Source organism: Phascolarctos cinereus, unplaced genomic scaffold (assembly GCF_003287225.1).
Source record: "Phascolarctos cinereus isolate Bilbo 61053 unplaced genomic scaffold, phaCin_HiC Scaffold_5;HRSCAF=322, whole genome shotgun sequence".
Taxonomy (NCBI): domain Eukaryota; kingdom Metazoa; phylum Chordata; class Mammalia; order Diprotodontia; family Phascolarctidae; genus Phascolarctos; species Phascolarctos cinereus.
Genome location: NW_027555958.1, coordinates 456,544,489 through 456,616,577, shown reverse-complemented (window position 1 = coordinate 456,616,577; position 72,089 = coordinate 456,544,489).

Sequence of the window (72,089 nt, the reverse complement as noted above, 5' to 3'; positions counted from 1 at the left end):
TTCTGCCTACTCTCGTCTTTGCATCTTGTCACTGCCATTTTATTTTTTCTATTTGAAACAAGAAATCAAGGAGGAGCAGAGATGGTTACTTCGTCCTGTGACGAGTCACTTGCCTCCATGATTAGCACTCTACTGACAGAAGCTCTGGCAAAACGTGGCAGAAATTGGTTCTGATTCTTTATTTTGAAGTAGCAACTCCTAAAACCAAGATATGGTCTTTCAACACCTTGTTCAGCTTTTTCATGTTAGATAATGGGCAGAATAAGCCATGCACAGACATAATATTCTTCTGTCACTTTGCTCAATGAACTTGAGTTGGAATAAGTGATTCTTCTTGCCGGTGCCAATGAGATGCCTTGATCCGTTCATCCCTGTCAGCTATCTTCCTCAAACTATCCACCTTTTTGCAGCTCAGTTCCTTGACAAATTAGTCTATGGTCAATACCTTTGCTCCATTAACTTTTACTCTCAAGTCCCTGCAGTCTGGCTGCAGATGTCATCCAGTCAAAACGATTTTCTCCAAAGTTACCAATGACTCATTAGTTGCTCATCCTAGTGGTCTTTTCTTACTCCTCATCCTTGATCTTTCTGCAGCTTTTGAGTCAATCGCTTTTTTCTTGATACTCTCTTCTCTCTGGGTTTTTAACACTGTTACTTCCACCTGTTAGACCACTTCTTCACAGGTTCCTTGCCTGAATCTCCTTTCAAGTCATGCCCTCATAAACTGTGGGTGTCCCACAGGAATCTGCTCTGAGCCCTTTTCTCTTTATGTATACTACTTCACTTGATTTCATCAGCTTCCATTGATAGAATTATTATTTCTATGCTATTTCTCAAATTTTCTTTCTCTCACACACCCTCATCCAATCTGTTGCTAAGGCCTGTCAATTTCATCTTTATGACATCTGTCCTCTGATGCTGACACCACTTCTGGTCCATAGCCTTCATCACCTCACACCTGGACTATTACAATAGCCTGCTGATGAGTCTCCCTCAATTCTCCAGAATCTCCAGTGCCTCAGTTGTCAAATGGGTCTTTCTAAAGTGCAGGTTTATCCATGCTGCTTCCTTATTCACTTCCAGTGATTCCCTCTTTCCTACAGTATCAGAAATAAAATCCTCTGTTTAGCTTTCAAAGTCCTTTATAACCTGACCCCTTCTTACCTTGCCAGAATTCTACTTCATTCCTCTCTGTGTACTCGGTAGTCCAAAGACACAACCTCTCTACTATTCATAACACTAGATGCAATTTGGAGCAGTGGACAGAGTGCCAGGATTGAATCGACAAGACTGAGTTCAATCCAAACTCGGAAACTTCCTGCCTGTGTGACCCTAGGCAAGACCCTGTGTTGCCTCTGGGTATTTAATATGTAAAATGGCGATACCAAAGCATCTACCTTACAGAGCTGTTTGAGGATCAATTGAGTTAATAATTAAGTGCTTTGCACAGTGCCTGACACACAGTAAGCCATATGTAAATGTTAGCTTTTATCTCACTGGCTGGCTGTCCTTTCTGGAACTCCCTTCCTCTTCATCTCTATCTCCTGGCTTCCCTGCCCTCCTTCAGGTCTTAGTACCACATTCTCCAAGAAGCTTTCCCCAGTGTTCTCTCTCTACTTCCAGCTTAATCCTGTATCTATCATCTTTGTCTCCCAAGGAGATTTGGGGATGGGGAGATAATATGCAATTTTTTGCCCTTTTTTTTTTTTTAGATCCCCAGAACTTATCACAGTGCCTAGCATATAGCAGGCACTTAATTATTGCTTATAATATTTGTTTCCTAGATTCTGTTCTCCTTTTTTTCCCCCCATCTTCAGTTGGGTGATACATTCAAGATATGCTCAGCATATCTTGGTACATTTTCCCTTCTTCAACAGTTTTATTTTTTTTATTGTGGTGGTCTTATGGAGTCCTTAATAATATTGCTTGGTAAGGATGCCCTTTCTTCTCATGGATCTAATCCTGTTTAAGGTCAAACTGGTATTTCCATAGCTCAACATCTGAGGAGACCTGTCGGAACTTCATAGCTACCATAAAGTACATAAGGGTGAGATGGTCATGCTGACTGACGAGTCCCATCCTTGACTTGGCTTTGAAGCCATAGTGTGGCTGTTCCAAGTTAGGGTGAGGTGGAGTAAGAGAAATAGAACTAGTAAGAAAAGGAATGCGCATTCAGCAAAAATCACGTAAGAAAAGATGGCTCAGCATGAAACTGGCAAAGATGGAGGATAATATATGATGAAATGGAAAATTTTACAGCATTTGACGTTGGCCAGTCCTCTAATGATATTCCCCAAAGAACAACTCTGAATAGCTTCTAGCCATTTGTTGAAGTGACATTAGCAAGCAGGAAAAGCATGCTTGTGGCCTGATCACTTCTTGGGGAGGGGAGGGTGTCACGTGGTCAGTTTGTCCTACAGTTCACTTGAAGTTACTTCATCTTTGCTGTTCAGTCATGCCTGACTCTTCCCGACCCCATTTGAGGTTTTCTTGGCCAAGATATGGGAATAGTTTGCTTCAGTTTCCTCATCTATAAAGTGAGCTAGAGAAGGAAATGGCAAACAGGGTTAAGTGACTTTCCCAGTGTCACACTAGTATCTGAGGTCAGATTTGAACTCGGGAAGATGAGTCTTCCTGTCATCAGGGCCAGTATTCTATGCACTATAGTGCTACCTCCCTGCCCCAACTTCACCTTACCAGACATTACCTCTATAATTAATAAGCATTTATTAAGTACCTGCTTGCATGACTGACACTGTGCTAAGCACTAGGAATGCAAAGAAAGGTAAAAGACAGTCCCTGCCCTCAGGAAACTCATCCTCTATATTTGGAGGAAGATAATACACAATCTGAAAAGCAGAAGAGGAAGGAAGGAGAGATTCTGTGGTGTGGAGGCATGTTCAAGTCCTGAAGCCAAGCGGTGCCTTAGGGGCTCCCTTTAGTTCAAAGAGGATTCATAAGTTCACCACCCATTCTCTCCAGTCAGAGGGATGGGCCCCAGGGGGGCAGGGAGTACTGAAGTCATACATTTCAAAGCTGAGGCATCTTGTAGGCAGTTGAGTCTCTGGAGATGAAAATCAAATCTAAAAGAACAACCAGGTAGGAAATAATGAGGTTACTGCCCTCCAAAAATTAGAGGATTTTCTTCTTTTTAAAAAAATCAAACATACTTGTTACTGACCATAATGCAATAAAAAATATATCAAATAAAGAGCCTTTAAAGACAAAATTAAATTTAATTGGAGGCCAAGTTTAATCCTAACCAATTTGTGGGTCAAAAATACAAATCATAGAAAGAGAATTTCATCAAGGAAAATATAAACAATGATAAAACATAATAAATTTTTTGAACACAACCAAATCAGTCCTTGTGGGGAGAGTTCAAAACATCTTCATATTCAAGAGTTTAAATTGGGGATTCTACTACACCTAGAAAAGCAATACACACACATTCAATTCAACGTTAAAAAGGAAAATTCACCCGTTAACATCCAATAAACTACCTAAAAATGGTATAAAATTCAAACAGAAAAGGGCTGACGAAACTATATACAAAGGTCCCCATAGGTGCACATGTGACTTGAGCCACGAACTGTCGACATTTTGTTAAGTATTTCCCAATTAAATTTTAATGTGGTTTGAGTGCCCCTTGGAAAAGGGTTAAAGGCTGCGTGTTTGACACCTCTGATCTAGACTATTCAGATTCTCTAATCCAGAACTTGGAGGTTTATCCAGATCTCTTGGGGGGGGGCAGGGAAAGCAAGGAGACAGCAGTGGATTATTGATGTTGGATAAACTGGGCCACAGTTCTTGCTGTTGAAAAGAAAAGATCAATTCATTTGGCTGCCCTTCCTCTCAGACCAATGGGGGTGGCTGACACTCTTATGGTACCTGATACTGAGGCTGGGTCAACAGTTGTACTTGGAAGGCTAGGGGATGCTGGAAGACATGCTTCTGAAGCCATAGCTCCTGCAGCTTGGCTGCTGCAGTCATGCATTCTAGGGGGCCTGGCTGCCGTGGGGCGACCACTGAAAAGGCAAAAAGTGATTCAGTGAATAGAACTATCCAGTTGTTCAGCTGTGCTGCATCTGCTGCATTGGTGGCTTCCTTCCTCCATAAAAGGACAGGCATGTGCCATGGCTAGCTGGCCCTTGTGTTCCCAGCAGGTCCCAGGAAGCTACACACTGACTAGAGCTTCCCTTGGAAAATGACCTGGTTAGGGCACAGGACTGCAGTTGAGTTAATGGTCTCTTGGTTAGGGAGGACCCCAAATGATCGCAGCTTCTTCCACTGAGGCATTTCTCAAAGCGCTCATCCTCTCAATGGACAGCCACTAGTCCTTGGGCCAATTCCCCAGTGAGGTTCGCCTGGCCCTCCCCATGAGTCAGATTTAGTTGCATTTGAGTGGTAGCATGTATTTGGAGAAGTCTGTTCAAGAGATGTCTTCTTTGCACCTGGAAAATTCATCTGTCAAATTCTCATTCATTTTCTTAAGCTGATGGAAGCCAGAAATGCCTGCTTTTTCTGTTCTAATTGTCTGGTGTTCTTAGGTTTTGGAATCAAACCTGTATTATATCCTCATCAGTATTGGTTGTCTCTGAAAGTTCTTTCTCCTATACAAGAATGTTCATTCTTTGGAGAATACTAAGTTGTTCTTTGCTAAATATTTTGATGAAGTGGATATATGTTTAAAAAGGGACATCCTATATCCTACTATTTATTGTAGTTTCGGGGGGGGGAGTATGGCTGCTGCAGATGATATGGGGCTTCTGTGCACCTTAAAGACAGTGATACTGGGAGTACAATTGTCCCATTGTCCAGCCCTGCTGCTACTACACTGGTCATGCCTCCACGAAAAAAGGTACATGTGTCATAGTTCTCTGGCCCTGGTATTTCCTGCTGAGCCCAGGAAGATATTGGTTGGTGGTGGTCCCTCATTCCTTAAGAGGACCAAAATGCCATCACTATGTCAGGGTAAAGGTATACTGTGGCTGATCAGAACAATTTGAGCTGGGCAGGTTCTGCCACAGGTCAGACACATAGTCCATATGAACATTTGGAGTGGAAATGGCTCTAAATTTACACATCTCGTTTCTTTTGAGCTACTGCACTTCTGCTTTGCTCACAATATAGCACCTTTGATGTGGGCATGCCATGTTGGGTGGTCCTTTGCCAGTGTCTCCCATGTCTCACAACTGATTCCCAAGTTCTTCAGAATACTCTGAGAGTATCCTTGTATCACTTCTTCTGACCACCATGTGAGTGCTTACCGTTGTGTGAGTTCTCCATAAAATAGTCTTTTAGGCGAATATACGTTTGGTATTTGAAAAACACGACCATCACATCGCAGTTGCCTGCTCTGCAGTAGAGTTTGAAGTCCTTTCTTGAGCTGAATTGCCAAATGTTCAGTGTCCAATGCCTTATCTTGCCAAGTGATCTTCAAAATCTTCCTATGAATTCAAATGGAAGCGGTTCAGCTTCCTAGCATGGCTTTGGTAAATTGTCCAGGTTTCACAAGTACAGAACAATGAGATCAGCAGAACAGCTCTATAGACTTTCAGTTCATAGTCAGTCTAATGCCTCTTCTCTCCCACACTTTCCTTTGGAGCATTCCAAAACGCTGAGCTAGCTTTGGCAATACATACATCAACCTCATCTATGTGCACATCACTGAAAAGTATGCTGCCATGGTAAATTTATCCATGGCATTCAAAATTCCTCCATTTGTGTTGTAAAGGATGGTTCCATAGAGGGATGGTATAGTGTTGGCTGCTGGAGAACCTTTTTTCCTTGGTGTTAATTGTTGGACCAAAATTAGCGCACACAGCGGAGAAATGATTCATACACTGTTGCATCTCAGCCTCACAGGCATTGAGTGCACAATCATCTGCAAACAAAGTCATGCACGAGCTCTCCCTCTACCTTACTCTTGGCTTGTAGCCTTTTTGAGTTAAATAATTCCCTGTTAGTGAGGTGGCTGACCTTGAGGCCATTTTCATCTTGTTGAAGGCATCTGACACCATTGCTGAAAACATCATGCTAAAAAGTGAGAGCAAGCACACAGCACTCCTTTACTCCGCTGGTGACTAAGAAAGCATAAGAATATCATCCAGCATGCCAGAACTTATGCAAATATGCCATCATGCACCTGGCATGTTATGCTGATGAATTTCTCCAGGCAACCACATTTTGTTATGATTTTCCACAAGCTCTCTCAACTGACAGGATGAAAGGCCTGGGTCAGATCAAAGAGTGTATAGAACCTCATTTCTGCCCCTGGAATTTCTGCTTGACTTGTCCTTTCTAAAGCCACACTGGCTCTCTGATAGACGATCATCTTCCAGATGAAGGATCCTCCTATTAAGGAGGACTCTGGCAAGAATCTTGCCAGCTATGACTAATAAAGAGAGACCTCCCTGGAATTGTCACAGGACAACCTATTTCCTTTTCCTGGGAAGACACACACTGGTCTGAAGAGGGCACAAGGCTGCAGTTGAATTAATAGTCTCCTAGTTGGGGAGGAACCCAAATGGTGGCTTTGGGAAATGCCATATGTTAAGCACGTCACCTAATGATTGCAGCTCCTCTTTTTGGAGCAGTTAGTCCTTGGGCCAGCTCCCCAACCAGGCTCACCTGGCCATGACCATGAGTTAGTCTTGGTTGCATTTAGTTTAGTGGTGATAGTTCATCCTTGGAAAGGTCATGTTTGGAGATGTCCTCTTTGAGAATTTGTGGTTGACCTGTGGACCCCTGTTTACTTTGGAAAGGCAGAGGGTGATACGGTGAGTACAGCTGTCCCCTCGTCCAGTCCTCTGCTACAGATGCAGTGGTGGAAGTGAGGCAGCATTCATCTTTCCACCTTGAGTGAATGAAACTTAAGTGGTAGGAGAGACAATGGTCCACTTCCTCTACTTTCCACCCTCTCCCCTCATTTAATGAGGTGGGGAGGACAAGCATACAAAGCTGATATTTGATTAGTAGTCATGAAGAGACAAACACCCAGGCTCAGATTCTTATAATCTAGCCAATAGCTCACTAATGTTCAGACTCCTTAAGAGTATGCTTAATATGACAGATGTTCTAATAAACCTTGCCTTTGGCTGAAAGGAAGAAAATATCCAGTCCTCAAAGCTCTAGATTTACGATGCTATGATCTACCTGAGATGAAACAGTAATGGACGAGTATTGGGGAGAAAATTGAAGATTATGGACAGTTTTGTGACTGTTTTATTTCACAATGACCCTGACCCTGTGTGTGTTATTTGCACAGCCTGCCTTTCTAATGGGAGCCAAGAGGGTTGAGAGACCATTCCCCCTTCCCTGCAAGTGACACTCTGGGAACAGGTGATGATTTTTTATATCTTTCTTCTATAAGAACTCTATCCTGGGATCACATTCTTATGTAAGAACTCTCTTCCCTTGATGGTGTCATCTTGAACACTCCCAGTAATGTAAACAGTATATGTCTCCCACCAGGAGACCCAGGTATGAATGTGATGACCTTCTTTTTCTCTTCAAACAATACGTTGTAATCACAGCTTTGCAACAATGTAGATCCGTAAGAGTTTTTAAAACATGGTTTCCACAGTGAGGAAAGGGGGGGAAAAAAAACCCTATCCTTCCTTGGAAGGAAAGGCTCAAGACTTGATCTCAGTGTATTGATACCTTTCTACTATGTATGTCAAGTCCTGGAGCATTTTCACATCTGGCTTCTGACTCTTATCCACAAATAACCTATTCCCAATGGAAATGGTTGCTGAGCTGGAGATCATGACATCTCATTCTTTCTAACCTTCTCCTTCAGCCTCTGTTAGAGCTCTGTGATGGTTCTGTCCTTTGGTCAATTACAAGTTTTGTTCATACCAGCTTTGCCTTTTAAAATGTTTTTCCATGTACCCTTAGTGGCTCTCAGAATATAAGGCTGGGGACAGCTAGGTGGCGGATAGAGCACTGGCCTTGAAGTCAGGAGGTCCTGAGTTCAAATCCACATTTGCTAGCTGTGTGACCCTGGGCAAGTCATTTAGCCCCAATTGCCTAAAAAATTAAAAAAAAAAAAAGAAAAGACTGGGTTCTTAAAAGGTGGTCTCCTGGATATATTTTGTTGGTTCGTAAGTTCACTTGACTCATCACTGATGAGCAGATAGTCAATTGTGTCTGGAAAAATTCACCTTTTGAGCTCCTGTACTGAACCTCGTCTGCACAGAGATGGTCTCCTCATCCTGCAAAAGACAAGAGGGTAATGATGGCATGTGTTTGAATAATGAGGTCCCACATCCTTTCACTGCCTCTGTCCTGGTTTCAACAGAAGAACTAGGAAAGATGGCATTTCTATGATTTGCACTCTGATCAGTTGTCACATGGATCTTTAGCATATCTTGCTTACTTAGACCATGGCATAAAAATAGGTCATAGAGTAGATAATGGAAAATGTTGGAGGAATGGAAACACTTTATTTTTTTTAATTAATTAATTTTGATTTATCAACAAAAATGTCCACATATGCAAAAGAGTTGAACATTTTTCTCCCCCTTTTCCCCCCCAAGACGGCACACAATCTGATATAGGCTTTACATTTACATTCCTATTAAACATATTTTCACATTAGTGAAGTTGTAAGTAAAAATTAAAACCAACAGGAGAACCATCAGAAAGATGAAACAAAACTCAACAGAAGGTAAAAATAAGTGGTAGCAATTCAACTTCCACAGTTCTTTCTTTGGATGTGGACAGCATTTTCCAACCCGAGGCCTCTGGAGATGTCTTAGATCATCGTAATGCTGATAAGGGTTCAGTTTAACAACATTTGTACACAATAACAGCCACGTTATGTGTTGACTAAGTCCTCTTGGTTCTGCTCACTTCACTCAGCATCAGACCATATAAGTCTTTGGAATGGAAACACTATAAAAGAATATGGTCAGAGGATACGAGCAGCCCTTCTTTGTTCTTTTTAGTGTGGAGGAATTGCTTTAATTATCCAGGTGGCTGGCATGAATTTGGTTTTAACCCATCTCCAAAATCACCAGTGCAAAAAAAGCCCATGAACATCTCCCCCATCTTCTACTTGGGCAGTAGGATTAGTTGACTTGTCTATTTCATATTCATTATAGTATTAATGTCATCTTCCAAGACAGCTGTAGTTAGACCCCAGTGTACAGAGGTAAACATCTGATAAAGAGCCAATGGCATGATTGCCAGGGGCCTTGCACATATCATGTTTAGTCTAATGAGGTAGATTCCCTTTTTGCCCCTCTTTTAGGGGAATCTATAACAGTTTGAATCAGTATATCAAGCTTTATTCCCTTTCCCATCTGGGATGTCTCTCAGAAGACAGAAGATGGCTCTTTACCTGCTTCATTGGGATAGTTCTAAAAGCTGTATCATGTCTACTCTTGTCTTTAGAGTTCTTGGGAGAAGCACAAAGGCTTGCAGCCCCCATCTTTATTTTCCCCCTTCCTTACCTTTAGCTTCAAATTAGAAGGGAAAAAATCAGTGACATGTTATGAGTCCCCCACCTCTCCTGATCAGCATTCCACATGGGTGAAGCTTTGGCATAACATCTGAGACAGCTTTGAAGCTTTTTCTTCCTAAATAGCAGCTCCTGAACTTAGGGCTGATTTTTTTTAATTCTCACTATCCTGCTTCTTCAAAGATGTTTCATGAGCCCACGGCTTCTATTGCTTCCATTAGTTATTAGGGATTTCCCCATTGCCTCACTAAATGACCCTCCATGCTGGTGTGGACTCCTTCTGGTAGCCACTTAAATCATGGCAAACAATCCTAGAGTTGGCAAAGTCCCTTGCTTTTTAATCTTTGTCCTTCCTGTGGAGGAATAAATGAATTTTCTACCAATGGTAGGGACCACTTTGTCCAATCTGGAAGAACTGGGGGGGAAAGGGTCTTTGGTCAGGCAGGTTGCTTTTGTGTATCTGGTGGGAGCCTGCCTCCCCTAGCACTACTCTGCTTACACTGACATAGGTCAAATTTGGCACCTCATTGATGGGGGGGGGGATCCTATAATCACAGATTAAAATGGTGGCCTCTGTCGCAGCCCATCGTCTTTTCTTTTGGACTTTCCTATGGAAGTCTTCCCCATTACCATCAACTTTCTTTAGGTGCCTATGGAGCCTATAGCTTGTGCTTCTTTTTCAGCTGGATGATTGAGGTCAGTTGAATATCTAAGAAGGTTCTGCAGGACTGCCCTAAGCGTTCAGGCCCTTATAAATACAGGGTATCGGAGTACTATCTCATGAGGCTCCTCCATGTGGAGGTCCAAGTTGTTAGCCTTCTGAAACCTGACATCTATACTATCTCAGTAGCCTCTTCTTTGCCTTCTGTTCAAAGCCCTTAACCATTTGATATCTCGCAGCTACGATGTCTCACCAGGCACTTCTATGTCTTGACTCCATCAGTGATGTTCTGAGAGTCCTTTAGGACAGTAAGGATACAGTTTGAACCCTTAACTCTTTTCCTTTCCCTCGGCCTTCTTTGTAAGCATCGGTGTCTTTTTCCTGTTACATAGATATGAGGACAGTAGATGAGATTATTCCAAGATTGGGACCTCTACTTGGTGCTGACACCAGTCACAGAAGACGAGTGTCCAACCCTACAAGGGGAGATGCAGGGGTTTGTATCTCAGCTTCTGTCCACAACTGCCTGCTCACTACTTGCCTTCATGCTTTCCTTCAGAAGGCCTCAGGAATGTCTCTTAGTCCCCAATTTCATGAACTTCCCATTCATCTGTCCATGGTTTGGTTTCTCTTAAACTGTCCCTGTTTCAAAACAAAAGCAGGTCATTGAATTCCGGACTAAAAACACAAATGAAACCAACACCTGTGTGTGTTCTGTATGCTTGAGCGTAAAAGAATCGGACCCTGCTGAAGAGCCCTCTGAATTTTCACCGATGCTGACTGAAACAGACTGAAGTGTAAATACTGGCAATGGAACATGGCTAAGGGTCAGAAGGCTAGCCCAGGTCAGATCTCACCAGAATGACACAAGTGTCAATGGGAGGGAAGCAATATTTACTGTAGGATTTATGTACCCCCTTTTCAAGTTGATTGCTTTGTTTTCTACCCCTAACTTCCCCTTTCCCTACCTTGAAGAGTACAGCTCAGTCCCTGGAACCAGGCAAGTGCCTATGGTTTGTTTCATGATCCTTAGTGGCATGATATGAACTCTGAGGCTCACTTTTGGTGAGAATCCTTCCCTGTGAGATGAATGAAGAGCCAGAGAGACAGTTTCTGGGTAGTTCATAATTTATTAGGCTATCTGATAATAAATTGATGGTTGTTGGTTTCAGTAACCAAGGACAAAACCATAGAGATCCCTGAATGCTTAAATACCTTTGTAAAAGGAGATGCCCTTGACTGGTGAAAATCAACCCTGATTGATGAACTACTAATGAAGGAATTAATGAGAAGGTGGCTCAAATTCTTCAGCTCCTGCTGAAAACATGACTTTATCATGAGTCGGTTGCCTCCAATAATCTGGACAAAGGAATTCGTCTCTACCTAGACCACTCTGGTTGATTTTTCTCCTTTATAAGCTGGGTCACCCTAAGTTCTAATGGAGGGTTCCAAGGACCAGGGCTTATTTCCTAACAGCAATGATTCACCTAGATTAGATTCTCTTTGTAAGGTCTTCTAATTGGATGAGGTCCCACCCAAGATCATGGAGCATGTACCTAGAGAATTTGGGCAATGTCCTCTATCGGCAACATCCTCCACAGACTGACTAGCCTATGGGGGCTGGTCCCTGAACAAATAAATAAAGGGAAAAACCTTAATCCTAAGTAATTGCTTATTAATACAGAAAATAAAATAATAATTTCTCTCACCTGCTATATTATTCTAAGGGTTCAGAGCTGTGACAAGGGGGGAATGTAGGAGATAGAAAAAAATTCACCAAAGAAGACTGGTTTTGAATATTCTTCCCTGTATCCTCAGCATTTTTCTTACTGTGTCGATCCTGTTGAAGAATGCATCATTTTCCATGGGCCAGGAAAATGGTGCCATATGCATTGGAGCACTTATCTTCTCTACCTTTTGACTTTTTGTGGAAAGCCCAGGTTTGATCCACTTGCCTCTCCAGTTCTTAAAGGGAGGTAGAATTTACACTGGAGATTTCAATGATATGAGAGAATTCTGGGTAAGGCATTGACTTCTCCCACTGAAGGTCAGAACCTTCTCTCCAACTGCACCTCTCTAAACAAAGTGACTTGCCCAGGATCACACAGCTAGTGTGTCAGAGGCAGGACTTCTATCTAGACCTGACTCATACTTTCTCTTGGAACAAGTCAGAAGACTTCTCGTTATTGATCTGCCCTAGAGAGATTTTTAAGGGACAGACATCGGTACAACTATCCTATCTACTCCTTGCTCAATCATAAATCTTAAAATATCTGGATCTTGATTGTGATGAACCCTGGTATCCTAACACTAATGCTATGGGTCCTTGAGTTTATCCTAGAATTTTTTTTTTGTCCCTCAGAGTAGGGGGTTCAGAGATCACCATCTCTGATAGCAAAACTGACTCAAGGATTCTTCTCCGTAGCCTATGAAGTCTCAAGGTTCTTCTAAGGGGATTGATGCTGGGCCTAGTTTACAAGAACTTGGAGTTAGAAGACTATACACCAAGCATGCTGACCTCTACCAGGGCCTGTTGTGTCCATGTTTCAAAAGGGAGCAGAGTGCAGCATAGCAGAATGTGGGTAGACCTCAAGGCAGAGGGGACCTTAGCTCACACTTCAGCTGTCCTCTGCTGCTATTCCTCTGTGATATTGCCCAAGCTCCAAAGGGGAGAAACTGAGGCACAGGGAGGAGAATGAGGGAATTGGCTCTGGTGGTCTCTGAGGTCCCTTCTAGCTCTAAATCTATGATTCCTGTGACCTTTTCCTACTTGGAAAAATGTGAAGCAAAGTTATTTGCCACTACTTCCTTAGATCTCAGAGAATGGGCTCTTTGAAAATATTCAGAGCCTGTGTCTCAAAGCTTTGGATACAGGGCCTTTCCCAGAGTGATTGTGAAAAGTACATACGGTCACACAGACCTTTTGGTGTGGACTGGCATTCTGCCCTGAGCATCACCACATTTGACATTCCCTGCTAGGTTTTTCTGTCATCTGTAAATTTGTTCTTGTGCAAAAAACAGGTGGCCTATTTAGACATGTGAAATGGCATATCTCGACAAGATAGACAAGCTGCCAAGAAGGAAAGACTCCTAGCACCCTTAAGTGACCCTCCCCTGCCATTGATTATTCAGGGCCCTCATTAAATTACTTTTGTGAGAGTATCTTGAGACACAGGAAAGGAACCCTGAAGTATGTCAAGTTAGGGATACAGCTACTGTTTCCATAAATTGGGGGTTTATTCTCCAATGGAAGTGCCTGTTGAATGCCCTTGGCTCATTTGCCAATAAAACTGAAATGACTTTGCATGTGCTGTTTTGTGTCTGGACGTGCAAATGTAGAATCTTATGGTTATCTGATTATTAAAGAGGAGGTTCCTCTGGTCATCATGTGCTTGGCCATGGCTATTGTCAGTGTGGTGTAAGTCAGAGGGTGAGACATGGAAGAATGGTAACTCAAACTCTGGCTTGGGATCCAGAGCTCTATCACTTTCCATTAAATGCTTCAGGATCCTTGTTGGGGGATCCTTTCCTGTAGGAGACCCCCAAGAACTGTTTTTGGGGTGAGAAGCTCTGGGCTTACCCTTTCTAGCTCTAGTGATTGCATTTCTTTTCTTCTCCTTTAGGAGCACTGGGGAAAAAACTGGACACATTTTGACAGAAGTTAGATATGCCTTTCATTGATCTCTGGGCCTATTGGAGAGGCTCCTTGTCAGTGACCTTATCCTTGATCACTCATTCCAGTTCTTGTATACAAGTCCTTGAATATTTAAGTCAACATCTGGGTTCAAATCCATCCTCTGCTTACTACCTGTGTGACCCTGGACAGTTGGCCTTTTCAGTCTTGTTGGGCACCAGGACAGGAGGAATGGGGCCAGTGGCTGATCCTGAGAAGCTGGTCCTGGAAGACCTTCACATTCAGGAAGGACTTGATGTCTTCCACTGCATAGATACAGAGGAAGGTTTCACCCAGGGCATGAACTTCTGATGCTGCTTTTGGCACTTCTCACTGCCTGTCATGTCTAGGGATAGCTAAGACGTTCAGCTAGCAAGGCTCTCCATCCACCAAATGGGTGCAGTACAAGTCTTCGATGGTAGGGTTGTGAGCTGTCACAAAGCAGTTTTGGTCCTGTTGGATAGTTGATGCACTCTTGCCCGTATTACAGTTGTCCATCACCACCAACTTAGACAGCATCTTGCCTCTATTGGCTGATTTGCTTTCTGAATTGTAGATGGAGCTGAGCAGGAAGGCTCACCAGAGGCCATTGGGGAAGTTGGGATTGTGAGGGATCCGGGACAAGTGGCAAGTCTGAGTGTGCGTGTGTGTGTGTACACACACAAGTACTGTTAGATAACCTCTATGGGTCATGGATTAAGATTCATGTGAAAATCTGGTCAAAAGACATTCTCTATCCATTAGATCTTTTCTGTGTCTATGGACAAGCGAAGCTCCTTTGAGCAATGACGCCTCTTCCAGGAGACTGCATTGAGCTCAGAATATGGCAGTATCAACATAGTAACATCCACAAATGGATGTTCACATTGGAGGAAGATCATATTAAATAGTGTTTAAAGTAAAATGTGTATACATACATACACATGCACAGCAGCTAAGTTCACTAAAAGTATCTACCTTACTACATGGGAGAAGCTGAGGATTCATATTGCTTAGAATTCTGCCTCCTTCCTTTCTACCATCAACATCTTGTGTCAGATTCATCCCATTGAGATAATGTCTCCTTTAACCTTTTCCTACCTAATTCTGTTTTTTAGAATCATGCCATCATCCACAATTTATCCCCAACCTTTCTTTCAAACTACCTTAGAATACTTACACCATTTTCATATCATAAGTAAATAGTTTGCCCTTTATCAGGTCATCATGGACAATTAGAGGTGCCCCTAGATGTGGCTGGATGGGTGAGGATATTAAGTTGTTCCCCATAATGTAGCTACATGGAAACTGGTCAGGGAGCCTAATCAGAGCCATGAACAATATTGAGTGCCTCTGCTTAGTCATTTTTACTTTCCAAGGCATACATTTTAAGCATACAATAGTTTTACGATGCCCTTGCAGTAGTTCATCCTGAAATAGAACTTTCTAGAAGACATTAGAACTAATCACTACAGTGCTAGGGAACCGCCTGGAGAAACCCACTATTACCATTTGGAAAATGGAGCTACCTAGAAATCATGGCAACAGCCTTGGTGATAGAGTTGTTAGCAGTTTGCTTCATTGTGTTTTGTATTGCTATGGAACCTTACAATGATTAATTCCTCACAAGGAATAAAATCACAGCAGGGAATAAGGTACTGTGTAGTTACTTGATGGAACTTCTCACTGGTATTATGTATCTCTGATGTTGGTTGGCTACAAATGTAGATGAATGCTGCTGCTAAATCAAAAGTTAAGGCTCACCTATGAAAAAAGCTGTCCGCAGCTCTCTAGATGCAGTATTTGTGTGTTCTTCCTCTTCTGGGTGTCCTGATTTCCAGTGTAGCCATCTGGAAAAAAAAAGTACATCTGGTCCTGATTTATCCTTCAAGTCTCCCAACCAAAAGTCCTATCCCCCCAGTTTCTCTGGGAACATTCAGTTGCTTCCTTGAATAATTGATGGCCACATCCAACTTGGAGATTTTCATATTGTGTCATCTTCCTATTAGGGCACTGTGGTACCAAAGTGGCTGTGTACATGAGGAAGATACGAAGTTATTTCCCTATAGGAGTACTCCAGCTCAGACTCTCTCTGAGCCATGAACAGCACTGAATATCTTAGTCATTTATACATTCCCTGGCATGCTTTTTAAAGCATGTTTTTCTGGGAACATGTTTCTCCTTTGACTTGGGACCCGAGGACTTTGAGTAAGGCTATTCTAAGTATAGACTTTATTTTTATTCTTTGTGGCTTAGCTGCTAGCTACAGTGCCCTGAAACCTTGAGATCTGTCACCCTTTGGTGACAAAGTGACTATGGAGAATATGAATGCTCAAACCTAAGAAGTGCCCACTGAGTAGGCATTTCCCTGGGGAGACATTGCAGATCCTTTTGTTTAATAATTCTCAGTACTGGTTCCCCATCTTGTATTTGGTCATAGCTAACATCAGTTTAGCTCTGTAAGGGACTTACATGTATTATCTTAGTCAACTACCTGAGGAAGTAGGTTGAATTGGCCTTAACAGACTGACGATAGTGAAGGAGAAGTTATAAAAGAATAATCCTTTTTTATGTGAAGGCAAATATTAGATTGTTATTGTGGGAACCTACTGATTCTATACCTTTAGGAGATGAGGCGGAATGATCTTCAATATCTTGGTCGTCCTCTTGGATCCTTCATCATTGTGTTCAGAAATGATCATAGGATTTGAGCTGTGGTCTCCTCAGGGAAAAGAGGATAGCTGAGAGCAAATGAAAAGTATTTAGCAAACTTTGAGGCACAAACAATAAACTGTTATTGATGTTCTTTGAGAATTCCTTAGGGAACAGTTAGGCAAAATATTGGAGATGGCCACTGTGGGGCCCCTTAGGGCAAACTTCATGAAATATCACCCAAAATGAATGGCCGTTTATTCAAGGAGTCTTCGCATATCTTCTCTGAAAAGATGAAAACATATTCTTTGATTTGGAGTGGACAGAGACAGCGGGAAATCTAATCCAAACTTCAATATGTTATTCTGAAATAGACAGCAGTTCTGCATGCTCCTCATCTGGTCATTTCCAATTGCTGAGATTTAAAAGGACCTCTGCCCAGGAGTCGAACAACTTCACCTTGCGGGATTACAGCTCCGGATATGAGCTGAGTTTTTAGGTACTTGATTCTTCCAATTCTTCATATTCACTCTGACTGTATTTCAGTCTTCCCACCCTCCAGAAAGAAGCCTTTAATTGGAGGTATTTGTGGTCACTAGGTCTTTGTATCATACCACCTACTTCTCTCACATCTCATTTGAAGGAAAAACCCAATGCATTTCATACTGATTTTCATGGAAGCTACTCTTCCACTCATGTGACTTCATATGGATTATGAGAATCTTCTCAGAACAAGTAAAATATTGATGAGATCTCAGATTTCTAGTTCTTGAGTAATAGCCTCTTATTAGATCCCTGCTCTACTCTCTGGCACTTTCTCCCTGTCTTGGACCTTCCCCCTCTCTGGTCACTACCCAACATTCTAGGATTTGTAGAGTCTCTTAGGAAGGAATAGGAAGATGATGGGTTTCTGGCTATTTAAAATGCGAGTGACCTATCCAGAGTGTTTTTGCTAGAGTATTTTTTTGGGGGAGAGAGTGTCACAAATTGAATCATATGGCCACTGAGGTCTCTTTGGACTCCAAAGTGATTGTGAGAAGATACCAGAGTTGAAACCAATAGTATTTAGTTTCACTAGAAGTAACTGAGAATGAAAAACAACAATCTGGTTATCAGTTAGGATACGGACATATTGCCAGTTGGGCTTAAGGATTGATTGCCTAGAATCTTGTTTGAATAAGCTTTCAATAAAGCTAGAGTTAATGAGGCCCTAGGCTGTGCCACCAAATGCCCACATCAGGCATGTAGGAATTCTCCACCCCCTCCTCTCCAGGGTCATTGGTTGACATACCTTCTCTTTGGGTTTCTTCCTACCAAGGCCAGATTGAGTGCCCCCTCTTTCTCTACTGTGCCATGTGACCTAGGGTGTTGGTACAAATCAGGTGGAAGGAACAGCAGCGAAGACAGTTTGTCATTAGTCACTGAGACCACTGCTACCACACATCTGCTACCCTACAGTAGTGACCTCAGCTCTTCCCTCCCTCATTCACTTTCCTTCTGTGCCTCTAGAACCTTGTTCTTCTGTGGTAGAGAAGAAATATTACTGCATTTGGAGTCTGAACCCTGGCTCTGCCACTTGCTACTTTTTTTTCCCCTTAGATCCTCAGTTTCCTCATACAAAAAATGAAGGGGGAGGTAGGGTAGATGATAGAACTGAATAGACTTGAGCTAACTTGATGATTCTCAAGCTTTCCTTTTCATGCCTTCCATCATCTTTGGCTCTCAGAAACAACCAGAATGAAGGCATCTCCCTTGGCACCTACTCTAAGGTTAGCTTGTCACTTCTTGTATATCCAGATGGACAAGGCTAGGAGGATGAAATTGATATTATCCTTTCAGTCCCTCCCTCTGCTGTTATCGCTCTTTCTTCAAACTCCATTCTATCTTTTCCACATCTTGGTTGTGACCTCCATGCTATTTTCTCTCTGCCTTGACTTCAATGTGGCTGATCTTCCAGACCCTAACCCCAGCTTTTACAAGCTCACTGGCTTCTCAGTGACTCAAGTGTGTCTTCTAGGACTCATATCTATTTGACTTCACTCAAACACAAGAGTAGTCACTTCTAGCTACTTGATAAAAATCTATCCTCAGGACCAAAATTCCTAGGTATGGTTCTGGCTTTCCCAACTCTTTACAAATATTGAAAGCAGACACTTCTCCTAAAGTAGTAGAATGTACTTTACTTCCTCAAAGTGTAGTGAATTAGGGCCTTCCTATCTTATACCTGGCTTGACTGTCTCAGTCCTGAGCATGTAGGTTGAAGTTTCTTGGTATCATGTCTAAAGCTACATTCAGTTCTCCATCTTGTATACAACAACAGTGAGGGTCAACATACAGGCCAATTGTCAGGGATCCCCAAGGGAAAGTCGTAGTAGGAAATGACAACTTAGGGCAAATTATCTCCAAGAAAAGTGTAGTATATGAGGTAGAGCATTAAAGAGATTTCCCATAGGATGAAGTGAAAGATTTCATTAGAGGTAAATTACTCAGATGGGCTGCTCTCCATCACACTTTATTACTGCATGAGAGAACTTGACTAGAAACCACTTCAAAAATACACATTTTATTATTCACCTATTATGTGCCAGGTACTGGGCATGCTAAGACAAAAATGATATTCCCTGCCCTGAAAAAGTTTAACAAGACAAAGACATAGTAATTTGAGGTCTGAGGGAAATCCATCCTTGACATATTTGAGAAGGCTTTGAGTTGAGCTTTAAAGAAAGAGAATCTAAAAAGTGATTAAGGTAAAGAGAACATTCCAGGCATGGGGGGGAGGGAGGGGCATGGCAACAGTGAGGAAAGGGATGGAGGTGGCAGTGCAAAAGGTTCTTTTTTATTTTTTTTTTAATCTTTAGCTTTTTCTGTTCTCAATTTGTAATCCAGTGGTGGACGTGGAGGGCAATTGGGTTGGGAAGGACTTGCCCTCTGGGAGGGATCAGGGTCTTCCTCTTTCCAGTTGCCAGATAATAACCTTTCCTTTGGTCTCTGCCCTTGTCCTGCTGTCTTCTTCTCTATTGCCTGAAAACCTGGAGATTATTTTAAAGCAACCCAGCCCTGCAGCAAGCAGAGCTCACATCAGGAGGCCAGTCCAAGACTCCACTAAATGGACAATTGTACCTGAACTCCTGTGTGTGTGTGTGTGTGTGTGTGTGTGTGTGTGTGTGTGTTTGGTTTTTGAGTGTGCTGAAATGCAGAACTTGAGTTAATATTTCTAAACTAAATTTATATAGCTGAATTAATCTGTGGACTAAACAAAAGCCAGGACTTCCACCTACTGGAAACAGACAACATTTAGTCTTTCTCTAGAGGCACTGATTATAAAGAGAACAAAGGTCATAATTATGAAGTTCGGTTTATCCTCTTCGATATTGATTTTTGACAAAAAATCCTCTTCATATGTATGAACGCAATGTTGAAATAGCATTTGTGATTACAAGCAATTTGGTAAAGCCCAGTGTGGGTATATGTATATATACACATACACACACACACACACACACACACACATCATTTCTTTCCAAAATTCAAATTGTTCAGATGCTGCTTTATAGCTTCTTCTATTACTATTTCTTCCAGAAAATTCTTGTGGAATTCAAAAATTAAAGAACTACATAACTCAATGACTCTATTCCAGGAAGGAAAGAATAGGAAACCCAATGACCTTCAGAAATGACAGGGCCCAATGGACAGGTCAATGCTGGAAGTTTCAAGGGCTGAGATCTGGTGCTATGGTCCTCCCTTAGAAATATTTCAAAAAAATGGTCTTATCCCTACTATGACATATGATTCCATTTCAGATTGTTGTCATTCTAGAGTGAAGGCCTTTTCCCTTTATTCTGAATTTTCCCATCTTCCTGGGAAAACTTTATTTCAGTGATTGATAATGCAACTATTTTCCAAAATGAAACAGCCTTGGGTCTCCTTTTGGTTTCTTGACAGTGACTCCATGTTAGAAACTGGCCTCCATTCCACTCCAAAATATTACATCTTCTCCTTAATCTTGTTGCAGAGAGTATTCATTGTTAAGGAAGCTGGGCAGATCTGAGCATGGTGCCAAAGGGAGAAAAACCTAAATGCAAGGCTAAAATAGATAGAAACTAGGCGCTTTCCTGAGGGAAGAAAAATATATTACATATGTGTGTGGAACAGAGACCATTACTCAAAATCAAGACAAAGACTTAGATACTTGAAAACAGAAGGAGTTTATTGCTTTCTCATGAGAAAGGGTACCACACATCATCACACTAATGGCACCAGCCAGGGGAGTACAAGTTGGTTACAGAAAGCAAGGCTTACTTATACCCTAACATGAGCTCCTCCTCCCTAACCCCCTTCCCCTTATCCCATTGGCTGGGCTTCAGGGGGTGCAATCTATTCACGGAAATCTTCCTGCCTTTTTATTGCTGGGGAAGTTTTGGAAGGGTAAACAGATTAGGTTGGGGGTAGGGCTATTCTTTCTGCTACCTGCTTTAAAAAAATGGGGGGTGGGGTTGACAAGGTCAGAAGGGAGTGTGTTTCAACAATAAAACTGAATTCCTTGAGAAGGCCATCTACAACAGGTGCCTCCAATTTCTCTCCTCACTCTCTTCTTAACCTCTTACTATCTGGCTTCTGACCTTATTTAACTGAGACAGCTCTCTCCAAATGAGCAGTGATCTCTTAATTGCTGCCCTTTGTGAGAACTATTAATCCTTTGAGGAGGCTTCACTTCTGAGAGATCACTTCTCACATATTATATATGAGAACATATATTATATAAATTGTATATATATCCTGTAAGATCTATTCAGACATTTGTTTTTCTAGATTTCTTCCATGCCTGTATGTTCTTTCTTTGGTCCTGGATAAATTTTTTGCTTGCTCAAACTCCTGATTGAAAGCTTTGGTCCTGATGACATCCTGATCTTCATAGAATGAATCACGCAGTATGATCATTAGTGTCCTTTAAATCTCCACCCTTGTTCCACAATGTCTATTGTGGGACCTTCTTTAATGTCTCCTGAGAAAGTGTAGCAAGAGACAATCTTTTGACTAGGTTGGGTTTGGGCCACTGTTCTTAGGGCCCCATGTTTCCATGGAAGGTTACATTAAAGCTATATCTTTTGTTGGGATTTGTCAACCTAGAGTGCAAAGATCTTCCTGCAGATCCCACTTTGGGTCTACTGGACTAAAGGTCAATAAAAGAAGAGACAACACTAGATGATAAAAAAAAAAAAAGTTAATACCAGTTGATGGGCAGTTGCCAAACTGCTACCAGCTCTACAGAAAAAAAGGAAAATACATAGTTTTACAGATGTGGGACAGTGTTGGTTGAGAGCACCTCAAAAAGGAGAAAAATAAATTATGTCATGTAGCAGAGGAGAAAGCCAGAAGAAGGTGTGGCTTCCTCCAGAGTCTCTGTGCAATTCATATTGTATAGAGTTCAAACAAGAGTATAAGGGCAAATAACTGAGTGGCTAGTACATAGAAAAGGGTATATGAAATCGGCAGAAATTCTCAATAAAATTTTATTGAAGTCAAACTGTTAGGTGGACCTAAAATACAAGCTTTTTAGGTAGATCCAAAAACTAGGTAGAAACTAAGCATTCCTTGCAACCATCTTTGGCTTCCCTGGAGGGCCTCTGAGGTCAGCATGACCCCTATAGTAAACTTTGAGTTAGGCAATTTCTAACCACATAAAGCTAAGTTTAAAAAATGTTAGTAAATGGAAAAAAATTGTTTCTCTTTAGTAAGTGGCTAAAGGAGCCTATTGGGTAAGGCTGCTCAGCTACTTTCCTAATTTGGGAAGTTCAGTGGTAAGGACAAGATGTAGGGTGATTTGGGGTGGGGTGAGAATGTCTTAACTGAGATTATAACATCTAACCTTTGTGTAGACTAAGATCAAGTCTGTTCTGGTAGGTACAATTCCCAGTAGTTAATCTCATCAGACCATCTTGGTGGGGCGGGTATCTAGTTTACCTCATCCGAATATCCAGGTGGGATGGACATAAAGTAAGCAGAGTCTTCCCTTTCCAGATAGAATCGGAGTAAGAGCCTGTCTTTTCACAATCCTAACGCACTGCATTACTTGGACCTCTAAGGCTACTATTTCTGGGAAGATGTTTTTCCCAAACTCACAGCACACAGGTTTTGTCCATTTCTTCTACACTTTCTTAAAATGAGCATATCTGCCATAACCCAAGAACATTGAGAATGAATGAAATTCTAATTGGGTGCTAAGGAAACATAGCTTGTATTCAACAGATGAGAGGATGAAAGTTGTGGCATAGAGAAAAGATCTATGAATTTAGGGTTCAAGGAGAGCCCATGCTTTTGAGTCTTGATGTTGATGGTTATCTAGTTACCCGGTTTAATAGGTTTTACCTCTAATTATCCATATCAGGAATTTCATATGACTTAGTTGTTATCAGACAATTTTGCCTTCACCTACTGCTTATTCTGTCTTACAGCCATGAACATGTTTTCTGAAGCCTGAGCCCCCTGTCTCTTTAGACAAGTTAACTTCTGAGAAGTTCCACTTTTCTATCCATGATTATGCCTTCAATTTCTTTATTTTCCCATGAGCTGTAATTCTTCAATATCAAGTGCCTACTATGTGTCAGGCACTGTGCCAAGCACTAAGGAAACAAAGAGGCAAAAGAGTGCTTGCTCTCAAGGAGCTTACAATCTAATTTTTCCTCCTTTGCTTCCAAAGTTCCACGTATTTAATGGGCCCTCTATCTCCTACCCAGAAAAAGGAACTTGGGAGCAGCCCTGACCTGACCAATGGGGGCATTATCAGACTTGGTATTCTTGGACTTTAATCTGTTCTTGCCCAAGAACAGATTACACTTAACCAGTTTAAACCTTTGGTTGCCATCACATCATTAACCTGAGGGTTTAATAATGATCCTCCAGTCAAATATTAAATAAAAAAACTGGTGACACAAACTTGCACCCTTAACTTTATAATTGTGAATGACTTGTTAGGTGTGTTCTACCCCTACCATGCACTCATCTAAGCTCTATGATCAAATAATAGCTTCTCGTGGGATTCCTGACTCCTCAAGAAATAACCCCACAACCATGAGTTTCACTGAGAGCCTGCAGTTCACATTTTTTCCCACTTTCCCTCACATACCTTTTCGGCATCAGTTTCTTCAGCATTTGTTGCGATTCTCTTCAATGTCACTCATGAAAAATGCCATTTCAAAACTTGTATAATTCTACATGTGGGACACATAGATCCATGCCAGTCACTTCGGACAGATGGTAGAGAACAAGATGGTAGACACTAAGAGAATAATAAGGTTCCTGATGGTAACATCCTGAGTTAATTTAGAGCTTCCTCATAGACTGAGGTTTAACTGAAGAATCAAATTCTTCCTTCCACAAATATCAACACAATTTCATTGCAGGTTGTACTTTATACAGCAATGGGACTAATCTGAGGAAAGTTCATCTCTGAATTTGAAGACCCAGCAGTAGACTTGGTGTGCCCTTCAATAAGTCTTTCACCCTATGATAGCAGAAAGGGAAATGTTTATATCTGTTGGAAACAAATTGACCATGGAGTCTTTCATAGCCCGTGGATGAGCCCTCCTAGCCCCCCTTCACATCTGCCATAGTCTCCTTTCATACCTTCTCCCTTTCTCAGTAGAATCTAGCAAATCTTCTGGTGATCCCCTCTAGTTTCTATTAGATAATGCAGTGGTTAGAAACAGGAACACATAGCATCAGGAAGACTTGAGTCAAATACGGCTTCAGCCACTAGCTCTGTGATCTTGGACAAGTCACTTAACCTCTGTCTCAGTTTCCTCATCTGTAAAATTGAAGATAATAGCACCTACTTCCAGGGATTATTGTGAGGAATGAAGCCATATTTGTAAAGTTTCTGGGTGGTGGGTCGGGGAATGTCAAGGTTTCCAAAATTGTGCTAATCAGTTATTTTACTGGTTGAGCAGACTAATTACTAGATGGTTTTCTTACTCAGAACTGAGTTTAAAATGAGTTTGAATTCTTAATTTAAAACAAAACAAAAGTGAACCCTATGTTGTTATCTTTGGAACAACCAGTAACAAATTGGACAATTGAGATAAGTCAAGAGTAGTTCCCAATCCACCATCCAATATGACTGGCCCCTTCTTGTTATCTCTTAGTGACCTCCTCAGCAAGCAGCAGCCAACTTGGCACTTGGCAAGATACATCAATGGCTTCTTCTAAGTTCAATGTCAAAACTGGAGTTTTGTTCCATATACATAATCTTTGAACATCTCAGGGATGGCCCACTTCATAGTCAAGAGCTCAAGCTTGTGAATATGGTAGTGAAACTTGCTATTGGTCAGACTTCTGCTATTGAATGCAATTGGCCTCCAATGACCAGTAGTCTTTGGTACCGTAAGCTCCAAACCTTTCAAGGCTGCTGTCAGTGTGAAGAATAAAATATTTATTTGTGTCTACATAGCTGCCTTTACCCATGCACTAGTATGGCCCTAAGTTCTTGAAGGTTTTTTCACCTTTGTCCAACTCTCTCCAAAAGTTCTTAGATTCCTAAGATTTTGTGTGCATGGCTGCTTGAATTGCTTCTATGTTCTCTAATAACTGCCTCCACCTTGTTGGAGAAATGTGCCCACATACTTACCAGAACCTCTACAGAATTGATATTTGTCAGCTTTCAGCTCTGCTTTCTCCAGTGGATGTCTGGTAAAATATTGGAGGGACAAGAGCAGAGAGCAAATTGATACCATCCAGGTACACTAACATTTCCAGACACTTTATACCCCAAACTACTTTTTCCTTTAGCCTTTGGAAAGTACTGTTTCTAAGATGTTTGAGGGCATTGGCTCATTGGTGAAATCCAGCTGGACTGGATTTGCCTTTGTATTCCTCAGACATAGTAATCTGGTAGTATCCAGACTATGCTAGTGAAGTCATTTAACATTCTTTATATACTTATATACATAAGTACATTTTGCACCTATGCACAGTGCAGTGTGCTGGTCTACTTCAGTCCTCTTTTGTTGTTCAGGTTCAGTAATCTACACATTCATGTGCTTCCATTTTTTTTCTTAGGCATCACCACTGAGTAGCACATAAAGGCTGCTGGATTCTGTGATGATTTCATTAGGCAATATTTCTCTGAGCTTATTTCTGAGAACATCTCTCCAATAGAGGAATATTCATGGGTCTTTCTCAACATAGCTGGAGATTACTGAGGTAAATTCTATGGGTTGCACCACTAGCACATACCACTAATGCATTGAAAACACCTGTCTTCTTGATGGGTTCTAGTTTCAATCAATCTTTCTGCTCTTGTATTGGGAAATCCTCAAAGTCAAATGCCTCAGGATCCAGCTCAAAGGGTGAATAAGTTAGAGTTCTTATGATATTTCATACAGGTTACACAGATGATGAAACAGGGCAGATATTGGATCCCAATTCATTGTTTCCAGTATCCCGCTAGAATTTTTTTGGGGAAGAAAAACTAAACTTTGTTCCAATCAGTAACGGCACTCCAATGAATACTGGAGAGTCTGAACACAATAAAACCACAATCTACTCTCCTTTTGAAACAAACAACTTCAGGAAATTTCAAGCTTTCCCTTGTTTATCTCTAGTATAAATATCTTTTTTTTTTACTAAAACCACCAAGTCCAAGCCTTTTCATAGGCTTTGAGGATATTTTACCCAAATATCTGTCATAAAAATTATAAAATGATGGTAACTTGAGACCCAATGTGCAAGTCAGCATAACAGTCACATTTTTTATTTTTACCACCATTTTCACCTGAACTAGTACTAAGTCCAAGAAGAATATATCCATAAGGAATTAATATCCATGTGACTGTCCTTAGGGGCCTGTGATGACCTCCTAGATTTCCTAAAGCTGGATCAGAACACTTTAGATTCTTCATGACCAGACCTATACTTTCTAGGTCCTCTCATCTCTGCTTCTTTCCCAGTCTTTTTGTACTTTCAGAGACCTTGAAGAGAGTCTAGAACTATAATCTTCTCTCCAAGTTAGAAGATGTGAGACTAGAATCTCTCTTCTCTCCTAAGCTGCGCCTCTTGGAGGCACAGAGCATTAAATAATTTCCAGCAATGAGAACAGTTCCATGCAAATGTTCATGAGGGGCAGGTTACATCCTTCTCAACCCACATACCCATTCATTTGCCAAATCTTGTTATTTCTACCTTCTCATCTCTCATCCATCCCTTTTCTCCACTCATATAAACACCAACACAGTCCAGAACTCTAGAACTTGAATCATTTTAAAGTACTCTATGTTGGTCTCCCTACTGGAAATCACTCCCTGCCCCAATTTATTTATGTCACTTCTCTATTGAATAAACTGCAGTAGCTTGCTTCCCAGAGCAAAGACACATACAGACAGTGAGGCTGATTTAGGCTTGATATCAGGAGGAGCTTCTTCATTATGGGAGCTGTCCAAAGTGCTATGGCTGCCATGGGAGGTGGTAGTTCTCTCTCCTTGCTGATCTTGAGACAAAGTCTGGATAATCTTTTAAATTAGGTAGTAAAAAATAATAATAATCATATTTAGGAACATACTAGACAAAATAGCCTCTGAGGTCCTTACCTATGCTGAGAGAGCTATGGTTCTATGCATTATCTCCTAGGGCAACTTATTCCACTTTGACCTGTCCTAATTATTAGGGAAGTTTCTCCACATGCTTGATTAAAATTTGCCCATCATTTCTCTTACTTCTGCCCTCTATTGCTGAGTAGAACCTGTCAAATCTTCCTTCATTATAGCCATCTGCATCATTGAAAACAGAGTTTGACACCTGGGTTTGCTCAGTTTCAGGATGAACGTCCCCAGTGGAGTCGATGTATCTTCACCTGATACGTTCTCCACCCACCCCACCCTTGAGGCATTGTCCTTCTCCAAACATGTTCTGCTTTACTGATTTCCTCCCAAAAAGTTGGGTGTAGAACTCAATAACGTGGAAGATGACCCAAGATGGTTCTTGAGCATTGTCTAGACTTACCTATCCTTCTCTCCCAGAAATGGAGGATACCTTATATTCCTTTGATCACTAAAGATTCCTTCACTCAAATAATAGCTGGTCTTTGCTCCTGCCAAATTTTTTTTACACCAGGCCTCTTTGATATTGCCTGGCACCCCAAATATTACCACAGAAAGGTGGGCCCTGTTAATTATTCCTTTCACTGGCTGTTTCTGTAAGGGATTAAAACTGTAGAAAGACCATTTTGCGTCCTGTCATAGGCTGGCCTTGGAGATGGGAATATCTGGTTTCAGGTCCTACCTCAGATATAGATGTTTGACCCTGGGAAAGTCATTTGGTGTCCCCTGGCAATCAGTTCACAATGACACTGACTATACTTGTCATGTCCTCTGACTATATCCTGTGTGGCCTCACCTCTGTGGACCTCAGTTTCCTTTTCTGTTAAATGAAGGGGTTGACTGGTAGTTTCTGAGATGTTCCCAGTTCTAGATCTGTAATACAGTGTTAGTCTAGTCATTTGGTATTCTTTATGTACATATATATATATATATATATGCAGCTAGGTGGTACAGTAGGTAAAGTGCTAGGCCTGGAGTCAGGAAGACTCATCTTCCCAAGTTCAAATCTAGCCTCAGACAGTAGCTGTGTGACCCTGGGCAAGTTACTTAACTCTGCAGTTTCCTAATGTGTAAAATGAGCTGGAAGAGGAAATGGTAAACCACTCTAGTATCTGACTCCATTTGGGGTTTTCTCGGCAAAGAGTCACACTGAAAAATGACTACAGGATATCAACAAATACACTTATGCATGAGCATCTTGTCTCCCATGTTAGAATGTCAGCTTCTTGAGAGACTGGTTCAAGACTTCAGCCTGATGAGTTTCAGTGGCCATAGACTTGGAAGGATTGCAACCTGCATTATTAATCAGCATTATTATTATATTCCCCTCACGTTGGTCTAATACAGTCAGGTAAGCCAGCCTATCTCTGTCCCCCATCCTTTACTATGCCCACGAAGCTAAAAGTAGTGTAGTTGTGGGGTGGGGTGGGGTGCTGCTAAAAGCTACTCTGAAAGTTTGACAGGAGCATCAGAAAAGAGGCAAGAGTGACCCTACACAGGTCAGAAGCATTATTTATGCCATAAAAACAATTCAAAAGAGGTTCTGCTCTAGAACATAGCTACAGTGATTTTAAATTTCTCGACACCCTCAATTATATCAGAGCTGATGGGGAAAAAAAAATACTGATTTTTGGAGGCAGAGAGCCTAGTTCAGCAACTAGCATAAAGTAGCTACCGCGAGTATGCATAGGAGTAATCGTTCTACTAGACACGCCAGCCCACCTATTATTCATGAGTCTGCTAGACACTTAATAAATGTTTGTAGAATTGGGGACAGCCAGGTTGGTATACTGGACCCCAATCCAGGAAGACCTGAGTTCAAATCCCATCATAGACACTAACTGTGTGACCATGGGCAAGTCTTTTAACTTCTGTTTGCCTCAGTTTCCTCATCTTTGAAATGAGGTTAACAATAGCACCTGTTTTACAGGGTTATAAGGATCAAATGAAATAACGCATGTAAAACGCTTTGCAGATCTGAAGGTATTATATAAATGCCAGCTCTTATCACTATTTTCATTATTACTAATTATATTCAAATCTCAATTCTGCTACCTACTACCTGTGCACCTTGGACAAATCAAGCCATCTGGGCCACAGCCTCCTTGCCTGTTGGACAAGACCTTTCTAATTCTAGGTCTATGCTCAGATGACCTATATCTTCTCTCCCCGCCTCTAGTTAGCAGTTACAATGTGCATTCATTTTACAAACATTAAAGTTTCCCTGGGGAGTGGCTGGGTAGCAGTGTACTTAGGGTTGATAAAGATATTGATTTTTAGATAAGACCCAATCCTTCTAGATCTTAAAGAGGAATTAGATGCAAGCACAGCTAAAAAGGAACCTTTAATACCCAATAATGCCGAAGCATATGAAAATTCTTTGAGCAGTCCAAGGACAGAAAAGAAGCTGACTGGGGAGATGAGAGACAGCTTCATTTCATGGAGGTAACATTTGATTTAGGCTTTTAAGGATGGGTGGTAGGAAGCCAGCAGAGGCTAGAGGGAATTTTTTTTTAAGTCATTTTGGGCAAAGGGAACATGAAGAAAGGCAAGAAAAGACAAAGCATGTCATAGGGATGGAGAAAGATTGCATTTTCCTGAAGTATAGAGTGTGTGCTTTGGAGTAAAAGAGGGGGGGGTATGTATGTGAGTAAACGCATTACTTAAATGTTCTTAAACTTCATCAGAACATAACTATAAAATTCCTTGGATGCTAGTTCATGAGCTCATTTCTCAGAATATCAAGGAAGAACTACTTATCTTTATTTAAAAAGCAGGAGAAGGGAAGCTGTCTATACCTTGTGCTAATTGAAGAAACCATGTCTTTATTATGGAAATGTCCAGTTTGGCTGGTGGCCAGCATGTACTTCTCTGCTATTTCGCAGGAGCTCAGGATGAGCAATTAGACAATTCTTCACCCCCAAGCCTTTGAACATGGCAGAGCAGATGAGTTAGAGATGTCAGAGATGATTATTGTTTAATTCTGGATTTGATAAGTTGGGGAACACCCCAGGGCAAGCAAATGTGGACCCTCGCCCAGCACAGGAATGGAGGCAATGTGAACATTTGAGCGTGTCTGAAATCTGTGTGTCTCCCCCTGGCAGAAGTTTCTGCTTACTCTGAAAAATGCAATTTGCAAACATTAACTGCGTTTACAAAACCTGATGAGTTCCATCTGCTGAAAACTGCTTGTCCTGTTTAGACTGATCAGATGGAAAACCTTTACAAAGACTAATCAAAAAACCTGAGGATTTGATTTTCAGAGAGGGCTAGTCCCATTTGGTTTAGTTATACTATCGTGGTTAACTCTGAAGGGAACCTATTTCCCTTCTCAGCCCTAAGTAGTAGCTGAAGAAAATCTGGTAATCTTGGAACTGAGGGTGAGAGAAAGAAGACTGAGTTTAAACTCAATTTCAAAGCCCTAGCTAACTAGATCCCCTTTGAATGTGAAGCAAAGATTAAAATTAATGGTATAATGGAGCAAACATCTTCCATTATCACAAGGCTAAAAAGTGTTAGGATGTAGGTGCAAATCTTCTATCTATTTCCCTATAAGTAAAATGGGGATGATAATGGCATTACCTGATTCAGGGGGGTGGTTGTGAATTGCTTTACAAATCTTAAGTACTTTTGTTTTAGTAATATTAATAATAGTATGAGGGGTAGCATGCCATGGTGGCTAGAGAGACAAGCCTTGGAGTCATGAAGACATGAGTTCAAATCTCACCTCTGATACTGGGCAAGTCTCCCAATTTCATAGTGCCTGAGACTATTCTCTAAGGCTGAGTCAGTGAGCTGCAGATGCATTGGTAGTTGGATATTTCCACAGGCAGAGTTTCCTTACATCAAGGAAGTCGCGGCTTCTAGACTGATAACCAAATAAATGTATAAATTTATGTATCGTAAAATCTCAGAGCCCATTGTGACCAGCTCCCAGCTGACCTACAACATCCCAATAAGTAGACATCCAGCTTTTGTTTGAAGACTTCCTGGAGGAGGTGGTACCCACCACCTCTGCACATGGACCAATCCACTTTTGTGTAGTTCTAGTTGTTCAAATTTTGTTTTGTTTTTCTGATATCGAGCTTAACTTGGCCACTTTAAACTTGTTCTGCTTGGCCCCAAAAGACAGAAAAAAGTCATGGGAAGATGTTCTAATCTCTCTTCTGAATGACAACTCTTCAAATTCTGAAAAGAGTTGTTGACCACTTTTCCCTCCTCCATCTTCTCTTGGCCAAGGAGTCTATTTTTTTCATGTTGACTTTTCTCAATTCTTTCAACTCGTCCTCACCTGGCCTGTTCTTCAGTTCTCCTGGCCATTCTGGCCACCTTCATTTGGATAATCATCTACATTTCTTTTCTAAAACCTAAGACCTTGAACTTAACAAAACATTCCCTTCTGTCCTGATGCAGCACTAATGGTTACTTGACACTTTGAGGTTTGCCTGGCCATTTTATTCTTAGTTAATTCATTATTTCCTAATTCAGACTCACAGCAATATTATGAAATAGGTGCTAGAGGTTGGCAGTGTCTTGGTTTTTTTTTTTTAATCACCATTCTACAAATGAGAAAACTGAGGCTCAGAAATGAAGTTAGTGGCCCATGGAGTCAGATGAGATTTTGGTCTGTCTCTCTGACTCCAAGTCTCATAACCTTTCCATTATATCAAACTGCTTCTCTAAATTCTTTCTAATCTCAACTGACCCCTAATATTTTGGTTACTAGTGAATAGAAGAAGTCTGACTTTTTTAAGGAGGCTTTAGCCTTTCTTCGGTCCACCATTTACAGCTTTCAGCTTTTATTTGTTGTCTCCTACCGTTAGACTATAACCAACTTGAGGGCAGTCAGGGACTGACTTTCTTTTTCCTTGTATTTTTTCACTTAAGTTAACTTCCTGTATCCATTCATTTTAAAGACGATGTTTAAGTCATCAAACAGTAGGTGCTTTTTATGTTCCAAGGAAAAAGAAATTACAGAATTAGGATATGGCCTCCTAATCTCTCCTCTAGTTACTAGTAAGTATAATGTTCCGTTTACTAAAGTGGGTACTTAATAAATCTTCCACTGTGCTTAGCTTTGAGCTCCATGTCACTTCAAAGCGTGAAGGAACTCCTGAAGGCCACCCTCTACTACAACGTGTCCCCAAAGTGAACATCCAGCCTTTGATTGAATACCTCTAAGGGGGAACTAATTACCTGCTCAGTTAACCCATTCTACTTTGGTTCTATTTTAATGGTTTGGGGGTTTTTTTGTTGTTGGTTTTTATTTTTTCCCCTAATGGCAATGCTAAATAGAACTTTGAAAATCCTGTTGTTCCTAATGGTCCTTTTTGTAACAGCAAACAGACATCGTTGAGAGAGACACACACACACATGTACACACTATAATCAGAGGCATGGTCGATATTGAAACATCTGTTGTTGTTGTTATAGCAGCAGCCCTTGCTTCAAGACACTTCTGGTGAGGCTATCCTTTATCAATAAAAATCAGCAACATTGGTATAGGGGAGTTCTGGAAGAGGAATGCCCACCCTCTACCAATGCAAGTTATCACCCTCTCTGTAATTTATAGTTTGTTACCTAAAGCACCCAGATAAGAAGTTACATGCTGAAAATAAGTCAATATCTTGGGGTGGATACTTTGAAGCCAAGTATGTCTTACTGACTCTCTAATGATAACATTAAATGGATAAAGAAATATGTGTGTATGTATGTATGGGATGATATAGATATCACTAGTGCCTAGCATAGTATTTATACCCTAGCAAGTACTTAATTACTTGTTGATTGATTTAATCAAGTAACTATCTTAAGGTCATATCTTTCAAGGATACAAATTGGCTGTTTTGCAAATTCCATGGGAAAAGATATCTGGGGGAGGATGTCTGCATTTATTGACCCTCAAGTCTCTGTCATCTTTGACCCCCCGAATTAAATTATGCTATCATAGCCCCACCAGCACTTTAACAGGCCTTCAGAATCAAAAGGGACATCACCAGCCATCCATTTCGTTTCGCCCTTCTGCCCAAAAGTCACCTCTTCAGTATCACTGTATCATAACAATCTGTGAGGGATGTTTGTACGATTTTCCCATGCATGAACATATACACAACAACCCCAAAGGATTGCAAGAAAACCTAGTTATGGTGAAAATGGTTTTGTTTTGCAATTCACTTGTTTTTTATTAAGAGGTTCACTTCAATTAATTAAAGGTTAGAATTATAAAGCTTGTTTTTCCTTTGATTAGACCCATGAGACTTGTTCTTTTTTGTCAACGTAAGGTATTATGTAAACTGTTTTGTTGTTGAGACAATCATAGTCCCTGAATTTAATAGCCATTGTCTTCCATCATAGAATGAACTGATGAAAGGCTCAGATTCCTTTTTAATTATTCAATATTAATCCTTCTTCACTTCTCCCAAAGATATATCCCTGCATTCTAAGCATATTAGAATACACTCACGATTTTTCTTTTTCATTTTGTCATCTAGACAAGAATGTGTGTGTGCATTCATATATATATATATATATATATATATATATATATATATATATATATATATATACACACACACATACATATACACACATATATATACATATATACACATGCATATACATATATATACACATACATATATACATACATACACACACACATATATACACATATATATGTGTGTATATATATGTATATATGTGCGTGTGTGTGTGTGTGTATGTGTATATGTATATATATTTATATATGAGAGAGAGAGAGAGAGAGAGAGAGAGAGAGAGAGAGATTGATTGATTGATTGATTTTAGGAATAACTCTCTTCCCCTCACCTCCTTCCTCCTCAACAAACTGTTTGCTGGACTAATCTTCACTTTGATTTTTTTTTAATAGCAGTGTCCCCCTCACCCTTCTTTTTGGCCTCACTATGTAGTAGGCTTTTAATAAATGTTTACTCATTGAGTCACTTTTTCCCTTTTCAGGCAATTCTTCACTCAAATTATTTCTGTTGTGAGATCAATGACTCATAAAATGTGACTTGCAAAATAGAGTAGATTTATTGATAATACCTGCAACAATCATTTCTTTATGCCTTATTAGAATTCAAAATTATATTTTTTCAGTTTTAGCTTTTGGATCAATTTGTATGCTTTTCAGTGCCCTTCACCTCATTGGAAATTTCCCCCATGTTTGCTACGCAGTGGGTTCTCATGTTCATATGCATGAATTCTTCTTGAAGCAATTCAATTTTTAATCCTATAGATGCCAGACATTACTTTTCTCTCTTTCACACTATGATTTTTAAATACTCTGGAAATTCTTGTGGCATGGCTATTTTCTCTCTAGTAAAAATAATTATTGCTGCATAGTAAGAGCAATGTAAACTAAAATCCCTGCAAATTTCCAAAATGTGAAGTGAAATTCCAAAGACGGATGGTAAAAGGCAGAAAGGAACACAGCTAAAGAGGCCAGAGGAAGAATCATGTAAGAAAAGGGACTATAAACAGATCATTTCACTTGATCCTATGCAGCATATGAGGTGAAAGTACCTTAGTTGCCAAAACATTAGTCACAGTTTCCTTTTTTGCGGTAAGGAAACAAAGTGCCTATTAATTGTGAAATGGCTAACCAAATTACCTTTCATAAATGTAAGGGAATATTATTGTGCTAGGTGAAACAAATGATAACATCATATAGTTTAGTGGATACAGAACCAGAAACATCTGAACTCAAGTCCCACCTTCAACACAAATTGGCTTTTATAAACTTGGGTAAATCATGCAATCTCTCAGTGCCCCAGGCAACTCCCTAACATTATAAATTGCTGAAAAGGTCCCAAACCACATTGGCATGGAGAGTTTTCTCACCTGGGAGTTCCTTCTACTAATGAACTCCATTTCAATCCCTCTATGAAATGAATATGATGAAGTAAAAGAAATATATGAAGGATTGTGTGAATTTCTGACAAGTAAAGAAAGCATAACTAGGAGAAAAGTATAGACTGAATACCATAATAAAAGCCAACTACATTAAAAAGCAGCTTCCCGCAGATTAACTACAAGGACTCATCTCGCTTTCTGTCTTCCCCCCTCCCCCTTCTGTTCTACATAGCTTTGTTCGAGGACCAAGAAGTCTGATTAAATTTGCTTTGTCTCAGTGAAAAAGGCAGGAAACCGTAGATTTCTCTGAGATGCAACAATTGTTTTGGTTTATTATTTGCCTTCATTTATTGCCATGACTTGATGACATGGATAATAGGAAAGTTAACATGGTGTTAAAAAGGCATCAATAAAACTTCTAAAAATAGATACTGTTATGCAAGACTGATGCTACCCTTTGGCATTATTTTGATCTACTTTTGTAGTAATCTTATCCGAAAAAAGGGAAGTAGATGTTACTTGGCTTTTAGTAAAGCATCTGCCAACATCTCTCATAATAATTCTATGGGGCAATGGAGACATGTGGGCTACATAATAGCACAGTTTGAATCAACACATCAGTCCATTGACTGCCTGGACCCAAATTGTTCAATTTTAGCTAGAAATATAGGTCTTCACTGGAGTGCTCTAGGCCCTGTAAGACTTTTTACTGATTTAGGCAATGGCACAGACAGAATGCTTGTCAAATTTGGAAAAGACAACTGAGAGGAGTCAACGATTCCATCCTCAAATAAGTCAACAAACCAAAAAAATTAAAATGAGGTAAAAGCACATGTAAATTATTAATTTTGGGGTTAAACATTAGCTTTATCATCAGCTGTCTTCCTGTGAAAGATCCCCATCTTATCAGTGTCCTTCCTGAATACTGTGCCCAAAACTGAAAACAAGCCAGATAAGATCTGACCAAGGAAAAATAGGATGGGACTCTGACCTCCCAGTTTATGCAATGATATCTAAAACAGCCATTCACATTTTTAGGAACCATATCCCATGGTTGATTAATTCATGCTTGCGTGCAACTAATGTGCCCAGATCTTCTCAAACTAAGTGTTTTTAGGCACATTTCTCCCATTTGTTTGAGAAAGGCTTTTACTTTGTGCATTATGAGTATCTCTTGAATGAACAAAGGCTGTTTAATGACAGAATACCTGCCTTCACATATTTGGGGCCAAACAAAACAAGTATAACTCTCTTCCATTTGGGAATCCTTCATGGAATAGTTGTCAGAGTAATGGCTAAAAGTTGTAAAAACAGGTAATTTGAGCTTGCTTTCAAGAAATCTTAACTACCAATGAAAACTATTCAAAAGTGGCATGGGAATCTTGGGATATGGCAGATCCACCCCCCTTCTCTAAAGGGCTTGTAGCAAAGGCAGGGTGCCCAATTCCCCTGTGTTAGACAAGGGATTTGCTTGCAGATCTTGATAGAACAAAGTAGGTTCTGCAGGGCCTTCTACCTCAGATGCTATGAAATGTACTCATGCCCTATCATTAGTTGGCCATTCTGGAGAGAGAAATTGCTAGTTGAGTGAGATTCTGGGGTGAATAATAGCACTTTAATGTTTTACAAAGCACTGCAAGTTACCTACTTTGATCCTCATAATAACCATATGAGGTAGATGCGATGATTATCCCCATTTTTATAGAGAAGGAAACTGGGGGTGAGAGTATATTGAGTTGTCTGGGGTAGTACGCTTGTGCTTGTATCTAAGAACTCGGTTCTTTCTTTACTCCAAGTCTAGCACTTTATACACTGGACCCCATGTAGCTTCCTAGTTCCTATGTCAAAGGTCTTCAAGGTTGATGTGTCATTAGAAAATGACCATTGTTTCCCATACTTGGGGTCCTGATTGATTCTGTAAGTCAAATGTCTTTCCTTTAGGAAATTACCACTTCTTTGAATTCCTGCTAGTCTTACTTTGTCCTAGAGTGATGAAACTCTTTAGTGACGTTCCTTGGGAAATGATGAATAAGGCAACAAGGATTCCACTATGTTGTCTTAGACTGGCAGGAGTGCAAATGACAGGCCACTTAATATCTTTGTAGAATAAACAGGATTCCTCTCCTCTAACAGGTGAAGAAATTGTGCCTAGAGAGGAGATGGGAGTTATCCTAAGTATGACGGGGGATGATCCAATGAGAAAGTGCTTCAGTTTCCGTAGATCTTCTGTTTCCTGTTGGCTTACTACCTGGTGATAAAAAGCATTTTAATTGACTGTTGAGCCAGCACAAAATTTGTATACAAAAAGCTCAAACAGCTTCTCTCCTTCTCCATTTCTTCCTTTCCCCATCCCCAAGTAAGTTTGCTATAAACAAAGCTGAATTTTGTTCTACTTTCCCTAAGAACCGTGTTGTATTGATAGAAAAGGGTGCTGCCAATTGGGGGCGCTGTTGTACTTTGTTCCTTGCCAAAAATTAATTGATAATTGGTTGATGTTGATGAGATACCAGTCAATTGATGCTGGGGGAAATACACTGGATGGGAGCTCATGATCAGTCAGTCGAGCATTTATAACTATTTCTACCTCTTACTATGTGCCGGACACTCTGAACGATAATATGATAGCCCGACCTTTAGAACCTCAAAGGCAGACAGCGGCCATGCTCTGGGGACCCAACCTATTCCTACAAGTGTGTTTTAGGAGAATGAGTCCCAGAATCTAAATTTTTGACAGTCCTTTACATGAGTTGATGACTTTGCCTTACCTGCTACTTCCAACACTGAACTCTCTCTATCTCTGGGTTCCTCCTCACCCTGTGCTTCTCCTCCCCAAGCCATCTGCAGCTTAATGACCAGGGAGTGGTAACTCCTAATGAGGTACCACCACCTTTGAGGAGGAGTCATTAAAGGGAAACTTGAAAGCTGAAAGCAAAATTCTGGGTCTCTTTCCAAACATGCAATTATTTCATAACATGAGGGATGTTGGGTTAGCATGAAGACTTTCATCTGGAGTGAAATGCAAAGATGTTACCGTCAGTTGTTTGTGGTGATTATAAGTTTATGTTCTACTGTCCCTTCCGGCTCTGACATTCTAGGATTCTATGAATAAATCCAACACTCACTCTTTATGGTCTTCGTTTACAAATCTAATGACCTGGATTTCAATCCTATCTCTGCTGCTTGAATTCCGTGGGACCTTGAAGGAATTTACCTTGTCTGGGCCTTGATTTGCTCATCTATAAAATAGGCCAAACCCCTTCCTGTATTATAAACTATGATCCTATGTCTACTAAGTGTGTGTATGGATGGATAAATATGGGATCACAACTTTAAAAAGTGGATGGAGCCTTAGAGATTATGGTCCCATTTAAATACCACACCCTCATTTTATAGAGGCATCTGATCCCCAAAAGAGGGAGCTCGTCAAGCTACAAAAGACAATACATGACAGACAAAATTGGAAGTGGTTTTCTAACTTGGAGTCCATTTCCCACCCCCAAGACTATCTTCCACTTAAACAGTATCTTGTATGTCCATCTTGTTTCATCTAATCTTCCTCATTAGATGTGAGGTCCCTGTGGTCTAGGACCATGTTGGGGTTTTCCCCCTTTCTTTATGTCCCTAGTGCTTAGCAGTATCTCTCACACATGCTTAATAAATGCTTGTTGCTTTGGAGACTGAATCCAGCATTGTCTCCACTGTAGCATATGATATATGGATTGTACTAACATGACTTGGCCTAATTTAAAGTGCTTTGATACATTTTTTTTCTTGACATAAGTTTCCACAACACTTCCCTACATATTACATTTCCTTTAAAAAAATTGAAGAGTGAGGAGAAATGGGTCCCTGATTGTTAGAAATGTTCTTATTATACTATAAAGTTTTCTTCCTTCTCAATAGTGACTTTATCTACAATGTTGCTACTATTTTGTAGGGGATTTACTGGCCCTGCTTTCTTCATTCTGCGCCATTTGATGCAAGTTGTCCTATGTTTCTGTTGCATTTTGGTTCACCCCTCTCCAAACAGGGGGCTCCCAGAATAACTAGCTCTGGATCAAGATACCCTGTTGTTCAGAGCTACACTCAAAACTGTGGCTCATGATTCCCTGCTGCTGTTTTTGCTTTGAACTCCTTGTATCTTTTAGCTACTTGGAGGAAAAAGTAGTCATTTCATGAAAAAGTTTAAGATTTGCAAGATAACTTTCTCTCATCCTCACAAACATATGGTGTCCTAATTTCTTAGGGTGTATGTAATTTGTATTACATATTATATATTTATATAACATACATAATTACATATTATATATGTAATACCCCATCAGTGAAAAAAATCACATATAGGAATCGATGAAGAATGTGTTGAGGGGTAACTAATACCTCTGCTGTTGGACCTATCTGCTAATGCTGTTGTCATTCTGCCATCTTGGAGCCCACTCCTTCCTGGGACCACTATGATAGTGTCCCTCTGTAGGCTTGCCATGCTAGTCTTGCCACAGAGTCTCCACTGTCTTCATTATGACCACTCTGCACACAATAACCTTTCAAGTGTCATTCTGCTGGTCTTGGCATCTCCTTATGGATGTCTTCTAATGGTCCTTGACAGCCTCTCCTTAGCAGTACTTAGATAGCTGCTGTGTATGTTGTAGTAGAAGGCAATTCCCAGCTGAAGCTATTCAAATCTCTTTAGAACCAGGTAAGCCCTAGCCATCTTAGTCTGCCGGGGTATAGTAGTTAAAACCCTTTCTCTGAAGGGCAGCCTTTTAAGTTTAATCAGCCTTATTAATGTTTTCTCCACTACTTGCTTATGTCTCTAACAAAACAATAAATAAAGCCTTGATTTGTAGCATTAGCTGGCTTCAGATGTGTAAATCCTCACACTCAAACTCTAGCTATCACTCTTAGGAGCTAGTAGGAGTCTATACTAGCCCTGGGCTAATGTGTTAGGTATTTCCTTTTTGACTCCTTTATCTGGGCAAAGTCCAAAACCACCTGCTACAGATGTCTAACGTATGGTTACATACTCTGAAATATTCCCAAGATTCTCTCTGGGTTAGCTACAAATTTTCTTAACTCATCTAGCTTCTGTTCCTCACTTTGTTGCTAGCTATTATGAATAATGTTGTTGAGTACTATATTCTGCCCAGTGAAAAATTTCAATCTCTTCTACATTTCTCTTAATTTTTAACATTCTTTATCCCTTATGATATAGAAATATACCATTAATTGAACATACAATTTTTTTAGTGATTTCCAATCATTGGGGTCATATTTTGTGGCTGTTGTCACCACAAATAACAATGTTCTGAACATTGTTGTAAAGATGGGTTGATTCTTGCCACTAGTTTCCATGGTGTATCATCCCAGTAAGAGATAATCTTGCTCAAAGGTTATGAAGAATTTAGTCACTTTTCCAATGTAAACCTGAAATCCTTTCCATAACAGCTGAAGCAGTAGATGGCTCCATCAGCAGTCTCTCTTGGCTTGGTGTGTAAATACAATAACACTAACCTGATCTACTTAAGCAAGATATTGGGGAGAAAAAAGCAAAAATACAGGATATAGGAATAGACTTTGACATAAGTTAACATTCCTCAGGAAATAGTTATCATTGTGCCAAAATGAAGATACTAAAAATCCTAGAAGTATAGACATTAAATGCTTGATCTCCTTGCAAGAGGAGAGAGATGGCAGCCCAAAGCAACAGTGCTTTAGGATATAAGCTCGTTTGTCTTCCCTTGCACTTTCTATAAAATTTGACAATCAGCAATATCACCTAATAAAACAGTCAGGAGAAGCAAGTTTAAAGAGAGTTCTCCCCCTCCTCATTTCATTGTTAAATGCCCTCAGGATGACTTTTTTAGTTTGGTGAGAAACCCAACTAAGCAATCAGTATTAAGAAAATAATCTTTATAGGTCTCTTCCACTCCATCAGGGATAGTGGAACTGACCATGTGTAGATTCTCAGTAGGAAATGGAAATGACGTTGAGGAAAACAGAGATGGGAATAGCAACTGGACTAGACCCAGGAGAGGTTCCTACCTCAGGCAACATAACTTTAATGGCATCAGTGTTTCATTTCTCAAGGTATGTGGAGGAGGAGGAGATCTCAAAGGCTCATGAAAAAGAATCTGGAGCTCTGCAACAAACAAAAAAAACCCCACCCCTCCCTTTTTATACATGTGTGCTTTCTGATGTCATACAGCTCTGACTGATGGCATGTTATTTCTTGAAGAACTACAGTTTTGGATCACACCTAAAGGGTAGTTGATCATCGTGAGAGTTACTAATATGGCCTTAGACACTTACTAGCTATGTGACCTCGGGCAAAATACTAACAACCCTCTGCCTCAGTTTCCTTATCTGTTAATTCAGGATAATAATAGCACCTGCCATTACATAAATGCTGGCTATTATCTTCACTGAAGAGCTAAGCAGAAGAGAGGAATAAAGGATGTCATTGACAAGATTGGACTAGACAAGAAGTTTAGCTAGTTAATATGCCATGAGATCTAGGGATAAGACTTTGTCTATACCTCTGGCATTTATAAAACGTTGATCTAGAGCATGAGTTCTCAGCCTTTCAGAGTCATGGATCTCTTTTGGAAATCAATCTGGTGAATCCCAAGGAGGGACCCTTTCTGAGAATCATGCTTTTACATGCATAAGACAAAACACATAAGATAGAGGAGACCAATTCCATCACATTAAAAACCCAAGTTAGTCCCTGATCTGGAAGAAAAGATGTGCCTCCATCATGATTGGTGTATCTCTTGTTCAGGATTTGTGGGAAGATATGAATAAAATTGACCCTGAGCAAAGGGATAAGTGGGATGCCATATGTGCCATTGGAAGAGTACCCACAGTGAGATTCCCCAATTCTTTAATGGATCCATGATTTAAGTATGTGTAAGATACTGCTATGCAATCTGATACCCAGTCCAGGTCTGGGAGCTGTTCTTCACTGGTCCCCAGGTCATTCTCCTTCCTACCTCAAGGAATTCAGTACCTGACTCAACCTTCCAACCCAGTTCTCACTTATCCTCAATGTCTCCAACATCCATCAACCACCCTAATGTCCCATTTTCAGTTTCTGTGACCTGCCCTCTGCTCTCCAGCTCTTCCATGTGCAAGAATGGCCAGATCTTTGATTCCATCTTCACCCACGATGTTTCATTTCCATAATGAGCAATCATAACCTTCTGTCATTCCATCTTCCCCTATTTTTCCCTTCTAAATAGTCTAAGTCCTTACCATGATGATCAATATCTTGAGTCTCTCTACTTTTTGAAGACATCAGCCCTGCTCAGGCCTCATTTTCTTCCTTTCCCAACCTTAAACCTAGAGTTGACCAGTTCAGCTCTACACTGCCCTCTAGTCTTGACTTCTTGCCACCCAGCATTCCCCTGTCTCATCCTGTTGCTATTCATTCCTGGCCAAAATCCATGCCAGTATTACTCTTATTCTTACCTCCTCTGTAACTACTTACATGTAGCTAAATAGGGCAGGGGGGAGGAATCCCATAGTGCTGTTGCCACTTACAGATTTATGGCATCCAAGCTCAACTGAATCTCACTACAACAAAACAATAGAAAAAATGCGGGATTCTAGCAATAAAGGCCCTTAAACGTAAGACTTATTCTAAAGGTAGCAGGGAACCAGGAAACTGACAAGATCATAGATTTGGGATAAGAATGGACCTTTGCCCATATCTAGTTTAAAACCTTCAAATCTTGTAGACGAAGACTGGAGCCCATAGAGGTGAGCTAATATGCTCAAGGTAACAGAGTTAGAAGGGGAAGAGCTGGCTTTCAAACCCAGGGATGGCATTAGAACTGTGCCCTCTGATGGACATTTTCACAGCTGTGTAAAGGACAGGTAGGGAAGACCAGAATGACATTGGGGAGATCACTTAGGAGATTTCTATAATAATCCAGGTGAGTGGAGAGATGGAGATGAAGGGGAGAAATGTTGAGGGGAAAGAATCTCTAATTTGACAGCTCTTCTCTCCCCTTCACCTCCTAAATTAAAAAATAACTATCTTTTTAATACTGGGAGATTAGGAGGATTTGAAAGGTCCTTCACAGAAATATGGAAGAAGGGAGGAAAAATGTAGGAAGTAACTGAGGGTACTGGCAATAACTGCCCCTTTGTCAGGTATTGGCACATAGCCAGGCTCCTGGCCCTGCCTAGTGCATGGTTCTGGGGGGAAAAAAACAAGCATTTTGGGCTAAAAATTGAGCCAAAATGGTATTGGAGGAGATCAGGTCTGAAGAGTAATAGGATCTGAGTCTTGCACGTCATCATAGCTGATTACGCCAAACAAGTGGCATTCTCAGAACGTCAGCCTCTCTCATTAGGCAGCTATAGTCTGCAGGTAGGTAAATATACAGCATATGGAAGCAATCCACATGTAATTATCCATGTTTAGGTAAGATAAGAACAAGGAAGGCAGAACTGTCTATTGTAAGCCACCAGTGTGACCTAGTGGTGAAAAAAGAGGGGGCTCTTGATCTGCATTAATAGAAGCATTGTGTAAAGAGCCCCAGTGATCATCCCTGGGTGCTCTGCCCTGGTCATCACTCCACAGCTGGGCTGTTTTCCTGAATGTGGTTCCATTTTTCAGGACACTGACTTGAAAGTTTGCCATCCAGGAATTAAGTGGGTAATCTCAATCTAGGAAGAGAAGACTTAGGGTGGGGGGGGAGGAGTGAGAACTATCTTCAGATGTTTGACAGGTTATGGAGAATAACTTGGAGTGGAGAGAGGAGGAAAGAAACTCCTGAGAGGATCACCAGCAGATGGAATTCACAAAGCTAGAACATAGCAGAGGGCAGGTTTGAACCCAGACCTCTCCTCTAAAAGATGACTTTCTGTAAAGTATGCTACTCTGCCTTCCTCAGAGCTGTTCAAAAATGGAATGCTTTGGAAAGTAGTGATTCTCTCATCACTGGAGGTATTCAACCAGAGGCTGGATGACTATTTCTTAAAGATGAAGCCTGCTCAGACATATGTAGGAAAAAGGACCTGCCCAATGATCTTTCTGACTCTGCCCTCTTCAGAGAATGACCGGGACCAGAAGGAATCTATGGACCAAAGGCTTCCCCACTGACAGCCACATAAGTGCATGGAGGTTTGGGGCTCTAGAGGAGGTTCCATCCATTTCAAATGGCAGGCTTGTTATAGGTTCTCTTGTTTTCAAATCATAGGGTTCTAGAGCTAGAAAGGACCTAAACTTTCTCCTTGATTTAAAAAAAAAAATGCATTGGACCAAGAAAGCCCAGAGAGGTGACAAGGTCATCAAGTGGATTATCAGACTTGGAACCGGAACCCCCTTTTCCTAAATCCTTAGCCAGAGATCTCTTACTCCATACCGTATAGGAAAGTGGTGTTTATTTCTATCAATAACTGTTGGCTTGGCCTCCTTTCCATGCCTTCAGGGCAACTAAACAGTTTCAATATTATTGCTTTTCTAGTAGAGTAGACCTCTTTGTGTTTATATAAAGTTTACCAGGAAAAAGAAAATCTTGCCCTAAATTCTCCTGCAGAATTTCCAAGATACCTGAGCTCGGTACCCACTTGGAAATGTAAATCCAATTTAATTTGCACAGTTCTGCTCCACTGGGCTGCTTGCTAATAAAGTCATGGTCCATGAAGAATTCCAACCAGGTGCACCTCTCTCTGTCAGCCCTTTTCGCTAGGCAAAGTCTCTTCCGTACCTGGGCTGAAAAGGGGGGCAGGTAGTGCCCAGCCCTTTGGGGTTTTCATCTCATATTGACTTTTAATTATAAATAGTTAAGCTTTTGTTTTTCCATATGATTCATTTCTGCCTCAAAAGCCCTCTCTCCCTTGGAGTCAATATGTTCCATCTTCCAACTGTGTCAATAACCAAGGGGCAACGTTTGAAAGTAATGCATTAAAAATAAACTCAGGCTGTCAGCTCATGTAAACTCAGAGACCGAGTCTGTCTTGTGCCAATTTCTTCCCACATGAACTGGGAGTCCTGGTGGGATGATTTAAAGACCCTCTTGGTAATTGACGCATACTTGCTTCAAACAAAATGGAAGGGGGATAAAGGAATGTTTGGGGATTGGGAGAATTACTATGCTGCTTCCCCTTTCAAATGTAAGGGAAACTTCTGTTTGGAAGAAATGGTGAAGGGGGGAAGAAGGACAGTAGTTAACATTTACATATGAGGAAAGGTTTGCAAGTACTTTACATATAGATGTCATTTGAGACTTGCAGTAACCTCCCCCCAACAAAAACATCTTTACTGAAATGTCAGACTTCTGGGTGTAGGCATTGCATATGATTTTGGACTTGGTTGATGGGTGTTGGTTAGTTTTCCTGAACTGATTCCCAGCCCCCCCATCCCTCACCCCACTTTCTTATTCTTGTGGGGGATGATTATACAGAAGGGAAGGAGGCTATATATTAAATATAGTTGATGGGGAAGAAAGTAGCAATATTTTTTAAAAAGAAACCCAGCCAGAAGATTCCTACACTAATGGTCCTTCCTCAAATTTATTGTCCTTGTTCTATGTAAATGTTAGCTACTATCATCATCACCCTCTTATTGCAGTGTGTGCTCCAGGGGAACCATTCACCTGGCCACCTCTATAATATCTGTGCCACATCTCTCTTCTGGTCCTCCAACATCTCCACCTCCTCCCTCTTTCCAGCAGAGTCTCAAGATGTACACACAATAAGGAAGACAGTTCATGGGCAATGGAAAAGCCCAACTATCAGAAGTCTAAGGTGCTGAAGTTAGAAGACTCAACCCAAGGAAGTTTTCTTGGAAATCATAAACATCATAAAGGATGAATCGGATAATCAATCTTCTTGACTTCAGGTGTAACATTCTATCCATTGCACCCCCTGGCTGCCCAAAACAGAGCACCTGTTGTTGGTAAGTTGTGAAAACTTTGCGACCCTGCTTCACGGTTTTCTTGGCAGAGATATTAAAGTAGTTTACCATTTCCTTCTCCAGTTCATTTTACAGATGAAGAAACTGAGGCAAACTGGGTTAAGTGACTTGCCCAGGCTCACAAAACTAGTAAGTGTCTGAGGACAGATTTGAACTCATGAAGATGAGTCTTCCTGATTCCAAGCCCAGGGGTCTATGCAGTATGGTGCCACCTAGCTGCACATGGTTGTACACATAATCTCCTTTCTGGGTATTTAGCCAAGTCACATCCCATCTCTGGGCCTCAGTATCCATATCTGAAAAATCAGGGAGCAGGACTAATGACTATCTAGTTTCACCTGTATTTGAACAAAAATCAGTCATTTAATCAAGCATTTCAGTGAGTTTTCTGTTGCAGGAATGTGTAGGGGCCTTGCACCTACAGTAAAGAGAGACGAGATAGCAACTTTTCAGGAACATCCATATGGTGTATTCTTTATAGGTATGGGTTGAACTCTGATGGCTGCTCCCTTCCCATCCCAAACTGAGACCTGATGATTCTGTAAAATTCAACTTAAAACACAAAGCCCTGTATTTGGAATTCACAAAAAAACACAAAGCCCTGTATTTGGAATTCACAAAAAGCACCCTATCTCTGATCCAACTTCCAACCCTCTTATTTTGTACATGAGAGAACTGAGGCCTAGAAAGCACATATGACTTAAGGTTCCCACCCAGTTCTCGGATTCCAAATCCAGTGTACTTTTACCTGTATCTGGTGAGGAACTGAATAGGGCCTGCGGCAGCCCATTCTTGCTAATTTTTAGGCAGTTTTCAGCTCTCTAGAAAGGGAACTTTTCCAACACCTGCTCATCATTCCCCTTTCTTTCCGTTGCCAGATGCCAATCAGAACAAGTCTGAATCTGTCATGTACCAGAGGGATCAATTACATGGATATAGTCATTGTGTGACTTGGATATCTTCCCAACTCCAGGTTCAGCTTCATCAGTTTTATAAACGTGTATTGGTTGAATCCCTACTATGTGTCAGGCGTTGGGAACTCAAAGGCAAAAGCAAAAAAAGGTCTACTCCTTCAACCATGGCATGATCGTGTAATTCCTGCTTGTCAGATATTGCTGAGGAATTTCTTTTTAAAGAAGATTGGACTAGATGACCCTGAGGTCTGTTCTTCTATGATTTCTAGTCTCTTTTTCCCCCTTCTCTAGATGCATTCCAGTTTTCTCAATGTCTTGGTCAGACCATAGCTAACATTGCATCCCATCTTGGGGGGAAGTGGGATCTTTTAGGAAGAAAGCCTTGTCTTACTATTCATTCTGGATACTTTTAGGTCAAAACTTTGATCAACCCATAATGCCATATGGGTACCCTGTTTCCTGCCAATTACAACCCTTCATGTTTTCTCACCCACAATCCCTGCCCATGTCCTCCGATCACTCTTCCCTAGAGAAGCTCCCCAATGCCCTAGGATACTCCCTCTAGACTATTTAATATTCTGTGGACACCACTGGCCAACTTAGCCTGTCCATGTGTCATCTTCCATTTCTGCTGTAATACTGACCCGTGTCCCTCTTATCATACATTCATTAGGTGTTTCACTTTTTACACCACTCCAAGCCTATGCCTTATCATTGGGAATAAGGTGTTGCCTATATCCACCCAACATAATTCTGGACTTTGGGTTACTCATAACTTTAATTCTTTGGAAATGGTGGCTTTCTATGGTTCACAGCCACCTCCCATTCCTGTTGGGACAAAGATGGTGCAAATATAGCTTGGAATCATGGCTAGTGTTACACAATTTCCCCAAAATGAGTCAACCTGTGTTCTTGCCTCTCTAATTCTGGGCTCATTCGTTGTTGATCTGGAATGCCAGTTAGGATACACATACCATTGTACTAATTCAATGAGTTTCCCATTCAGCTCATTACAATATTAATGTCATCAACTTTTTTTTCTTGTGTTTGTCATTCTTGTGTGGATCATCAAGCTGGATTCTTCTGAGTGGCCTTGCACGGATCTCGAGGAGGAGGTTCTGTAGCATTCTGGCACTTATGGCAAACAATGAAAGAACACACATTTAGTTAGTATCTACTATGTGCCAGGAGGCAGCTAAGTGGTGCAGTGGATAGAGAGCCAGCCCTGAGGACTTGAGTTCAAATTTGACCTCAGACACTAGATGTGTGACCCTGGGAAAGTCACTCAACCCTATTTCCCTCAGTTTCCTCATCTGTAAAATGAACTGGAGAAGGAAATGACAAATGACTCCAGGATCTTTGCCAAGAAAACCTCAAATGGGGTCATGAAGAGTCGGACACAACTGAAAATGACTGAACAAACAAAATGTACCAGGCACTGTGTTAAGTGCTAGGAACACAAAGAAAGGCAAAAACTGAATCTTTGCCCTCAAGGAGCTCCCATTCTAATGGAAGTGAGAACATACAAGATAAATGGAAGGTAACCTTAGATGGATTGTGTCCTAGCACCTGAGGGACAGCTGAGAGGTGGGGAGGGAGAGGGGAGTATAGCTTGCTGATGTAAGTCAGCTGAGCACCTACATAGGGAGTCCAGGAAGGTCCACCTTGAGGAAGCATGCTTCAGCCAAGTCTTAAAGGAAGCCAGATCACCTATGAGTTGAGGATTGGAAGGGGGAAATTCCATGCATGGAGAACAACCAATCCTGGAGCAAAGAGATGGAAGTGGGAGAGTTCTGTGCGAGGGATAGCAGATTGTGTGCAGGGGAGTAGAACATAAGACCAGCACTGAAAGATTTTTACAACCTGATCCTATCCTACCTTTCCAAACTGGAGACTTTGTATTTGATCTTGGAGGCAATAAGGGAGTGCTAAAGTCCAGAAGGAGTCCATAGTAGCATGAGGATGGCTGCTTGGTGAAGGTCCAGAAGAAGACTGGGGAGTCATAGGCTGGAAAAGGCTTGAGTTAAGCATGGTTTGTGGGAATACATCCTCATAGGGAGGTTTGGAGATGAATTCTTGGATCAGAGGAAGTATAGAGGTGGAGGCTTTGCCAGAATGAAGATGGCCTCTGGAACAAAGGTCCACATGGAGTCTGAATCAAGTTAAGAGTAAACTATTTTAGTTGAATGATGAGGTTGAAAGCCAGATTTCAAAAGGTTTAGAGGAGAAGTGCAGGCATCAATTGTAGACAGCTTTCTCTTAGAGTTTAGCTGCAAAGGGGAGGGAAGATCCATCAGCACAATGCCATCTTCAAACTACGATGTCTCGAAGGACCTCACCAGCTGAACCCTAGAGAACATCTGCCCATTACACTGAGTGTTTCTGTGAACATTCATTCCTTTGTTTTATTTCTTGCTTGAAATAAATATTCAACAAGCTTTTCATTAATAATCCCTCTTGCATCCATCAAGGAATCTTTGTATCATCTTAACAAATACGTGGAGGGGAAGGGGGGGAAGGGAAGGATCTTTTTGAAGATGTTTTACAGTTGAATGTTGCCCACCTCAGTCAAATGCTTTCATTTTGTTCTCACTTTTAAAATAATTGACAATAGGCTTAGACTCTTAAAATCTAGCCAAATGCTCAAATTCTTAAAATCCAGCCGATAGCTCACTAATATTCAGAATCCCTTAAGAGTCTGCCCAATATGACAGATGTTCCAATAAACCTTGTCTCTGGCTGAAAGAAGGCTTGGGTTGAATTCTTTTGGACAGGATCTGCATGTTGTGATTTTGGGGTTCCAGCACCCCTAAACCTTCTAGACCTCATATGGTTCCCTGATAGGGAAAAACTGCTTAATACCAAGCTCTTCACCAGCCGAGACTGGAAGGTACATAAGCCTCCTCTCTCCCCCTTATCCCCCTTTCTTGCTCTATAGTTAGGGTGGCTCTCCAAGCACCAAGGCTCAGAGGTGCTTTTCAGGCAGACAGTTATAAGGCTCTCAGTCCATTGGTGTGGTTTGAGTCCATGGACCTAGGTACATCTTCCACATCATAGGGCATCTGTCCTTGTCCTCTATCTGGAAGTGTATGCCCAATTCTGTCAATTCTCTTGGTGCTAGAGAATTGGGGAAAACTGGCAGTTGCTTTTTGGCTCCCTGAGGCTTACTTACTCCCTTCCCTCTACACCCCTGGATCCCCTTTCACGGAGGTTATAGGGAAAAGCTAGAACAGCTAAAAATATGTTGGCAGATTCTGAAGGTTTTGTGATTGATCATTAAGGAGTTTTGAAACTCTTCCTTGCAACTCTGGTCATTCCTTTCTCTCACTCCCTTCCCTTAAGTCAAGAGGGTATCTGTTAACCCCTGTCATAGAAGAAGAGAGTTTTACCTTTTACCCCTCACCTTTTATTTTGCCCTCTTCCACTTAGGAAAGGAAAGAGGGGGGAGGGGCAGCAGCTACAGCATGGGCCCCCCTGACAATGGCCTCGGGCCCTAGGGCCCACCTTTGCCTGGAAGCATCACCCAGGTTCAGCACATCCTCCTCAAGGTAAAGAAGCTAACCTCTGAACTTGGGTAAGCACGCTCTTTTTAAAGTTGTAGTTTTAACTATTAATGATGAGATGTTGATTATCTGTGTAAAGTAATCTGGAAATGCATTTAGCAAAATTGAAGCCACCTGATTAGTAATGGGCTTGTTTCAAATTTTGTATCAGTTATGTCAAGCAACTTTTCATAGTTTGGTTGCCACTAAAATAATTTGATTATTGTGGGTTATTGTTTTAATGTGTAAACTTGCCAAAAAGTTTGTTTGGGTTATGTATGGCTTGCTGAGAATTTGAAAGTGTATAGAAATCTCTAAAGATCAGCTTTTTACACCAGGACAAGTTTAAGTTTTGAGAGAAATCCTGGAAAAGTTTTTTCCTAAACTGTGATTAATGAACCTTGTATTTTGAGGTAAAAGCTCCTAGGATTTTATTGAGTTGTCTGATAGATCACAATCTATCAATAATCAATAATCCACCATCTGAGAGAAATGCCACAAGCTACTCAGAATGTGATACTGGTGGGAAGTCAGCGTTGGGGAAAAGCTGAGAGGACAATTTTAGCCTTAGTCTAAGATGGGATCCTCCTGGCTCAGTTTCTCCATTATGTTCCTTTGAAAAGGAATGTTACCCACCTGGCTGTTCCTGAGTCTAGCTATGAGGTGGATTTGATACTGTGTGGTTGGAAAACTTAGTTCTCTGAATACAAACAGAGCTGAAGATGTTTTATCCTGTCATTTGGGCCCTACAGTCTTTTCTGTCAGATTTGTATCTTCCAGACTACAGGCCATTCACCTACAGTTGATACCAAACAGTGGGTACCAGCCAATGCCCCCCCTACATTGTTCCCTGGATGCAGCCTGTGATTGGTTCCAGTCCACTTCCTCTCTTGAGGCAGAAATGGCTCTACACCCCTTGCCAGCAGGAAGCAGTTTCAGAAGCCAAGACCTTCACCCCTTACCCCAAAAGAATTTGTGTCCCATTTGTTTGAGGGGGGGAATGATGAGGGTGGAAGCTAGACCCCAAAAGGGAAAGACCCTAGACTTTCCCACATGGCCAAATCTCTGGTTTTTGCCTGAGGCCATAATCTTGCCAACTGGCCTTTCATCGTAGCTACACCCAATTTCACAATTCTGTTACCCTTAATGGAGGGCTAGGATATAGGTTGTCTTACCTCCCTATAACCCATGGCCATTTCCCACCCTCAATCCTAGCTAGTCTTCATTCTCCCTTGGCCATGTGGTCCAGGTACCTGGAGTTCTATTACCTCATAGACTACTTGGCTACTCCTAGATCCCTCCCATCATTTTTCTGTATATAAGGTCCATCTTGTCTGCATTAATGTGCTTAGATTCTTAAAATCTAGCCACTGCTCAGATTCTTATAATCTAGCCAAATAGCTCACTAACATTCAGACTCCTTAAGAGTCTGCCCAATATGACAGATGTTCTAATAAATCTTGTCTTTGGCTGAAAAATAAAATATAAAATAAGTGACAATGTATAAAACGGGACTTTGTATTTTTGACACATTTTGATCATTTGTGTGACTACGAAGATACACTAAACCATAAAAATAATCACCTGTGAACACCTACCTCTTCCTTACTCCTGTTTTCATCAAGGACACTCGTTGCCTTTGTAAACAATTCTCAAAAATTTCATAATATTGAGAAAAGGAGGCTCATGGGTCAGAAATTGTTGCTGTCTTCTTGGTTGCCTCTTTGACAATGGATATTGATGCCCATGTATTGCCCCAACCACTACCCTCTAGTCTGACTTCTGGTATCAGCTCTTTCTAGAGAAGTCCTTAAAAATTAGTTTTCTAATGTTTTCAAAATTTTCACCTCTGGAACTCAAAGTTCTAAAAATGAATGTTAAAAATTGTTTTTTCACCTGTAACGGGGAAAATAAATACTAAATAAAAAAGAAATATCATCTCCAACATGGATTTCTTATTTGTAAAACTGATCTTCTTGACTCATTTATATCTTTAATTTTTATATCAACTTTACACCCATTAGGGACTATAAGAGACAAGTTTGGCTAGGAGGGGTTAGATCCATTGGGTTCATCATCCCAATTCTGGCTCTCACTGGGATATATAATGTCACTTTGCCTTATTACACTGAAAAAGTTCAGCAAAACTAGCCAACACATTGATAGCCTGACATTATATGATTGTTCCACACCTATAGTGCCACAATCTCTGCGAAGAAATGAGTCGACTTCTCATTTTTTGGGGGGGGGTGCAAAACTGTTCTTAATTTTTTTTTTTATCCAGAGGTCCTTTATTGTATCCCCCTCCTTCAACATCTGTCTAACCTAAACCATTCCAGGTTTCTATATAGGATACAATAGGTGATTACTGTATTCCTTTAACAATAACCAAAGCCCCAAATTTCTCATTTACATCTGTAGGGTAAGTAGACAACTTTAGAATTCTTGATGATGCTGTACTTTTTGTTCGAAACTTACCTTAAACACTAATGTCATTAGACATAACTCAAATTTAACTGGGGCCATCTCCTGGGATCTGGAAATTTGTGGTGATATGAAATCAGTTAATGTTAGAATTTATTGGGCTTTAGTCCTTTTTTATAGGATTTCCTTTTGTAGCCAGGTAATCATAAAATTGACAACCAGAATCGGATGTCCTTCACAGAGCAGGCTGTGTGAATTTTCATATCACTTCATGAAGTTTCCAAGGTCCAGGTCATTGCTATTTCTTCTCGCCTTTCAGGATTTCCTTCTCAAGATCTTTCAGAGCTTGATACATCCTTCTTAAAGTTGTCCAATTCTTGAAGAATGCCCTTATGGAACTGTTCTATCTTATCTAGCCTACATTGATGTATCTGGTTTAAAAGCATGGTTAACTTCTCGGACGTTTTCATAGCATTTTGGAAACAAACATCTTTTTTTCTTGTTCCTAGACTCAAACTTTTCCTTCAATTCTTTAGTGAAGTTTTCAAAAGTAGAGATGATAGCAGACTCTCCTAGACTGTGTGGTATGACCTGTAAGGCTTCAGTTTTCTCCTGGCATTAAGGCAGCAGGGGAAAATGGTATGTGGTCCTCTTCTAATTGTCATTGTTTTGGCTTTATCAAAGTACTATCCAATAAATCTGATACCCCCACATTTGGGGGTTTTCACTTGAGGATGGCACTTTCCATTGAGGGATTTGGGAGCTGCATCCACTGATAAATTCTCTGACATCTGAGTACTCTGGGGAAGATATATCACATAATGGGAATATACTTTGAAATGGCTTCTTCTTGGCAGAATCTTCAGGTGTTAGGAAGACTGTGCCACCTTGGAATTTTACACCAGGGAAGTGTGAGGTTTTTTTCATTGTTTTACCTTGAGATTCTTTTTCCTACTGGTGTGGCTTTATCCTTTCAGTGATCATTGACACTACTTGAACGGGATAATGGCAAAATTGACACCAAAGGAAGGGGAGGGATCAGGGGAGAAGACGCCATGATGAGACCCTTGTCTGGAGCCTGAGTAGGGGTCCCATTGGAAGTGTAGGGGTCTAGGGAGGAGGCGCCAAGTTGAGAACCTCATCTGGAGCTTGAGCTGGGGTTTCTCTGGACGTAGAGGCTGGGGCAAGGCCCTTGCTCAAGGCCTGAGTAGAAGAGGCCTCTAGAGCAGGGGCCTGGGGAGGAAATGCAGGAACCAGAGGAAAAAGGAAGGGAAACCAGGGGAAAGAGGAGATGGGCAAAGAGAAAGGGGCATGGGAAACAAGGGAGGCCAGGAGAGAATAGGAAACATAGGAGGGGTCAAGGGAGAATGGGGAACAGAAGGAAGGGTTGGGGAAGGATGGGGAGCAGGAAGGGGTCTGGGGAGAATAGGGAACCTTAATTCTTGTAAGTGCCCTTTCCATTTCCTTATTGAATGCACTGGCTATTGAGGTGTTATAATCATAATAGGATGGTTCCGTCACCATCCATGTTGAATACAGGCTTTCATCAAAGTCTTTTCCGTTTTGAGTTTATCTTTTGTCTTCCTTCCAGTATTATCCATAAATGGCCTTAAAATGATTTAACTCTCACAGCATGTTTTTCAAGCTCATAGGGTCACAGATCTAGAATGAAAAGGACTTTGTCATGTAACACTAACCCAATCCCATCCTCACCTCATTTTAGAGATAAGGAAACTGAGACCTGGAGAGGGAAATGATTCTCCTAAGGCCAAATAGGTGGTATGAGGCAGAGTCAAGATCCATTTTTCCCTCATCTGCTTTTCGCTCTTTTTCGGGCAATTTTGCTTGTAATTTTTTTGCCTCTTTAATGCTTAACAAAGATGCTTGTGCCCTAAACAAGCATTTTCCTTGGCTAGTGAGCAAGTATTTGCCTAGAAATTGTGCTGATTCCTTGTTAGTTAAACTTTGGTAGGTAATACTGATGATCAGACTCGATGTCTTTACCTTTATCTATTTCCCATTTTCCAGAGGTTGTAGCTTGTTTAACAACCTTTGAAATAGCACCGCCAACTCTCAAACTACAATATTTAAGTGAATTAAGCAATACATATAAGAATAAGAGGTCTCGGAGGTGGCTGTAACTGCTAGTTACTACCCCCTCCCCCACCCCCTGCCATCTTAGGAGCATGAAGAATTTTCTTGATCCTGGTGTTAGGAAAGGTAGGTATAAGCTCCTAAGTGCTCCAGTCAATGTATGGAGTTTTGAAAAACAGTTTGTGTAACAATTGGAAAATGTATCTGGAGGATCGGTTCAGAGAAGAGAAGTGTGAGAAAAAGGGACAGTGAGAGAAGTAATTTGGAAGTGTCAGGAACTTAGAGGGTAGGAGAAAGAGGGAAGGCGGAGAGAGTATTTAGAGCAAAAGATGGGATCCTATGATCTTGCATGTGGGAATTAATAAGTGGGAAGAATCAGAGTATACTCAGTCCTGAGACTTTTTTAAGTCTAAGATAGCCAGAAAGGGATCATGTTGGTCCAAGTTCTAGGAGGTCAGAAGATCAGCAAGAGTGGCCCTAGCAAACGAAGGTTGGTGAACTCTGAGCCTATAGGGAAAGAATTGTTTGCCCTGACCCCTGTCACTCTGCGTGTGGTATGTGGGTGGCCCTGGGACTCCAGGTATTGCCTATAGCCAGACAGAGGTCAGAGGCCCTCAGTTCAACTTTATTTCAGATTGAAGGGGCCACAAGAGACCAGGCTGGGCTGGCCTGGAGGGGTTGGAACCAGCAAGGTCATGACAGTCCAGCTGCTGGCTTTCTAAGAGGCCCTCTGTACTGGGATATACAATGTCACCTTTCCTGAGGTCAAGGTGCATATATATCCCCTGAGCCCAGATCATGTTCACCTGAAATCCAATAGCTTGCCTTCTCTGAGAGACGAGCTGTCTTTGCTCAAAGTGCTGGCCCATTAGAAATGAGAGTGGACAAGCTTGTGATCTCCTTTTTCAACATATTTGTTACTCACACATCTTTTAGTCACCCTGATCACCCTCCCAATTGCCAAAAGGCTCTCTCATTTCCATCTGAGAGCTGGGGGTGATGATTTTTGTTTGGAGAGCTTGATTCCTATCTCTTGAAAACTGATGGCTAGGCTTTCACTCTGAGAAATCCTGTAACAGGCAGAAAGATGAATGTGAAGGGCCCTAGGAGTTCTTAACCATTCCCATCACCCCCTGGCTTCAGTAAGTCATATCACCAGTGTCTGGAAGTCTCTGAAAAGTGGCTCTCTTAGGATAATTTCTTTTTTAAAGTCCCACAAGGCAGCCCTTAGACCATAGACTTCTCACCATTTTTGTGTCCTGAAACTCCATGGCAGTCTGGTGAAACCTATGGACACCTCAGAATCTTGTTTTTAAACAATTGAGAGTAGTATTATTTTAAAGTAAAGGTTAATGAAAACAGGAAAGTATTTTTCCCCATCCAAGTCTACAGACTCCCTGAAATCTATCCACAACCTCTTTCTTCACATGAAGAACCCCTGCCTCAGGCATGTTGAGCCATTAGCAAAAACTAGACAGAGCTGAACCTGTTACCACACCCAAGAGGAGCCTAATGAATATCATAGGTCTAGTAAGGTTGGATTCAAGGCAACAAGAAAGAGACTAGCAGCCTAGGCATAAGCAGGGGAGCAGAGGAATTAACGATTGTAACATCATCCTTGAGAACAGAGATGGTTAACATTTTTGTCAATGGATCTCCATACCTAGTTTGGTACTAGGCAAATAGCGGGCACTTAATAAACGCTTTTTTGAATGAATTGAGAGTAGCACTAGTGAGCTTGACTGATTTTGTGAATCCTAAAGTTGCTTACTCTATCCTGGGATCAAATGAAATGAGCATACACAGAAGACCAGCCCTGGTCCCCATTGATCAAGAACCCATGAGAACGTGGGTGGAGAGCAAAGGCTGTTCCATTCAAGTGTGACTGAGGGGCTGTTCGCATGTGATGATGCAACTTCTTCTAATTGGCTTCAGAGCAGGAAGAGCTGATGACTAAGGCTGCTGAGCTGGAAATGGGTATTGGGAAAAAAAGGGGTGACCTACCCACCTCTCACTCTCTATTGGGGCTAAGAAGAGGAAGGACTACTCTGACTGCCAGATGGGGAGAAGGGTAGGGGCCCTATCTCCCTCAACGAATGGTGGCTGTGAGAACATGGACACCTAAGACTATTTTGTACTTTCTTCTCTGAGTAGGCCACCATACAGCAACATTGAGGTGGATGTGTCCAGACAGTGACCTTGTGATGTCAGGAGAACCAGTCCCCATTGCCACTCAGAGCTGAATGGTGATGGTGGCAGTAGCAGCAGCCACTGGAGCTGAAGTGGCTGAAGGCAGGAAGATCATCTGCCTTGGAGGCAGAGAGACAGACTGAGTAATAGTCAGTCAAGAAACAGTGGCTCCAAGGAGGATAAATCTTTGCACAAAAGAATAATCCTGACTATGGATTCAAGAAAGGACATCTTGGCCATAAGCTCAAGAGTTATGTGCACTCTTCCAGGTGTGTATGTCGCTACAACTGTTTGATTCTATTCTTTCCGTGCATCTATGTGTATTTGTAGAAGAGGGTGACCCAGACTCTTTTTTTTGGGGGGGGTGTTTTGTGCCAATAGTTCTAACTTTATTTTAAAGGTTTAAAAGTCTGTCTGGTTGACACAATGGGGAGCAAATTGGTGGAGGCCCAGGAACCAATAGTACCAGAAAACCTAGCCTTCCCAGTTGCCCAGAGAACCCTGAGGGAGAAGAGCAGCAGCCACCCACCCTCTGGGGACCCCAAGCTTCTAGCACAAATGCAGTTTACAGGGCGTTAGACAAACTTTTATTAATCACTTTGTGCAGAGCACGTTTCTGAGTTGTAGGAAAGCTATAAACTTTAACTAAAACACCAGCCGTGCCTTTATGGAGCTCACAGTCTGTTGGGGAGAGAAGACGTGCACAAATAATTCTGTGGAATTAAATATAGAGTGGTATGGAACATAGAGTGTTTAATCATCCAAAATCACATATAAAATCTACGAGGAACGGGGGAATGCACCATTGAGAGGGGGAGGGGAGGAAAAATTTGTGTGATAACTTTGTGTGTTTGAGAGGAATGGCAAGTTTGTATGGCAGAGTTGCAGTTTCATGTGCAATTATCTTTATCGTACTGTGTTATGGAAATTATTTTGTTGCGAGAATTGGAAATAAAACTAATTTTAAGAAAAGAGCCAACTAAAATGCCATCTCCTCCATTAAGCATCTCCTGATCCTCTCAGTAAGTCAAGGATGGACAAAGATTGAGCAGGAAGGATGGGCATAAAAGGAAAAGAGAACTGCGTAAGCATGAGCGTGGAGACGAGGAAACGTAACGTGTGTGTTTGGGAGCTGAGGACAAGCCCATCTGGCTAGAACATGGCATTCTCACTGTCCTCCCCACCCTGTGCTCTGACGAGACAGTGGCCCAATGGGAGCAATGCTGCCCCTAGAAGCAAAGAGCACGCTCGCATTCTACTACTGATATTTACAACCTCGGGCAAACTAATTTTCTTGGGCTTTGGTTTCTTATCCATCAAATGAAGTTGGATCAAATGTCCCTCTAAGTTCCCTCCTAGCCCCATGTCTCCGATTCTATGACTGGAAATGGATGATGGTAACAGATTGTGGAGTGTGTTTAATGATAGGCAAATTAGTATGAACTATGCTTGATTGGGAATAGGGAGCCACAGAATATTGTCAAAGAGAGGAGTGACACGATCAGATCTATGTATAAGATTCTTCTGATGGCAGTTCACCAAATATATTAGAAGCCTAGAGCAAATAATTTGGATGGCAATGATGTTCTGTAGTTGGGCAATGACATTGATCATTGTTTATCCTTTATTCTCAGAGGACCAATGACATCAGGAGGGTGATGTCTTGCACGTGAATTGGATCTGAGTGAAGCAGAGCTGCACAAAGTTGTCAGCCTCCCTCTCTCTGTCAGTCCAATGGCAAGACATATAGGTAGAGATGACTCCCAGTGACCCAGGATACAGGTGATCATGATGTTAAAAAAAAAAAAAAGAAAGAAGGCCGTATGTGAGATATCTTGTAAAAGTAGAATCAGCAGGTTTGTTAATTGTCTGTTTTCTGTGCTTCATGTCTCACGTTCAATAAACTATATCTTCAGGATTTGGAAGCTGAAGAGATGAATAACTGATGATCCCCAAAATAGGAATATGATCATAGAGTATAGAGGTGGAAAGGACCTTAATTTCATCATTTATTCCTTAAAAATTACCTGGTCCAGCTCCTCCTTTCACAGAGAACTGAAGTCAATTGCCCAAGGTCACCCAGTAAAGTAAGGAGGCCTGGGTTCAAATTCAGGCTGTGACTTTCTGCATAGTGGAAAGCATATTGAACTTGGAATGAGGAGAAACAAGTTTGGAGGAAAGATGACTTGTCCAATACCAAGTTTGAGCTTAGAGTATTGAGGGGACTTTGAAGGGGAGAAAGCCCCTAGCCATAGATTTGGAGCGCAGACAGGAAGCATGACCGGCTCTTTTCTTTCATAAGTAATATGCTTGGAGTTCTCACAACCCTGTGAAAGAATTACTATCATTAACCCTAATTTACAAATGAAGAAAGCGACTTTTCCCCAGCAATCTTGCTTTGAAGCTCTCTCAACTAATGTGCCTCCAACCTCTCAGAGCCCTCCTAAAGGATGAGCTATATCATCAAAAGGGCTGTTTTATTCCCATTCACAGATTTCCTTGGCTCTCACCCCAGGGAACTTCACTGACTGGCTTTGTGGCCTTGGATAAGTCACTTGCCCTGATCAAAACTCGGTTTCCTTATTTATATGTGTAGGGATAGCCCTGCCTCCTCAGGGTTGCAGTAAGGCCAATTTGACAGGCAGATGTAGCAGGCAGTGTGCTGGAGATATGGAACCAGAAAGGAAGTCTCCTACCCTCAATAAGTTTACTTTCTTCTGCAGTGATGCAATGTATACACAGATTAAGGGATAGGAGATGGAGAAGGAGCCTGTGATTGTACTGGCATAGGGAACTCCTTGGAGAGGTCACCCTCCCCCTGGCTGCTGGAGGTTAGCAGCTTTTCTATCACTTGAGATCTTAGAAAGCTGATTAGAGCCCTGAGCTGCTGGGGTCTTTTCAGAACTAGATTCGTGCCTTCCTGGCTTTGATGCTGCCTAAGTAAAAAAAAACAACACACACACACACACACACACACACACACACACACACACACACACACACACACACACACACACACACACACACACAGAGAGAGTGATTAGAGGGGCATTAACCAGCGTAAGAGGAGGAAAGGCTCCCTGGAGGAAGCTGCCCTCGAGCTGAGGTCTCAACTGGGGGCTCCGATATGTAACGAGCGAGCATGTTTCTAGAATGGGGAACAGAGTGTATGAAGGCATGGGAGCAAGGGACAGAACTCATTTACAGAGAACAGTGAAGAAGCCTGGTCTGACCAGAGAGGAGGGGGCGATCCCACACTGGGAAGGCAGCTGGAAAGTGAAGAGGAGAGCCAGGAGAAGTAGCATGGCCAGGGAACCTCATGATATGGTGGTCTCAGCCAGGAGGCCACCTAAGGAGAAGAGAGAGACACGACCTTGGGGAAGAACCATCTTCAGGGTGCAAAGGCGTGGCTGCCAGGCTTCTTCCCATGCTCCTCTGCACCTCTGAGAGTCCATGATGTACCTAGAATGGTCTACCTGATGGTTTACTCTTAATCCTTGATGGAGAAAGGACCATGGAACGCTTCTGACTCCCAGAGCGCCACCTCTGTTCTCCGTGTGGAGATGATTTTGCCTCCTCTCTAAGCTCAGAATTGTTGGGGGCGGGCAGTGGAAGGGCTCCCAGGAAGAGTCTTGAGACACTGGCAGAAGGGAGATGCTTTCTGGAGACTAAGTTGGGGAGGGCACAAGAGTAATAAGGTTTGAATCATTAGACAAGGCAACCTATAAAGTCCTCTTAATCCCCTTCCTCTGATGGATAGAGTCCATGTGTCTGGTGATGCCAGAGCAGCCCCGCCGGTAATCTGACAGGGGCCTGTAAAACCGCTGGGGACTGCTGACAGACTTTATAGGAATGCGGGGGCTTTAGATTTACAGCGCGCATGCTGGCATTCACTTTAAAGGCCAAGTTAACGAGAGCACCCTCACTTTCCATAAAGGAAATCATCATACCTCAATAGAAACAAAAGCACTTGTTAATCGGATTTTTTTTCCCTGGGACCCAAATCCCCATGACCATATATGTATGTCTGCATGTAAGTATTTACATCTAGCCTAAATATTTTTTAAGGCACAGAGATCGAAATGAACCATTGAAATGGGCCTGGCCCTCTGTAGGATATCATAATCATGAGACAGTAGAGTTGGAGGGATCTTTAGAGATCATTTGTATTTTACAGAGGAGAAAACTAGGACCCCGAGAGGAAAAGTAATCCAGCGACCGCTTGCTGAAGTACATAGGAAATTACAGAATTCCAGAAGCAGGGAATGTTCCAAGTTTGTTGACTGGGTTTTGGGTTGGATTAGGTGTTCACTGAGATTCCTCTGAACATTTCTTAACTGCATATTACATACCAGGGACTGTGCCTAGGCATCAGAGATACAAAGAAAGGCAAAGCACAATCCCTGCTCTGCATTCCTGAGCTCAGTCTAATGGAAGAGACAACATAAAAACCATGTACAAATAAACTAGAGATGGGATAAAACGAGGATTGTCCACAGAGCAGGAATTGGCGTTAAAAGGGATTTGGGAAAGCGCCTTGTAGAAAGTGGGATCTTAGCTGGGACTTGAAGGAAGCCAGGAGACTGAGACAGCATTCTGGGTGTGAGGAACGGCCAGAGCAAATGCCTGGGGGGTGGAGGGTGTTGTGGGAGGGACAGCCGGGAGACCAGAGCCCCTGGATCAGAGTAAAGGGGGGCAGGGGAGGGCCAGGCTTAAGCAGCCTGGAAATGTCGGATGAGTCACTAGTTTGGGAAAGGCTTTGGAAGGTAGGCAAGTACTCTGCCATGAGATCATCTGAACTAGGTTTACATCCCAGCTCTGACACGTACAAGCCTCTGTCTCTGAACCTCAGTTTCTTCCTGTCAGAAGTGGGAATAACAAAACTTGCTTTCCTCGAATTAGGCCTGTGTGGGTGAGTCAGGCAGCGAGCTTGGCCAGCCTCAGAGCACCACAGAAACACAAGCTGTTGTGACCAGGACCCCTGAGCTTCATGAGACTTTTCTCCCAAGGATTCTCGGCAAGTTGCAGCATCTTGGAAACCACACACCCCTCTCCTCTCCAGGTGATCCTAGGCCTTCTTTTGGTCTGACTGGCCTTTACAATCCAACATTGGGCCAGACCCCCAGAGTACTTTGCCATTTTTAGCCATAAATGGGGCCATGCACCGCTAGGTATTTCTGAAGCACAATCCGTCACCAGGCAGTTGGAAGAAGATGGCTGAGGGGACGTCTTGTTCGTGCCCCTGGATGTGACTTGGCCAGGTGCCAGGAGACCCTGATCGAAGGAGCCAGGCCCAGAGTTTTCCGAGGAGACCACTGAGTCCAATCCAGAGAGAACAGAGAGCAGCGGGCGCTTTCAGGACACTCGCGTCGTGGTGTCTCAACTGGCGAGTCCAGCCCCTCACCCTGTAGCTGAACACACTGAGGCACAGAAATATGAGGAGACTTGTCATCTGGGCAGCGAGGAGGGATGCTTTTCTCCATTTCTCTGAAATGTAGTTTCCCCATCTGTAAAACGTAGGCGATGATGTTCTATGTTGTTAGGGTGGCTGTAAGACTCAAAGGAGATGCTGTGTCCAGTGCTGACTCTGGAAAGCACTTCCACATTTATTGTTATTTGTGTCTCTATTGTTGTTGTTAGGTCGACCCAAGTTCATATCTGCCCTCAGAGTCTCACCAGCTGCATGACCCTGGGCAAGTCACCTCACTTCTGCCTGCCCCAGGTTCCTCAGCTGTAAAATGGGGATAATAGCACTTTCCAGGGTGTTGGTGAGGATCAAACACGATATTTATAGGCACTCTGCACATCTTAAAGCGCTATAAATGGCAGCTATTATTACGGTGATTGTTGTCACATATCCCCAAGACAGGGTGGGGGTACCCGGCCCAGACGGCCTGGGGACTGAGTTCCGGCCTGAGATCTAGGCTTCTGTGGTTATGTGGAAGCTGCTGTGCCCAGAAGGGAAGGTGAGCTCCAAAGCACCCCCACCTTGACATCTACGTCTTTAGGACACTCTGGTTTTCTCTTCCTAATGTATAGAAAGAATAGATGGACCCCCAACACATCAGGCAACTGTAAACTGGGGATAATAACACCTACCTCCCAGGGTTGTTATGAGAATTAAGTGAAATAATGTTTATAAGGTGCTTAGCCCAATGGCTTAGTGACAATGCACAGTAGGTGCTTAGTAAATGCTTCTTCCCTTCCTTCCTGTTGCTCCAAATCGAGGGTTCTCCTACACTACGCTGCTTCTCTTTCCTCATGCCCTCTCTGGTTTTTACTTTAATAACCCCAAATCCAGCCCTGATGGTATCACTCTCCCACTCAAACCCCCAATAACTCCCTATCACTTGCCAAATAGACGGGCATCCAGATGTCAGATGGAGCAGAAGGGCAGGGGGGGATGGCTGGCTGAGGAGGAGACATTTATTGCAATAAGCTCAGCATGAGGTAATGAGCCAGTGGCCCTGAGAATAAAGAGAAAGGCATGAATGAGAGATGGTTTAATTTTAGCGTTCATTAGAAGGGACAAGGAGGCATTTCCACAGGCTTCATTGTGCTTTGGGGTCAGTGTGAAATTAAAGGCTGCTGTCAGGTTCCACACCACACTCACGCACTGTGGTCCCTAGACTCCTCGGGGACCCCAGCATCCTGATCAGCTATGAGTCGAAGGACCCTCCCAGAACCACAGACAGGTATGGGCGTCCCAACTGCCACATGTAGGAGCAGGCATGATGGGAAGATGAGTGCTGCCCACGCTTCCTGTAACAGTAAATGTCCTGACAAATGAGGAGTTTCTTCCTTAATGAAAACATGACCCAGAAATAAGGGATGAAAGGATTTTTTGTTTTGTTTTGGTTTTTTTTTTTTGCTTGGCTAGAGCATGAAGTAATTCCCATCAACCTCACAGTCCTGTGCGTGCCCACTTAGTGAGGCTTTGTTGAAGGAGAGTTCTTAATCTGCTTCTGTGTCATGGATGTCAGTTAACCAATTGGTGAAACCTATGGGCTCAGTCTTAGGGGAAAAAAAAATGTTTTTAGATGAATGGACTAGATTCTATTGAAATAGAGATGCATTTCTACCCATTCAAGTTCATAAACATATTGAAATCTCCACACGAATCTCTTGGAGTCTGGACCCCAATTATGAAACCCTAATATAGAATAATAGGGGTTTGAATTTATTTAGAGCTAATGGGCACCTTAAACAGAGCTTGAAGGGAACTTAGAATCTGTCAGCGATAAAAGGGACCTTACACTGAACAATATTATAGACATATCTTTGCTGTCTCAATTTTTTACTATGACCTCCTATATTTAGGTGACATATCCATTTGGAGGCTAATGTGGCATATGGTTTAAGTTGCTGGCAAAAACCTAATTTCTGCCAGACTTTTCAATTTACCCAGCAGTTTCTGTCAAACAGGAAGGCATTATCTCAGTAGCTAGTGTCCTTGGGTTTATTGAACACAGTGCTACTGTATTGGATTGTTCTGAGCTCCATTTAGCTAATCTTTTCCATTGATCTTTTTTTTTAATCAGTACCAATTTCCATAATAATGTTTTGCAGACTTTCCAAGTCATTCCCTTTTGTTTTCATTATTTGGTTAGAGATTCTTGACTTTTTTGACTCCAGAAAAGTTTTGAAATCTTAGCTCAATTTTATAAAGTAATCCCTTGATTGCTATGGCATGAAATCCACAAATTAATTGTTACAGTATATAATTTTCATTATGTTGAGAGGTGTAGGTCATTGAGCAATGTTACATAAGCATCTCTAAAACATGTTTTTGCTTTCATCAGTTCATTTTATAAAATTATATAGGGATACACAAAGAACAATTTGGTTAATAAATTATATGTGTGCATGTGTACTATATATCCTTTTTTTAAAAAAAAAATTGGTGTACCATGAGAAGCTTTTTTTTTTCCTTATTCCACTTTCTGGTTTTCCTTTGTCTTATCAAAATAGTTGTTTTTCTTGGTGATTGTTTATAATAAGAAAGAGAATCTTTAAAAACAGAATAACAACTGGGAGGGGCCTTAGTGCAGAGAATGTTAGAACATAGGATGTTTGTTTGAAATTAAAAAGGAAGTTGTAACTATGCTTCCTTTAGCTCTTTTTTTTTTTCCAAATTGTAATGACTTATTCTAACCCTGCATGTTTCAAATCCAAGAGCAGCATGTTGGCTGTTGTCTCTTATCTGATAAGTATCCCCATTTCCCCTGGCTGGGAGTGGGACATAGGAGAGAGAAATGGGGACTTTCTGTTCTTTGTCGCAGGCTCTCTGCCTCATAAAGAAAGGGCAAAGAGCCCCCAGTTTGGAGCCTAAGCCCACAGAGGTGAAGAGTCTGGGGTCAGCTAGGTGAGGGGGGGTACAGTGACAGATTGGAGTCCTGCTCCTCATCTAAAATGGAGACTTGTTCGTGACCCTGGACCATAGCATACCAAAGCTGTCTGTGGAGTTTTCTTAGCAAAGATACTGGAGAGGTTTCCCATTACCTTCTCCAGTAGATTAAGGTGAACAAAGGTTAAGTGACTTGCCCAGGGTCACATGGCTGGTAAATATGAGGCCAGATCTGAACTTGGGTCTTCCCAACTCCAGGTCCAGTATTCTGTCCCCTGAGCCACCCAGCTGCCTCAAATGGGGACCAGCTGGCCTCAAAGTACCTTCCAGCTGGGGAGGAGACCCCTGAGAAGCCTAACCTTGCTTGTGTAACTTTGTTGTTTAATTCAATTGAATTAAACATTTTAGTGCAGGCTGTGGGACTTCTATCCTCAGTCCCATTCAGAATTACAGGCTCACTCTTCAGAGTGAGGTTGACTTCTCCCCTCGGTTCTATGGCGTCTTAGGGGACCGGGGGATAGGTTTTTCTAGTACAATATCTCACAAGTGCCTAGCGAGGCCCCAAGTGTTTCCTTTTATTGACACCAATTAGCCAGCCCAGACTTAGTTTTTTTTGAAATGTTATTTACTAAGGTCTTACGGCAAAAAAAAAAAAAAGCAGTTCCATTATCCACCAAAATGGGCCTTTGCTCTCCTGTAAATACATAGAGTCCATCTTAGAGCTCAACTATGAGCTCTTAGAGCAACAGGAGTTGTTCGAAGGACATCCTTGCTGGAAGTCCCGTTTCCCCCTTTATAGGGATGTCATGAGACATCGGGTACCTTTCTCCTCCATGCCTCGTAGTGCTTCAAGGCTGCCTTTCCTCAGTATGCCTGGTTGGACCTTGGCATGCTGCTAGGATAATGATGAGTTCAAATTCTCCAACTATTCAAAGGTCACCAGGTCAAAGGGGCAGGAGGGACCCCATCCCACCTCCCAACAAGGGCTGTTTTCTCCTCTGGGCTTCCAGCCACTCACATGATAAGACTGAGTGAATCTCATTGCAAATCCCAATATATATCCCTCCCCCAATTTGAGAGGATTCTGTATTTTTTTCCATCCATCACCACCGTCACCCACCCATGTAGAAGATTAGACTTTAATTCCAGAGTCAAGTTATCCAGCTCTGAGGACCTGTATTCAAATCTTGTCATTGAAGCTGACCTTCAAATATGATCTTGGGTCAGTTTCCTCATCTGTAAAATGAGCTAGTGGGGCTACGTGACCCCCTGAGGTTGCTTCCAGCTTTTGATCTTATGATCCATACCAGCAGTGTGCCCTTTACATCTGAGCCTCAGTTTCTTCATCTGCTATTGGAGGCAAATCATCCTTGCTTGACCTTTCTCAATGTGATTATGGGAAACAAAACTCACGTGTTCAATAAAAATTTATCATGGATATGATCCATAAGTGCTTATTGCTTCATTAACTGTTATAGGTGAAGGGCTTTGAAACCATACCACTAAAGAAATGTAAGTTATTACTATCATGTTTGAAACGTGGCAGCTAAAAATGAGTTGCTTTTGATTTGACAGTTCATGTTGACAGCCATTGTGTGAGGCGTCTGTGAGGTGGGAAGGACGGGGATTAGTTTCCTTAACTGAAAAAAATGAGGAGGTTGAGAAAGGTACTGTGACTTGCCTGCGATCACCCAGGTAGGAAAAGGGACAGCTTCGGGTCTCAAACCTCCAGCATAAGGTGTCTGAGCCCCACCAAGCACAGTTCATTATTTAAATTGCAAAGGAGTCACTTTGAAAGGAGGAATGTAAAATCTAAAATGAATACATCTGTACAACATTGTCCCACAGGGGAAAGAAGGTGGCATCCCCAGATATAAGCACTGACTCATAGGCCAAGGTATGTCTGAATTCTGCACATCTTATATTTCACAACAAGGACCAAGTGTTTTTTTCTTTCCAATTAGCAAACATTTATTTTCTCTTCCTATTTCCCTCAACCCCCGAGACAGAAATCCCTTGTAATAACTATCCATAATCAGGCAAAACAAATTCCTTTATTGGCCATGTCCAAAATATGTCTAATTTGCATATTTAGAAGGACTCAATGTTTTAAAACCTGACATCCTCCGTAATGAAAACACAGCCTCATTTGGTGGATTACGTAAGACATTCTTATCTTTTGGGGGGCAGGACCCACATGTTAGTAACATAAAATTTCAATCTGGAAGGGACCTCTGGGGCCATTTAATCCATAACCCTTATTTTACTGATGAAGAACTAAGGCCCACTGGTGTTAAATGACTTGTCCGTCATCTCATAAATACCGAGGGGTGGGTGGAGACAGAACTTAGAATCAGGTTTTCTAATGCCAAGTTCAAAGGCTACTATGTTTGTTTTGTGACATCTTAAAACTAAACATAGTATATTTAGTTTTAAGGTGTCACAAAACCTGATAAAGTTTTAATGAAAAGATAGATTTAGGTGGGATGTAATAGTCAACAAGCCTTTATTAAGTGCCAACTATATGCCTGGCACTGTATTAAGCCCTGGGATATAATGAAAGGCAAAAAAAAAAAATCGGCCCTGCCCTCAGAGAGCTCACAATTTAATGTAAGGAGATGATACATAACCAATTTACACACAAGATAAGTCAGAAATTATCTAGAGGGAAACACACTAACACTAACAATTTACGTAGAAGAGAAATCAGATTATCTAGAGGGAAATACACTAACACTAACATTATGGAGGACTGGGAAAGGTTTCTGACAGAAGGCAGAATTTTAGCTTGCATGTGAAGGAAGCCAGGAAAGTTGGGGAATGAAAGTTAGGAAGAAAGGAATTCCAAGCACGGGGGACAACGAGTCAATGGTGATGCCAGGAATCAAAGGATAGTGTTTGGAATGAAGAATAACCAAGAGGTCAGTGTCGCTGCATTAAGAGTGCTTGGGCAGTGGTCTAGGTCATAAGACTGGAAAGAGAGGAAGGAGTCAATCTGTCGTCGTTCAGTCATTTCTGAGTCATGTCCAACTCCTTGTTATCCCATTCAGCAGAGATACTGGAGTGGTTTGCCATTTCCTTCTCCAGCTCATTCTACAGTTGAGGAAACTGAGGCAAAAGGGGTGACATGACTGGCCCAGGGTCACGCAGCTAGTAAGTGTCTGAGGCTGGATTTGAACTCGTAAAGATGAATTTTCCTGACTCCAGCACTCTATCCATTGCACCACCTAGCTACCCATTTGTGGAGGGCTGATTTATGGAGGGCTTTAAAAGCCAAACTAAAGATTTCATATTTTTCCTGAAGATAATAGGGAGTTACTGGTGTTTATTGAATAGGGGATGGCGATATGATCAAACTTGCACTTTAGGTATATCTACCATTAGGTAGATTCAAAACTTTTTGAGTGGCTAGAGCCAAAGAGTACTCATCAGTGGTTCAAAGTCAACCTGGAAAGGGGCCAACAGGACAGTGGCCCAAGGATCATTGCTTACTCGTTGTTCAGCCATGTCCATCTCTTCATGACCCCATTTGGGGTTTGCCATTTCTTTCTCCAGCTCATTTTACAGATGAGGAAACTTAGGCAAATGGGTGAAGTGATTTGTCCAGGGTCACACAGCTAGTAAGTGTCTGAGGCTGGATTTCAACTTATAAAGATGAGTCTTCCTGACTTCAGCCCCAACACTCTATCCACTGCACCACCAAATTGCCAATTCTAGGCTAAATTAATCTGTATTAGACTGTATAAATTGGATAGACCCTATAGAGGGAGCATTTGTTTTCAGTTCTGGGCACACATTTTAAGGAGAGCGTTGATAAGCTTAAACAATATCCAGAGGGGAGCAACCAGAAGATGGAGTGCTTGACATCATGCCACAGTGAAGCAGTCTATTAGATAGAACAAACCTCAGCTTACTTACCTCAGCTACTTGCTCTGTGACCCTAGGCTGAACATTTAACCTCTGTTTATCTCAGTTTCTTCATCTATAAAATGGACATAATATTAGCACCTACTTTACAGGGTTGTGTATGACCATCAAATGAGATAATATATGTAAAGTACATTGCAAATCTCAAGATACTACAAAAATGTCAGCTATTAAACTATTTTATGAACCCCACATCACTAAATCAATGTTAGTCCCAGACAAATAGCTTTAATTCCTTCAACCTAGAGCTGTCTCCCGTGCCCATTTGAAGCTATAATGGCCACCACCATACCTGCCATACAGGAGACATTTAAATGTTTGGCTGGCTGACTGACACGATAGCTGTCCTATACAATTTGAGGAGCTATCCCACAGAAAAGGGGTTCAGCTTGTTCTTCTCAGCCCTGTGGAACGGAGCTAGGAACAACAGGAAGTTTTTCTTTCCCTCTAGCCTAAACGTGTGACTTTGAATAATGAGACCTATACCAGACTGAATGGGAAGTAGTAATTTCCCCTCCCATGGCATCGTCACAAAAGGGCTGGATGGCAATTGGTTGACACAGTCACAGAATCTGAGTTCCAAGGGAACTCAATGGCCAACTCTAGTCCAACCTTGTCCCTGCGGTCTTCTCTACGTCATACCCAATGAGTAGTCATCAAACCTCTTCTTCTAGACATCCACCGGTGGGGACCCCGACTATCCTTCCCAACTATAACTCATTATATGTGTATAATGGAGGAGATTCCTGGTGGGGCATGGATTAGACTAGATTAGGAGTGGGGGACCTGCAGCCTTGAGGCCATATGTGGCCCCCTAGGTCTTCCTAAGTGTCGCTTCGTGATTTGGTCAAAGGGCCGAATTTGAGGGCTATGTGTGGCCTCAGGTTCCCCACCACTGGACTAGAGGGTCTCTGAGCTCCCTCCCAGCTCTGAGAGTCTATCATTCTGATCCCCATTGTCTTCTTCCTCTCCATTTCCCCCTCACTTCGAAAGGGTCTTCTAGAAACTAGACATTTAATAGAAGTTTCACCTGAGCCATGATGTGTGATTTCTGTGAACTCTATTTCTCTGCTCTTGGGCTGGAGCCACTTTTAGGGTGTTAAGCTGTGATGTGTGCTCAGTGAGGACTCACAATATAGAAGCCACATGTGCACCTCCACACATGTGGTATGCACTCCAGTATGGCTCTTCTCTGTATAGCTGAGTCTTGCCAGAGTTAGTTGATTGCATGACCCGCTGGGATTAGGTGTGTTTGATCTAGGTTTAAAATTGTAGCATAGCCCAGAAGCCCAGGAGGTGTGTCCAAGGAACCGGAGAAGAGGGGAAAAGAGGGGAAAGTCTATTCTCTGGGCCTTCGAGCCAAACTCTAATTTCACAACACTCATCAAACCAGGGCAGGCAGGAGAACTCCAGCTCTCAGGCCAAACAAGGGTTCCTTGGCCTTACAGTCTGCCCCGTCCAAATAAACACTGGATGATGGAAGAATGGCACTGCAGCCTTCTGGATAATCTCTAAAAAGGTCCCCAGATAGGGAAGGACTTGAGAAAACCACAATACCTTCATTTGTTTGGAGACGAATCTGCCTGGAAGCTAGGGCCCTCGAGGTAAATAGAGACTGCTTTGCATGAGCCCCTGGGGCAGACACTTGACAGACCCTCTGAGGAGGATGGTGAAAGTCCCTGGCTGGGCTGGGGTGCTGGGTAGTATTAATGAAGGGAAGGTGAGGGTTCGAGTTTCTGAAGACCGAACTATCATGGCCGATATTCATCTTCATTTATTGTGCTTATGGGGGATTATAGTCCCACATTCCCCTCCATTCTGGCCAAAGTTGGTCCAAATAAATAAGACTACCTTTAGAGACTCAAAAATGAAAGACCTGGAAAAAGCCCCCACCCTCTTTAAAATCTCCCCCATCTAACCCAGCTATTGTTGGGTCATGGGTCATGAAATGACCACTATTGAAGTTACTCTGCTTTTTCTTTATATTCCCAGCATTTAACAGTCTCTGCCTGGCACACAGTAAGTGCATAATAAATGCTTGTTGATTGATTGAGTTAATAAATGGCTCTTTGGAAAGTCATCTTACTGCTTCTGGGTAGCCTATTTTTACTGTGACATGTCGACCCATGAGCACTGGACCTTGGCACTTACCTTGAGACAAGGACAAGGAACTTCACCTGAACAAGGAGTTGGACTTGGGCCCTTTCTGACTCCATGCCCATACCTGCGCACATTTGATAAATGCTTTTGGCTAGATCATTTAGAAGAAAGTGCTCTGTAAGCCTTAAATTGCTATTCAAATGGGAGGGATTATTGTTAAGTTGGAATGAGAATGTTAGGTCTTGTCCAACAGCCTCCCTCCACAGAGGATCAGAGGGCTCACAAAAGGAATGGATGGGAAACTTTCTTTTTCATATTTGGTGCTTAATTATTTTTTTTGAGGGGGGGTGGTCAATGGTGATCAGTTTATATTTCTAATTTGCTAACAGCTACTTTTTAAAAGTCTGATTCTGGGTCTATTCAACCTTTCACTTCCAATAAAACCAGGTCAATGATTGTGTTGCTTTAAGGTCAAGGAGGGGAGCTCAAAAGCCTCCCTGGAAATCAGCACAAATTGAGCTTTGAATAAACATGTGCTTGATACCCTGGGATTTCTTCCCAGTCTCCTGTGAACTCCCCCTCACAAGCCTTCACCCCAAACCAGACCAGATGACTGACTCACCCCTCATCAAGGAGTCATGTGCTTTTTTCTTAACCTTTGCCCTTCCTTCTGAATGGCCTCTGGGCTCCTCTCCATCCAGCAAAGTCTTCTCAATCCTTACTTCT